We start from the raw sequence: 70,254 nt of genomic DNA on the forward strand, positions 1-70,254 counted from the left end.
TCTGGTGATAAAGAGGCTGCCGCTCCCGCTGCCGCAGCAGCTCCACCAGCTCAACAGCAATACTACGGCAATGCAGCTCAGCCCAACGAGCCACAAGGTGCTTGTGCTTGGGAGATTAAACAGTTCCTGCAATGCGCTCAAGGCCAATCTGACTTGACACTCTGCGAAGGCTTCAATGAAGCGCTACGTCAATGCAAGGTTCAACATCATTTGCAATAAATTGTTGGTTGACACACAGCAAACTCAATTACTTACATAAATATTCAAACCGTTATATGATATAATACAATATTAATCAATGAAATAATTGTGAACAAAAACAAAACAACAAAAACAAATTTATAATTTAGATGTTTCAAAGTTCAATGATTGAGTGATTTTTTGTGTTAAAGTATGAAGAGTTTGTTGAATGCTGCAGATAATAGGCAAAAGTGTCAATAGATTGAATGGCAACAACAACAAAAGAACTTTGGTGAATATTTCTAGAAAATTCTACGCAGAAAATATGTGCAAACAGATAACGTGGAAGCGTTAATTGGCAAACAACCAAAAAACAACAACGGATCATACCACTAATACAACAATAACAATACAGCAACTCACGTGCTGCATACACACGCTGAGTAAGCAAAACAAAATAACAATTGCAGTTGTTGTTGTTCGCTATTGACACTGCAATATAGTGCAGGGAAAAACAAGTACTAAAATAATTTCCACATAATTGTGCATACTAGTTTTATTTTTAAATACTAAGCTTATTTCGTGTAATTATGAAATTGTTGAAGGCTCATGCTAGCAAAATGGACCATTTAGAGTAGTATTGTAGACAAATTTGTGCCAAATATTAAGCGCTACAAATCGGGTATTAAATTATCTTCCGAATGCGCTAAATAAAATAAAAACAACAACCTTCGGCACCATTAAAAATGCATTTTTTTTATTTTCGTAATGAATTGTTATTGTCATGAAAACATGTTTGTTTTTCTTCTACTCGCTCATTTAAAATAGATTCATTCACTGGGTTGTTAGTAAACATTTCACCTATTTTTTCAAGAATTGCAGCAACATTTTCGGCAATAACATATTTATTAGTTTCTTTGATGATTCACGTTTGTTTATATTTCGGGTACTTAGGATTATTTTGATAATATTTTTAGTGACTGACTTTGTTTTTTGGGGTGTTGTGAAATATCGGCTGCGTGTATTTCCTATAAATAACTGTAGTAAAAGAGATTTATGAAATTGATGAATTTGCATTTATTGTGGTTTGCTAATTGATTGAACTACACACCTACATGCATATTTTTAGACTCGTCTGATGAATAAGTTCCGACTTAGACACATACATACACACATCTGTAATCAATTGTGTTTGATAAAGTTTTGAAAAGTAACAGCTCTCTCTTAGATGGAGTTCTCTGACTCAAGCCGGCCTGAAACCTCCCCTGTCAGTCCTACCCTGGATAAATACATATGTATGTACATACAGTTGAACTTCCCTAGCTCGAATCACCATAATCCAAAAAAACAATTCGAATTAGAGAGATTTCGAGTTATGGAAGGAAATTTGTATGAAATTTTACTTCTTTTGCCAATTCAAGAGTTCGAGTTATGGAGAACTTCGAGTTAGAGAAGTTAGAACGATTTTGCGGATCGCGAATATCTGAACCACGGTGGATTTTCCAGGTAAAAAGCCACACTGCTAAGGTCCAATCAGTTCGTTTAAGGTGGGATTTAGTCTTTCCCACAGTGCGTTCGATGGAACCTTGTACGCAATATTTAGGGGGCTTATCCCACAATAATTGGCACAGATTGTGGGGTCTCCCTTTCTGTGGATTGGACAGATTACATTTAGATTCCAATCATCAGGCATGCTTTCTTCCGACCATATTCTGCAAAGAAGCTGATGCATGCACATTATCAGTTCTTCGTAACCGTATTTGAATAGCTTGACCGGCCATCCATCAGCCCCCTCCGCTTTGTTGTTCTTCAAGCGAGTAATTTGTATTCGAATTTCTTCAAGGTCGGTGTTCCTTCGTTATCGATTGGGGAATTGGGTTCGCATCTCTTCACTTTCACTGCCATTCAGCAGGTGTGAAACGTGTTCCCTCCATAAACGCAGTATTCTCTGCACATCAGTTACCTGATTACCTCCGTGGTCCCTACATGATAATGCTTCGGTCTTGAAACATTCTGTAAATTGCCTCATCTTTTTATAAAATTTTAGATGATTACCAAGTAAGTAAGTTCGATTTATGGAAGTTCAACTATACATAGAAAATAAAATTACATTTTATGTAAAATTGTACAATCTCAATTTATTGCTTTGCCTATTTTTTGTATCAGCAAATATGTATAAATTTAACCAAATGGGCTTTTATTAAATTCGCGTAAGAATACTGTCCAAACTAACTGCAAATAAAATGCGCTAGACATATTATGATTTCACTACAAATCCAGGAGAGCCAATTTGTGAAAACGGTCGGCGCGGTCCTGCTTCGCCTCGACTTTTTCGATAACATTGAAAGCGCGTGCCATAACGGCTTCAATATCATTGGCATCGCCTTCGGCAACCGACGTATGTTTGCGTTTACGACTTGATGCATTTCCACTCAAGCGCGCACTATTTACGGCATCGCCAGCACCATTGCAGCGTCTGTCGACCGTCTCAATGGCACCGCCCACCGCGCCCTCTAAATCATCATCGATTTCATCTAGTTTTGCTATAAAAGTGGCATCATACGAGCCAATTTGTTTTGCCACTTCGAACTGATAAATGCTTGCATCCAAATCGCGTGTTAACTCCGTTGTATCAGCGTTGGGCGTTTGTTTTTTCAACGCGTAAAAGTTTTGCTCCGCCTTACGTGAAACCGCTTCGGCTTGCTTTATAATTTCGTCCAACATTTCGCTGTTCATCGCACACGGTTCGTCGACTGAGTCCCTATCTTGTGAGCTGGTGTCTTCTGCCTCAACTATTGTGTAATCCACTTTGACGGCTTCGACAGCTTCGTTATTCAACCACCATGGTATGAGTTGATAATCTTCCAGCGCCTGCTGCTGATAAATAATCTCGTTGGGCAACTTGTAACCGTCCGCATCGGATTTCGCAATGTAATCTTTAAGCACAGCGTTGATCACTGTGAAGGCAATTGCTTTTATAACCGGCAAATAGTTGATTAGCTGGAAGCGTATTGACACATCAATGTCCGCCAAGTCAACGCGATTGAGCTGTTCAATTAGCGCTTTGATGGACTGATAACTGGCCAATGTGGCAGCTTCTTCATCGTGCGGTATGCATGCACTCGCATAGTTCAACAGCCACAACTCCCAGTCTTCCACGTCTCTGAAGTTTGGCGCTTCGTGGACGGGCGCCAGCAGCAAACGTTGTAGAAACTGCGAAATCTGTTGTTGGCGCTGCGCTGACTTCCAGTCCCTGGGGAAATATTCTAAGCCCAGCGGTACATCCACATCCAACTTGGGTACAAATCTGCGCAACTCTTCGGGAAACTCTGGCGTTTCGCTAAAATCCACGGTGGTCATGTGTACCACACGTTGCACGGCCTCATTGTACAAATCCACCAAATATTGTGGCGTACTGCAGATTTTCGAGAAAGAGGGGTTTTGCTCGGAGGACAACTGCCAACGTTGCCACATCTCTTCGCCCAAGCATGTTTCCAGCCAACTCTGCAGCCTTTGCATCTGCAAGGCGTCGCCTTCTCTGTGTGATAGCCGATTTTCACGCGACACAAAACGCAGAGCGCGCCCCATATGATGTACGAAAGAGAATTCGTTTTTGGTCTGCAAGCAACCGAAGAATTTGTAGGCCGCCACTTGGCCGGCGCTCACTAAACTCTCCATTTGCAGCGTGTCACTGAGCTCCAACTCATCCGTGTACTGGCCATCGTAGACGACAAACGCCACTGGCACAGCCTTATGGAGACGGCTCAGTTTGAGCAGATGGTGTATGCGCTTCCGCGTGCTCTGTATGCTGTCACAGCCCATGAGGCAGACAATGGCATCCATATTGTCACATTCGTGACGCACAATTTTACCACACTCATTCAGTGGCGGTATGCCAGTCACTTTGCGCACACACAGCGCCACATCACGTTCGGCAGCGCAAATGTATGGACTCGTATGTTGTTCCTCTGTATCAACGACTTGCACCTCCTCATCCGTGTTGCGTCGCAAATGTTTCTGCAGCCATTTGTTGCACAAACTCTCGAAGCCCGGCAACTCGTCTCGGTCATTTGGCAGCGTTAGCAGCAGTTTGAAATACTTATTTTGCTGGAGAGGACCGCCTTTTATGGCCTGCTTGTGCGTCAAATGTGCGCGCACCACCTCGAATATGTCAATGGTGGCACAGGGGCGCGCCAAAGTGTCCGGATGTTGCCAGAGCAATAGCTCGAAATTGCATGGCTCACCGTGACGATAACGTTTGATCATCTGTAAATTCTCCGCCTCCTTGGGATGCATTAACTTGGCGGTTTGTTCGGCACGCGTGTCCATTGTTACCCAGAGCGGTGTGGACTCCATGAGCGCGCGCTGCTTTTGCTTCTTTCGTGTGTAGCGCAGCCAACGTTCGAAGTAACGGCTGAGCATGAATTGATCGTGACACATCGTGGCATACTCCTCGTTGGCCAACTCCTCCAGCTGCTGCACTATGCTTTGCTCCAGCAAAGCGTCAGCAATATGCTTGCAATCGCATGCGAACTTTTGATATTTCATTAATTCGGTCTGTGCGATATTTTCCACTTCGGCTACGATGACAATCTCCAGTTCTGCGGCACAAACACTTTGGGCACGTTGTTCTAAATCTTTTAGACACGTTAAACGCTTCTGCTCCAATTCTGCGCGTTCACGCTTCGCCGCCTCTTCGGCCTTTTCCGCTTTGAGCCGCAGCTCCAACTCTGCTTTAGCCTTATCAGCTGCCGCTTTAGCTTCGGCCAACCGCTTGGCGTCGCGTTCATCTGTCTGTGGTGCTATTGGAGAAGGTTTCGGCTGCGTGTCGCGGAAAGCCGACGGTTGCTGCGCATGCACAAAACCTGGCAAAACGGGCTTCGAGTTGAAATGCTGGAAAATGCTGTCATTTTGCATGGGTTCTGGCTTTGGAGGTGGTGGTTGTTGAGCTTGTTGGAAAATGCTTGTTGTCGCTTTTGCGGCGCTGCTAAAGATGTTATCGGCATTTGCAGTCTTCTTAACAGTATCGAATATGAAACCGCCAGTCGATGACGGCGCTGCCGTAGCAGTTGTTGCGTTACCACCAAATATAGAATTACCAATGCCAACGGCTGGTTTAACAGTAGCAGCAGGCATTTTGAAAAGAGAGCTGCTAACATCACTTGCGGGCGCGCCGAATATGCTGCCACTAGCCCTACCGTTACTTCCGCTTGCACTTTGTGGCGCTTCAAATTTGAAATTTGTCAATGATGTTGACTGCGCTTTGGGCTTAGATTCTGCAAACTGATTACCGCCAAAAATAGAGGGTTCGGCTGGTTTTTGCGGCAGCGCTGGAGTTTTAAATTTCGGCTGCTGTTTGGGTGAATGAGAAGACGAGAGTTGTGGCACTTTAAATACACTAGTTTCAGTAGACACTGTGAGCGCAGGCGAGTCTGAACGTTTCTGTATTTTTAAGGCTTCCTGCTGCTGCTGCATTTCCAATTCACGTTCCTTTTTACGCGCTTCTGCCGCCTCGCCGCGCAGTTGATCTTCCGCAGTCCAAGCAAATGATTTGAGTATACCATGCTCATCGAAGCTGTTGTGTGGCGTGTGACTCTCGAATTTATGCGCCGACTCTAGCGTATGTCCACAAACGCATTCACCAACGCTAACCGTACGCTTCGACTCGACCAGCTGGGGAGATAAAATATTTTATGATTTTATAACAACTCAAACATAACCTAAACTCACATTCAATGCACGTTCCATGGAGTACTCAGCATCGGGACGCTTTAGGCGATCCAACACTACACGTTGACCATCGCATTTCAAACCGTGATAGGTGTAATATTGTGCCGCGGATTCCTCATCCTCAAACCCAAGTATGCGCGTTAGATATGCCAGCGGTAGCAGAATAGCATTCTTACGCCAATTGTGTGATTTATTAATGGCCTCCATGGCACGCCAACGCAATTTATTAAAGTAGCCAAGCAGTATACATGCGCTCAAGTACGACGTCTCCACTTCGCGTATCATGCTGAAGAAGCGCACATAGTTGTTGTTTTGTAGCGCATTATAGAAAGCAATTGCACGCTTAATTTCATTTGAGTGTTGTATATGTGTTGGTAGTTGCTTCAACTCCCACAAGAAATTGGAGTCTCCCAAATTCAGTAAAACTATGTAACTACGAAACTCTGCCTCACATGGACAATGCACACCCTTGATACGCAAGTCGTGATACATATATTTAAGCGATTGCAAGCACTTTGTCAAATTTTCAGCATTGATTTTTTTATCAAACACAGATGGTTCTTCGGCCACTAGACGCGCGGCGCAGTGTATGTGAAAGCGCGCACACTGTTCCACCAATTCTACGGTGCCTAATGAGCAGAGTTCCTGCTGCGTGATATCTTTGCGTATGGAACGTGTGCGATCCCATACAAAGTGAAACCAGTCGGCGATTGAGGTTTGCGGATCCTCGCAGAGGTCCAAAATGCGGTGCATCAGGTACAGCATTGCCATTTGTAGCACGCTTTCAGGTCGCAATTCGTGCGCGAGTGGCACTTCTTGATCAGCGCTACTGCGCGAATACTCTTTGATGGCACGTCGATGTGATATGGAGGATGTGCTCTCCTCATCCTCCGTGCACATTTCAAATGTGGACACTTGTCGTTGGAATTCGCGCATTAAACGCTCTTTCTCGGGACACATATCGGGACAAATGCCTAAACCAAATTATTAATAAAATATGAATACAAATACAAACAGTTTCTATAAAGACATTGTATTTACCTTGAGTCCGTTCAACTTTCTTAATATCTGTTTGTCGTGGTCTTATTAAGCGCATCAATTTGTCGCGCGCATCCAAAACGCGATATTTTTCCTCGTCGGTGTAAGCAGGCCTACGTAGAATGGTCTCATATTCATGTCGCAAAGCTGTGTCAATTTTTGGCACCTCCGGTAGCGGAGCTGACTTTGTGGCTTTCGCAGCTGTACTTGCAAATTGCGCTGGTGGTTTCTGTGTGCGTAGTTGCATTGACTTCACGGGCGGTAACATTGCCGCAGCTGGCGGTTTATATGTTGGTACATTTTGGCGCAAACCCATTGCATCCAACTCGGCTTGCACTTCAGGATTAACCCATTCTTCTGTGTTTTGTACGTGTGCCACCTCACGCGTGGCAAATTCTATTTGAAATTCTTGTCCATTGAAATCACCGGCTTGATCCAATGCGCGCTCGGCTTGCGCTTCCGTCTCATATTCCACCGTACAACTTTGCCGGCTTGGACGTAATATAAAACGTGTGATTTTGCCAAACTTACTAAAGTGATTCTTGGCAACCAATTTGTCCAAGAATAGATCGGGTATTTTTTCACAACTGTTGATAAATAAGTTTGATGAGTTTTTACTATTACCGGTTTTCGAGTGTACTTACGAAATGGCTTTGTAATTGATGCCGTCATCCCAACCAGTTTCCTCGTCACCCAGCATGACGTCACGTAAATTTATGTTTTAAACGATACTAAAAACTTCACACAAACAATAATTTTAATATAATAAGTCGCGAAATTTAAAAAAATATAAAAATTTCTAATATTGTGGGAAAATATAGAAGCCGCGATCGCGCAAAATTGGTATGTCAATGACAGCTGTTTGAATATCACAGAGTTTTGTGGCAACATAATGGCGGCATACACTATCCAATTTGCATCTTACAGCATTCACAGTGGACTCATACTGATTGGTAAACTCATTTATATAATAATTAAACACGAGATAAAACACACTAAAAAGGCTACCTAAAATTGTTAAATAATATATCTTATTTATTGTTAAAAGAAAAGACCGCAGATTATTTTTAAACAGTTTTTTTTATGTTCAGCGTTAATAATTATTTGAAATTTAAGAAAGTTGGCAACTTTGTGTTAACTCAAAAAACAAATGAAATCGTTTGCTGGTCGTACATTTTCATTGGATTAAATAGAATTGTGTTATTTGCAACATTTTTAAAGTAAAATATTTATTTATTAAATGAATAATGATGGAAATTGTTGCTGCCGACAAACAACATGAGTTGGATAGACATAAAACTAAGAAAAAATCGCAGAAAAAACATGCAAAACCGCCGGCTGCCGAAGCTGCAGGTGACCATGCCGGTGCACAAAAGAACCACAGGAAGCGTAAGAGACATCATTTCAATGGAATACGTGCACAAATGGAGTTTTATTTCGGCGATGCAAATCTTTCGAAGGATCGCTTTCTTAAGCAACTAATCGACAAAGATCCATGTGAGTATATCATAATATATAAACACTATTATGGTTACTGTAGATTTCTTATTCCTTGGCTTCAGATGTACCATTGGATATTTTTCTAAATTTTAATAAGATGAAGGCTCTCACATCTTCGGTAGAGGAAATCAAAAAGTCCTTAACAAACTCCGAACTACTCGAGTTGGATGAAACAAATTTGAAAGTTAGACGCAAGACAGCGTTGCCGGCAGAACGTAATGTCGACGACAAGACACTTTATGTCGAAGCTTTACCAGCTGCTGCTGATCACGATTGGGTGCGTCAGGCATTTGAAAGATTTGGGCCAGTAGTTTACGTTTCTTTACCGAAATATGCGAAATCACGCAAAATCAAGGAGTTTGGTTTCGTCGAGTTCGAGCAGGCGAGTAGCGTGGATAAAGCGATTAAGGCTTTCAGCGAATTCAACGGTGTGCTAAGAATGCAAGAAACCGATCCTGCCGAATTGCAAAGTGTCAAATCTTTTATAAAAGAGCAAAATGAGGAAGATGTAGAAACGAATAATGTATCTGATACCGAGCATAAAAAGGATAAGAAATTGAAAAGAGCCGTCGGTGAGGCGTCGGAAGAAGAAGGGCCTGAAATTAAGAAAATAAAAACAGAAAGCGACGAAAATTCCACAGCAAACGAAACTGGTGATACTTCAAATGATGACACCGAAGATCAAGTCGATGACGATGGAGATGGAAAGAAAAAGAAACGCCGCAAAAAGAAGAAAAAGGCGAAAACTTTGGAGAAACGTAGAAAGGATACAGATTTGAATACAGATGCATCCTTCTATGAGCTAAAGGTGCTGCCGAAATGTGATTGGAAACGGCTACGTAACAAATATCTAAACTTGCAGCGCGAAAAAGTAGCCGAGTTGAAACGCAAAGCATGGAAGGAAAGGCAGCAACAACGTGCTGGTGATGGTGTTTCTACCGAAGCAACGGATGCCTCAGCACCCGCGCCCGCTAAGAAACCAAAGCCCAACGAACGAAAATTGCGCAAAATGAATATGAATTTTTATGGTGCCGGTGAGGAGGAGGCCAAACCAGCACCAAAGGAGCTGAAGCACAATCCAGCTTTAGAACGTGCGCCGTTGTTTAGTTACTCAGAAGGGCTGATCGTGGAAGTAGGTTTCTTAACTCCTTGTGTTAACATAAAGGAATTCAAGGCTGACATGCGTCAATACGAGACTGTAAAGTACGTTGACGTTAAGGAGGGCGCCATGCATGCACAACTACGTTTGGACACTGCCGTTGCGGCAACTGACTTTGTGCGCCAGCTGAGTTCGGCGGATTACAAGTGTAAAGTACTCAGCGGCGAAGCTGAGTTGGAATATTGGAAAAAAATTGAGGCAGATCGAGAAATGAAACTGAATAAACAAGTAAAGATACCACAGAAGAGAGGTAGAGAGAAAGTTAAGAAATTAATTACAAAGCATATCCGTTTTGGTGAAGAAGACGAATAATTAACACAGTGTGTTTTTGTATAAAAAGAAATTTATTTGAATAAATATCTTAGTAAATAAACATATCTTACATTACTACATTTTACAGTCCATTTTATTTCATTTTTTTTTTTTTAATTACAAAGTATTTTTTAATTTATAATCTTTACTATATATATAACGAACCATCTGCCGGTCCTAAATAATGTAACGATATGAGCAGTACGTCTATAATAGTCCACACACCTAGTCCACCGAAACTAAACAATTTTCCAATGCCTTCTTGCCAGTGACCGAGATAAAAACGATCCGCACCAAAGCCACCTAACGTAATACTAATTATAAGTGCGGTGCTCCAACGATACCCTTGCGTCCAGTTACATTTCAAGTTACGCGTAAATGAACGATTGCCAAGACAAAACACATCCGAATGTACGGTGCAATTTGTGCGATAGAAGTTACCATTCACTGAATTACAATTGCCACGGAGAGCACACGACTGTTGCCACAACTCTGTTTGGTAGCAATAACGGCAGTTCATTTGTTGTACGAATGTGCGATTACCCTGGCATTGCACATGATCCAATGCGGTACAGGTGACGTTAATATCTCGCCCATAATGGCACGAGTAATTATAATTACAGCGTATGCAAGGAAAAGGTAGCGCTGAACACTCACTCTCTGGTCCGCCCGGACAGGATACGTTAGTGTCATTGATGCTTTTGATGGTGAGCGGTATGGCGTCATTGTTGTTGGTAACATTTTTTGATTGACCTTCCAGCTTGGTTTCAGTTTCCATAAGATTGCCACCAGCAGTTTGACTCTGACGTATGCCACTAAATATAAAGATCATAATCAGCGCCAAGGCGGAGCGCATATTTATAACAATACAACGTCTGTGTAGCATTTATTTGCAATAGAACAATAAATTATTTAAATTAAATTCTTGAAGCACTTGTATGAATAAACAAACGAAAAACAGCTGATAAACTAAGGACAGAGAGCTGTCATTTGGCTGCAATTTGAATACAGGGGCTTTCGTGAATATTAAATGTAAAACTAATTATTAACTAATACTTTTGGAAAAATAATAATAGTAAATATTAAAGTATTAAAATGTGTGCCGAATTAAAAATTTAATTTACATAAAAATAAGAAACAAAAATTATTATTTTTTAGAAGTATAACTTTTTGTTTCAATTTAATATTTATTAAATATTACATAATTTTCTACAACATTAATTGCAGTTTTCAACACCGAACAATTTAGCGCTAATAACAGCTGAAATTTTGTTTTATGTAAACAACGGATAACTGAAAGATCGTATTTCCTTCTTTTATTTTTTAAAATAATTGCATAGAGATATTACTCACTAGAATGGTTAAAGTGGATGTCGAGTACTGGTAAATAGAAAAATATTATTAAAATTCTGAGTTATACAATTATATCGCACGCAGTCCAAAATGCAATTTCGAATGGCAATGCAAAATGCTACAAAACTTTCTACACCAACAACAACCAGATGCGGAAGTAGTATGTTCTAAAGGACGTCAAGGATCATTTGAAGTCAAAATAGATGATACTTTGGTGCATTCAAAATTGCAATCGTTTGCCTTTCCTGATCACGACAGCGTTTTGGAAAATGTGCGACGCGCAGATAAGGGTCAACCGGTTGAAAAGGTTAAAGAGCAACCAATTGACAATTGTGCATTGATGTGATATCCAAACTGCAAAGGACACAGCGACTTGAAAACTCTTGAGTACGCTGTAATATTTCAATATCATACGTTTAAAATTACTATAAATGAGTATAGCTAGCATACTTTGGCAAATGAAACCTAGTTAAAAGGTATGAAATACAAAAATTGTTTAAATTTTTTTAAATGCCATACAACACATAAAAATTGATTTTATTTTATAAATAAATCAATTGTATTGAACATTTTAACCAAATTAGCAGTGCAATGGGCAAAACGATATTTGTTGATGTGGAACATTGGTGAGCGTACCAATTTAAATAATTTAAAATATGATGTTGATCAGACTATTTGCGTTTAGTGGCTTATGTGCAGCACATGCGCGTCAGTGCAGATCGCTACAGAAATACATAATGAATGAACAGCCCGATACGGATTTAGTATGCCGCACAGGTCGGCGTGGTTCTTTTGAAGTGGTCATAAACGGCATGTTAGTTCACTCGAAATTGCAGACACAAGCCTTCCCATCACAGGATGATATATTGAAGAGAGTAAAAAATGTGCATGCAGGTTTGCCCCCCAATTATGTGAGACCAGAAACCACCTGCACGTTAATGTAAAAACGCTTCCGTATGTACAGACAATACTTTTCGTATAATTCAGTAGACAAATGTATTTTAGTAAATGCTTTATTTTTACAATTTTTGTGATGCACATTTTGTAAATATCTCAATTAAAGGATAATACTTCTTCCTAATTTGCGTATTTACATATAAATATTAATATTATTTAAGGCAAAATATACTGGCAAACTTCTGTATTTATGGTACTGACATTTTTATGTACATTTGTGCACGTCAAAAATTTTTAAATTTTTAGAAGGCATTAAAATGCATTTAATTATACATATTTTAGCTCAATATGTAGTTAAAATTAAGTTGTGATGTTTGTTATATACTGTCATGTTCTACTATTCATTGTTCCGCTTCATGCTCCTCCTGCTTTTTAATTCGCACCTCTTCACTGCATGAAACAAGTGCATTTTCCGTTTGCGGTGTCTTAAGCGATAAATAAATGCCAAAACGTATTTTACCACCAAATTCACGCGCAATTGTGCGTAGCGGCTCGTTAGTCTTTTGACCACTATGCTGATCAATACAAATCATTTGACAACGCGTACAAAAACCGTCGACCTTGAAATCAACACCGCCAATGCTGATTTCCTCAAATGAATTTTCCTCGAACGGGCTTGCAGTTTCCAATATTAAATTCCCGCGAAAACGATCTACCGTATAATCCAGTGGTTCTTTCTCCGTTTCCACCTTATTCGCTAACCAACGCACTGAGGCGCGATTTACGAGTAAAAATTGCGCTTGATTTGCGAGGCTGATATCTTTCGACACACCATCCTGCGTACGACGTTCGGCATTTTGACGCACTAAACGCAAACCAGTGGTTTCCAAGCAATCCGAGAGCCAGTTACCCACTTCCTCGCCGCAATCCAGCCCTTCCACCAAATCATTGCAGACTTTACTTTGACAGAACGAAGACTCGATGCGGTTTGCTGCACTCACAGCGTCCATTTGCAACGGCACCTGTACAGCTGACATGCCGGGAAAACGTAACTCCAAAATATCCTCCTTCAACTTCACGATCGGTCTTATTAAACACAATCGCGTAAAGTGCTTCTGCGTAATGGCCATACCATTGACATCGACAATCATCCAGCTGCGATCGTATTTAAAGCCACTATTCGTAAGCGGCCAAGCGGTTGTTATATCAAAAGCGCCACACGATTTAATTGGATAGATGCAAATGCGTTTCAACTGCGGCCGTAAGCGTTGTGGCACATGACGCAGCGCGTCCGGCAGTTTTGCGCTTTCCATGATGCGTAAACGTGCTGCTGCTGTTGTTAGATAGCAATCGCGTATCATCGCCACCGCCTTGTCCACGTCGGTAACGCGTGTCATATAGCCGAAAGACATGCGCACTGCGCCGGTTGGCATGCCATCAACAAGATCGGTAAAATCACTGCAAACATGACCCGCCTCGTATTGTTTGCGTATATCGGCGTTTGACAGGCGCAAAAACCATTGACAAGCGCCCGGATTACAGAAACAACCCGTGCGTATCAGTATATTATGCACTGCAGCAATGCAGCTGACTTCGGCGAAACCCACATATGTGCCATCATCGTGTAACACATTGAACGTGACGACGCCACCTTGCAGCGCTATGTCATTATAACCGTTATGATTGTAGAATTCAATTAGTGGCGCACCGTTTGTGTGTTTTAATGCGGCGAGTGCGTCATGAGCGTATTTGGCCAGTCCATACACGTGTGCACTAATACGTTGCGCAGACCTTTGTTTCACGGTTGCAGGCACTAGACGCTCCAGTGTACGAAAACCTTCAAGTAACGAAGTGATGCTAAGGAAAGGTACCGTACCATCTTCGAAGCGTGTTGTAAAGTTTGCGCGTTTTTCGTGGAAATTTTGACGCGTCATTGCTATGTTAACAGTACCGCCGCCGTAGTAACTTTTGTGCAGCACAGATTGACCGCGTTTACTCACCAATAAAGCACCGACACCCGTAGGAAAACTGTTTGGATTTAAAATAAGCATTATATATTTATTGCATAATATTATCAACAACATTTAGCTTACCCAAACATTTTATAAAATGAAATGCAACAAAAATCTGGCTTATACTTTCGCAGATCCAGAAAATTAGTCGCTACGTAGGAGGCAGTGTCCAGGCAAATATAATAATTACTGTCTGCTGCTGCTACTTTGGCTTTATCGCTAATTTGTGTGCCATGCTCCACCAAACCATACTTTTGTATTGCTTCGATGGTGTCCAGTGGCATTTTATAGCCACTAAAGTTACATTGCGCCGAGTAAGCAACCAGCGAGTTACACTTCAACTCGTTTTTGGCATTTGCGCTTATTTCTTGAACAGCACCATTTTTACTAAAACCGTTAGTATTATTTAGATTTTTCAAAATTTCATCTTTCGTTAAAACATATAGGCGATTGGTGCGCACCACTTCGCGCATACCCAAAATGGAGGTGTGATTCTCCTGGCAGTAGTAAAAGGCACCCGTGCTATTTGCATCTTCACCGAAATTAAAGCATTCACCGACCAGCTTCAAGGCCGCAGTGGCATTAGCGGTGAATATCAGCGCATATTCAGTGGCGTCTGTATTGAAGTGCTGTAGGATACTGAAAGAAAACTCTTATTAAAGCAATTGGTTGGAAGCGCGTGTAATGATTTTACTCACCGGTAGCGTGCCTGGTCTATGAGATCTCCGGTCACCTTGCAAGTATGTGGATTGCAAAATAGATTTTCCTTAAGCACCTTACCCGATGCATCAATTAAGCTTTCGGGATAAAGTGTGGTACCGGCATGATCTAGATATACGTTATCTGTAAGAAATGTGAGTTATTAGTATTGGAGGTCATAATTATAAAATATTGTTCGATTCGGACTTGAAAGTATACAATAATAACTGATGATATCAAGCAAAATAATGAAAATAACTACGCCATAGAAAATACGCGAACGTGATTACATGTTTATTTAAATAAATACGTGATTTTCCAACAAATTTACAAGCAAGAAATTGTTTCAAAACAATAAATGCAATGAATGAGTACAAAGTGGTATTATTATTAATAATCTATATGACTCTATTCATTATTATTATTATTTTTTTTTTCATAAAGTATTTACAAGTGTAATGCATTGTGATTTTTAAAAAAGAATTAATTCATTCCGAAAGATAAGATGCTTTGAAAATGTACATACATATCTACATATATGTAGGTACCTATGTATAAGTACCTGTGCAAATTACGCGTAAATTCTTATCAATTGCCACTTGGTGGTTAATGATAGGTAATAGATAAGCTATTTCACAACAACAAATCTATTGACTTTTACAAATAAATAATTGAAGTTAGTTTTTAAAGTTAGACGTTATATAAATTACAAAAAAAAAATTTATAATACAATGAACAACCGAAAAATGAATAAACAATGTTTTTTCTTTAATTAAATGTGTACATACTTACATACATACATATCTAAGTAGATTTTATATATGTAGCTACTTGCCTTTTATACGCTGAAATTCACTTTCGATTGCGTCTGCCTCAGCGCGTGTAAACTCATCCTGAAACGCGAGCATTATACAAAAGCAAATACTGACCACTTTTTATTAATAATTATTACTTCAAAGCGATTACTTTTTTATTTATATTTATTTTTTATTTTTTTGAATGACACGCTATCTATTGACAATTAAGTAGCAGATGTTGTCACTCTATTAATGGTTCATTCGCAGCGCATAGCTCGCCATTTAAACCAAATCAACCGGATTCAACAAATTTTAAAACATAACTAAACCAAATTATATACCAATCATGTCGAGCGAGTGCCTCGTTCTTGGGCGCAATTGATTCATAATAGCTCAATGTGAATACATGTGTGTTGGTATTGTGATAAACAATAACAGATTGTGCTGAGAGAGTATGGCATTTCATTAGACGCTTTGAAATACTGACGTGTTAATTTCTCACCGGCTTATTTTCATTTACATATGTGTGTGTGTTATTTATCAATTATAAAAAATTGTCTATTTGTAGTTTATTAGCAGAGAGCTGTCGAAGAAAATAAAACTACATAAGTTCCATAAAGATATATTAATATAAATGCGTGACTTGGAATTTCCTATTAAGACCGCATACAAAATACGGCTCCTTTTACCACTGTGTCCTTTACGTTTACATTTATGTGGACCACGGTTATGGCTATGGTCAGAGATAAAGTTATGGTTATGGAATTTTTTCTAATTGTCTTAATCGTAATTATTAACTTTGATCAAATCTAATTGCTTAACTAGAGTTTAACAAAGAAACTCAATATCACGACAATTTTATTAAACAGTGCAAATTCTTCGATGTATTAAAACAGATGTTGTCATCAGCTGTTGTGACTAGCTGCACCATAAGAGATAATTAAATTGTAGAAGTATCGATTAACACAATATACAATCGGAAGCAGTTATCAACAGCCTTTAATTTATCAAACCTTCACTGGTTATCTGCTCTACGTATTCAATATTGTGAAATTTATAAAAATTTAAAAAGTTTAAACAAAAGTGAAATAATTAATCAAATAAACATGGATAAGTGGATACGTGAACGTTTGAAAAACTGTCTGGACTTCGAGGTGCCTGATGATATGATCAAGTAAACACAATTTAACTGAATTCACTACACCCATATTTGTTAACAATTTCCTGCAACCTTCATTAGGTACATTTTGTCTATGAAATCCTCAACGGAGTTTGATGAGTACTTTGAAACTCTGCTTAATGCAGAATGTGAAGATCACCGTTTATTTATGACCGATTGTAAGCAAAGACTTTTCAGCAAACCACTGCAGAATAAGCGTTCACCACCAACAAATAACCAACAACAAAAGCAAGCAAAATCTGGCCAAAACACTGCACAAAATAAACAGAATCAAAACACTTTAGCATTGGACGGAAAATTTGGTAAGCAACCACAGCAGCAACCCCAACAACCGCAGCAATCACAAGGTGCTAAGAAGAAATCCAAATATGTCAACTTATACAGCAGCGATGGTAGTGTTAGTGGCGAAGTGATAATGTTAAAAGGTCGCCGACTCTGCGATTGTCAAGCCTCTCAGCACAAATTAATCAATAACTGTTTGGGATGTGGTCGCATAGTTTGTGAGCAAGAAGGCAGTGGACCATGTCTATTTTGTGGTGATATTGTTTGTACCAACGAAGAAATGCAGCTAATGAAAAGCGATAGCAAGAAGGGGCAGAATTTATTGAAATCATTGAAAGAGAAAGGCGGTGGAGAATCATTGAAAAAGGCTTTGGAACAACGCGATCGTTTGCTCGAGTATGATCGAAATAGTGAGAAACGTACGACAGTTATTGATGATGAGTTGGACTATTTTGAGGTAGGTTTTTGCGGCTTTAATGCGAACCATACATAACGTAGGATTATTCATATTGCAGGAAAATTCAGTTTGGCTATCCGACGCCGAGCGTGCCAAATTCGAGCAGTTGAAGCAGGAAATGCATGACAAGAAGCATGAGAGTCGCGCTAAACGCAAAATCAAGATTGACTTTGCTGGACGAGAAGTGGAAGATGACCCACCTATTACAGCTGATTTTGAAAACCGTGTGCTGAAGGAAATTGCGCAAGCAAAAGCTGCTGCGGGCGACAAAAATAATTGGTCCAACAAAAAGAACACACAAAAAATTACACCCGACACATGTGGCACAGATCCAAATATGGATGATGAGCATCGTCCCGTTTATAAGCTTACCGCCGAAGGGAAGGCATTAGCTGCTGATGGAAATAGTAAAGGTTTAGCAGAATGTTCCTATAATCGTGTGCAAGATAAGGAGTTGTTGGAAATGCAAGATATGCGTCATTGTCTTTCAATGCATCAACCATGGGCATCGCTGCTTGTGGCAGGCATAAAGAAGTATGAAAATGGCTTGTTATAAAGGCATTTTTAATAATTATTGTATACATTGATATAGGCATGAAGGGCGCGTTTGGTATAGTGAGCATCGTGGACGCTTATGGATAGCATCAACCGTTAAAGATCCACATCCAGAAGAAATTGATGAGTTGAAAAACTTTTACAAGACTTATTACAATGATGCTGACATTAAATTTCCGGAGCACTATCCAACCGGTTGTTTGTTGGGCTGTGTACGTGTGGATGAATGCCTGGCACAAGAGGAGTACCGTGAAATATATCCAAATGGAGAGTCCGAAAGCCCATATGTTTTTGTTTGCTCCAATCCACAACCGCTGCCAGTGGTATTCCCCGTCAAGGGGCAGCATAAAATCTGTACGTTTTGCTTCATTTACCCTTTTTATTATTTTTATTTATAAAATACTCATTTCAGACCAAATTGATCCCAAAATCCATAACGCTGCGTGTAAAACATTGCTTCGTTTGAAAAATGCAAAGAATTAAGGTGATTGTCTCAAACACTTTCTAAAAGACGCTGATTTTTGTATGTTTTAAAATGAAGAAAACAATTCTATAAAATAGAATTAAAAAGCAGATCTTTTCATACATACATATTTGTATTAAAAATGAAATTTTACCTGATTCAAAATATAAAATTGCTTCAGGCAAGAAATCCGTTTTGTGATATGGATAAATCTTAACTTTTTATTTATAGTATACAAATATTCCACTTTTTCAAAAGAAATTAGCTCAAATCAAATTAGGAGAAATTGATTTTTGCTAACAAAAATTAAAATTAATACAATTGTTAAAAATTATCTTATCTAATATCATAGTTTTTCAAGACACTCAGGAATTCCCTCATATCAAGTTTTGTCAGTTTCTTCAATTCCTCAGCTGCATCATCGCTCACCAAATTGGTGTCCGGCATATCTAAATTGCCCACACACAAACCCAACAAGTCATCCCAGTAGAAATATGTCCCGCAAACGACTAATTGAGTGTTACGCACTACAATTTTCAAAGATTCATTTCGCCGCAACATCTCGCGTCGCAAGACCAATAGTTTTTCCTTACGTTTCAGCGATATTTGTGACATCTGCGAGTCAATGTATATGCCAGTATTTTTTAAACAAGCACTTTTTCTAAATATTGCATTCACATCACACTCTCGCACCACCTCCACGAGAAGCGTCTGTCTGTCGTTGTGTGTTCTATTTCTATTTCCAATAACAGTAACGCTCTCCAACTGTACATTCGGCATGTCAAAACGTTCCTTAAGCAATTGCTCTACAGCAGTTTGAGGCTGTTGATCTTGTTGTATTGGTATATTATTTATAATGAGCTTACGTTTTCGTACTATTTTCTCTAGCGTATGCAGTTCGCGCTGTAGAATACGTTTACTATGTTCGGAATGTGACAAACGTCGACGCATTACGTCGAGCTCTTTCTCTATGGTTTTATAATTATCTTGTTTTTTATCTGCTACTTCTTCATCATCATCGTTATCAACATCCTGAACGTTGGCCGAACATGGTGTACTTTGCCGCGAACGTACCTGGTTAATAATATTTTTAGTCACATCACTCAGTTCTGCCTTTGTTACGAATGACTTCAGCTTCTCATCAAATATTGTGCTTATTGCTTGTAGGGTTTTGCTTGACAAATTAACTTCAGAAATAGAAATATCGTTTTTATGAGGCTGAGATTCAACTGAATTTTCGTTGGTATCGTTCAAATCTGCATTGGAGTTTGGTTGCGAATTTTCGGTGGTTTCGGAATTTTGTTCATTTTCGACGGTATCGTTTGCTGTTTGTGCAGTGCTTGATTGTATATTATCTAGCAATGTACTAGCATCCAAAAAGCTTAGTTCACTTGACGCCGCGGACGACTTATTTGCCAGTAGATTCATATTCCTACTATGTTGTTTCAACAGTTTGTAGTTTTCATACATTTTGTGTACTTCAGGATGTGAGCGTTTCATGTGTTTAATAAAGTTGGACGAAACATTTTTGTGACCACGTAATATAACTTGACAAGAGACGCATCTTGCTGTAAATGTATCACTTTGTGCGTTTATACCATCTGGCTGTAAATATAAATGTACAACTGTAGAGTATTACAACAATAAAATAAGGTGAAATGTTTACCACTTCAAAGAAGGGTGGCGAAAATAATACCGCGCTTTCTCCGCGCCGATAACGTTTAGCCGGTTTTGACTCTTGTTGACCAATGGCTGTGTTTTGAAATTGTGAATACAAAGCCTGATTCGTTGGTGCTATAAATCCAGAATAACTGCCAGCTCCGTGCTCATATTCATTTCCTTCGGTGATATTATCAAAATGTCGCTTTTGTCCAGTGCATGGGGAAATAACGCCTGCCGGTCCTATGAATATGTCCTCACAGTTTTCATATTTAATAGTGGGCTCCATAACAGAAATCGGGTTTAACGCATTTGTGCACAAATATTAAAAGCGTATACTTTATCGATTTTAGAAAATATTAAACTACAATTATTTTGATTATCAGTAATGGCGTGAAATGTTGCCAGAGTTATATTTTTACCAACTGTTTTATTCTAAGTAGTTGCCGTAGTTTAATTGTGTTTTGTATATAAAAATTTCATTTAATTGGCGATTATTAACGAATTGTTGTAAAATGTGCATTAGAAAAATTATAAAATTTTTATGAATTAAATTAAATTTATTTAAAAAAAAAATTTAAAAACTTTGTAAATGTCCCTTTCGCAAAAGCAACGCTGTATGTTAAAAACAAAAACGAAATTTGATACCAAAAAGTGGACAATAATAAACAATACACAAAGGTGAATTGATAAACTAATGCAAACAGAAAACAAATCATGTGAAATAAGGGAATCACTTGTATATTCGCAGCATCTTCACTCTGATTGGAAAATTATAAATTTCATTTATTCTTCGAGAATTTACTGAGAAAGAAATGTTTTTGTTGTGAATATAAATATATTAACTTATAACATAAAATTGTGATTTTATAGACAATTTAGCCAACAAGCCAAAAAGACACAAGTATTCGTAGCTCGAACTTGAATGGATTAAAGAAAAAATTGTCTAATAAGAATTTGAATATTTCGGAGATTTTTGTTTTGGATCACACGCAGTGAAAGTGCTCCAATTTACTAACAGTGTTAAATTGTGTTTTATTATAAATACTATTCCCTGTAAAAAACTGCTTAAATAAACATATTTCACTTATAGTGAATAAGTAAACAAAAACTAAATCGCTTATAAGAGGAAAATTCTCCAATGGGAGCCACAAACAATAATTAATAAAAAAGAAAATATTACCATTAATTCGCCGATTTTGTGTTACTCAAATTAGCTCTCTACGAATTTAACGCTCTCTCTCTCTCTCTTATATACTATATACAGCCCCCTTTGCGCCAAAAAGTGGTGTTTTGCGTTCTCTGACATTTGGAGCTGTCATATTGACAGTCGTGTACGGTAGGTGATTGCTTGTGCATTTGGAATACGCTGAAATACGCTTGTTGCCATAATTTTCAAGTTATTTTGTGCTAACTAACTATTGTGTGTTTAGGCTTAAAAATGTTGCTGCTATAAAATAATATAAATTATTTAAACACAGTTGCGTTATTTATGCTATTCTAAAGCCAAAAAGTACATCAAGTTGCTATTTAATACGCGCTACACTCTCGCTTGAAGCGCAGTAAAATTAGAAGAAAAAAGTGATGATTTAGTGGGAGGTAACTTGAACATTTGACAAAGAATACATAAGTAGCTACAAAGTGAAAGTGTTTATTTTTGCGTGTACAAAAAATTTGTGAATTATAAAAAAAAAAAGAATTGGAACTGATGTGTAACTAAAAGCGCAGCGTTCATTATTGTGCAAAACCACCGTCCAATTAATATTTCGTCTTCCTGCCATTTTATTTTGTGGATAAACTGCTGTGAATTGTGAAAAAAAAAATTGCAGTTACCTCTGACCCCCTCCCTTTAACGGTACTTAATTTTTCGACAATTCACCCCAAATAGTGTTGTTTTCTTTCGAAGAAGTGTAATAAAATAAAACTTTGTGCGAAAATTATAGAAAATAAATTCACAACTTTTCGAAGTTTGAAAAAAAAACAACTGAATCAAAATGTATCGCATTGGTCCGATTGGTCGTAAATCGAATTTTCATTTGCGTGAAAAATTCCTTATTGGTTTGGTGTTAGGTACGCTATGCCTACTCTGTTTCGGTGGTATATTCCTCATACCCGATAATTTTGGCGGTGAACGCGTTCTCCGTGTTTATAAGCAATTCCAAAAAGCCGGCCCTGAAATGTTCATACCGGCACCACCGCTCGCCGCCCACGCCCCAAAAGACGCAGATCCACATTTTATTGGCGACCGTCAGAAGCTACAAGCCAAAATAAAGGAGGAATTAGGTGAAATATTAGATAAGCCAGAACTGCAGCAGCAGCAGCAACAACGCCAACAAGATGCTGGCTATGATGGTGAGGAAATGGGCGTAGGCGATGATGGACAACAGCAACAACAAGGCGCTGCACCACCTTTAAATGGTGAAGGACCACCGGAAAGTGTAGCTACGGCCGGAAAAGGACAGCATATCAACAATGATGATGCGGCAGCACGCCTGGATAACAATAACTTACCTGTGGGAAAAATAGCAAGTTTAATAATAGTGCCCAGCGCAAATGCTGATCCGGATCCAAAAGTGGAAGAGAAGCGACAGAAAGTTAAAGAGGTAGGTAAATATGTGTAGATATTAGCAATAAGTAGTGTTTAAAAAATAATTCGTTAAATCTTTTAAACATATCTAATACACATACGTGCTTTATTTATCTTTTTAATAATTGTTTAGGGTTTGCCTCTAAAAATATTTATTTGTATTTGTTATCAGCTATTGGCGTACTTAAATACTTTGAATTACTTCCATTGGTTATGCTTAATGCCATTGTACCGATAAGAACCGACTTTGTTGTGGAGTAATTTACACGTTTGTGTGATTATAACACACTCGAATATAAATTTTCAAGTGCACTATATGTATTTGTATTAGTGCACAATCACTCGTAATTGTGATAAATAATTGTTATGTTTTTTTATATTTCTAGATAAAAGCAATACATTTGTTTGCACACACGCCACCTTAATTAATTACACGGACTATTAAGATTAAATTGATTGTTCGAGTAATAGAAATGTACATATTTAAGATAAAAGTTTTGAAGAGCTCTCGTTTCTAACTAGAATTTTCATTATCATTATCAAGATATTGTTCCCACAATTTTTTTATACATTTTTTCGAGAGATTAAATATCCAAAAATTGTGTACATTTAACATTAAAATTTCTAAGCTTGTCAGCTGTAATTTAGACTCACTTGCCATCGCTTTCAGATTTGTCTATATAAACTGTGATTTACATATTAATCTACTGCAGTGGTGCCGCTCGCTTTGTTGCCAAGTGATCATTCTCCCATTCACCGTCTTATTTACACACTACTGACCCACTTGATGTGCTGTGTCAGCAAAAAGGCAAACTCATTTTTTTCAACATTGTGGTTTTCGAGTTCTACTTTCGTATACTAATCGTTTTGTTGTTGGTGCCTGGTTTTTTGTTTTTTTTTTTTGGCTAGCTTTTATTCTCCTCAGCATTAATTATGGAAATGTATAGCGCATACACGTATGCGTTAAATTTAATGATGCACACATTAAAATTTTCTTTCTTTTCATAGTACGTAGTGAGAGTGGCAAAGGAAGAATGTGTTTTGCGGAATCTTCCGCAGCGCATGGCGATATGAAATTTATTTATTGTGTCTCACGTTCACGTCGTTGAACCTGAAATGTACCACATCTGATTAGCGTTAGTAATTAATTTTTGTTTCTTTCTTTTGCTTGGCATTAGTGATTTTTAAAACGTGTGGAGGAAGTATTCTCTCAAGCGTTCAAACAACTTTTTTGAGTGGCGATTTTTTTTTTGCGTAGACAGCCATAATATATTACTTTGACGTGTGCTTCTCTCATTGGTTCGCTTACTTCATTGGTTTGTTTATTATTTTGGCAGGTTCGTAACAATAACAAAAAGTAGTAAATTGACCTAAAGTTGATTTGCCTCTTATTACGTCCGCTATTATTGTTACTTTTTATTTCATTATAATATATACAAATACATTATATAAAAAATGGGTTTGTATTTATTTGCACTTCTCTTTTTTTCTGTGCTTTCACAAACATTTTTTATATTTCTTTTTTTATATTTTTTATTTATTTATTTTTTTTTAGTTTTGTTTTTGTCGGCAAATGTTTCCGTTCGATCTCTCGTTTACGCTGTTTCTTTAAAGCTATTTCAAACGAAATCAAGCTAAATGAAATAAAAATAAAGTCAAGCCAAATAAAATAAAAACATAAGTTAAAGCTAAAGAAAAAGATTTCGCTAAAGTTTCGAAATATTATCTTGACATTAGTTCGACTCTCGCTGAACAACGCGCGTATAATATTTTCAAAGCGAAATCACTTCCACTTTTTTTCTTATTTTTCGTTGCTGTTTTCTTTTTTATTAATGCATACACTATGTATGTATGTATAAATTTCTTTCTTTTTCATTTTATTTTGTGAGCAAATTCGTATTTTATTTCACAACATTGTTATAGAAAACGAATAAAAGTCAACTAAAATGTATGGAATTTTACGCTGACTAGAATAAGATTTAAGTTTAGTTAAGATTATTGCAAAAAGGGATTGAACCTTCAAAGCATCGAATTTATAAATTTTTTATATACAAAATTTGAGTTGTCTTCATTTAACCATGCCTTTTTTGTAAAAAGCAATTTAGTTATTGCTGGATTTATCGGTAAAGCCTGACAGACTTGATAAGTAGCAGAAAAATAATAAAAAAAAGTCTAAAAATCCGATCGAATTCAACACGGGATGGTTTTTTCCAATTTTACCATATTTTAACCCATTATTGCCTTCGTAATGTATCGAAACTTTTTAGAAATAATAGAAATGCAGTTTATTGATCATTTGCTTGCTATTTAAGTGTCTTTACATGATAGACTTGGTGCTTTCTCGTTAAATTGTTTCTTTTAGTTTTGTTGTTACTTTTACTTCGTGCGCAGAAATATGATTTTATTTACATATTTGCATATTTCTATACTTTCACACACATTTTGCGTTTGATACTCTTCTACATAAACATAAAGGGTGTACTTTTAGGGATTTAAAAATTTAATTTGAAACAAATTAAAAAAAAATGAATGAAGTTGCCTTCTTTAGCTCGAAAATTGTATTAAATTTATTCAAATCCTGTAAAAACACTTCAGCATTGTTCACACAATGCTAATTTCGCAAACATACTTGAACACTTTACGTCAAAAAGATTGGAAAAATTTCCATGATTAAAAATAATGTAAGTAATTTCATGGCAATTTGCCCAAGTGTTTTGAAAACAAATGTTGAAACACGTGCGTTTACTTTGGCAGCGATCTCGCTAGGAAATTCTATACTTGGAAAAACACCCTGTATATGCATTTTTATGGCATACAATCATATCATGAAGCGTGTAATTTCATTCTCATAAATAGTATTTTATACAGGTACATATGTATGTGTGTCTAATGAAAGTTGATATTCATATGTGCATACATACATTCAATGGAGAAAACTGGTCTTGCTATAGTCGTATAGTGTAATAACACCGCTTGTATTATGCATTTTTTACGACATCACAATTATGACATCAAGTATATGAATAGCGTCTGAGTATACACGTGTTGACATTACAAATATTTTGCCTTGTTGACGCGAAATGACTTATATTTGTAATATAATGTAATATATTGTAATATATGTATGACTCTTATTCATGCCATAACTGCAATGACCGATAGATAAGGAGTTTGAAATACTCAAGAAGAAGAGCTCTTTAAATTTCTTAGCTAGTACTTTTATATATCTTTTAGAATCAAAATTTCGATATTTCACATTTTTTTGAAAATTTAAATTTTCTTTTTTGAAAAATTTAAAATTTTTTTAGAAAAATTAAAATTTTTTTTTGAAAAATAAAATTTTTTTTTGAAAAATTCCTAAATTTTCTAAATGTTTTTGAAAGTTTTCGAAATTTTTTGAAAATTTTTTTTGAAAATTTTCGATATATTTTTAAAAATTTCTAATTTTTTTTGAAAATTTCCAAAACTCTTTTCTAATTTTGTTTTTTTTTTAATTTTCCAAAATTATGAAATTTTTTTCATTCTCAGCTGCTCACTTCAGTATCGTTAAAATATCCCATAAAAGTGATGAAATTTTGTGATTTCCAGCTCAAAACCAGTGAAACTACTCACTTATTTGCATTGAGTCTATTTTGTTGCTTGTTTGTGCACAGATTTGTAAATATTTATCTATTCGCCGTTGATTGTTGATTTTCTGCGATAATTTTTGCTTGAGTTGCATTAATTGTTTCCTCTGCCTGTGTGGTGTTGTTGTTTGGTGCAATGAACTTGCATAAGTAATAAAGTTGTGCGGCATCTATTTTCATATTTATATATACATACATATACTTAAATACATATACATTAGCATACATATGTAAATATATTTATGGAATAACATGTGTTTTTGATACTTAAATCGATTTTCATGTAAAGGAAATAAATTAAATTTTCACTGGAAGCAAATGCAAACCCGTTGGGTAATTATTGATAATTGCAATATTTCCATCTGATATTCGTGTTGAATATTTTTTTATACAATATTACATGCAATTTCTCATTAATAATAATTTTTAGTAAGCATTTGTATTTAGCCGCAAAATCAAAAAAAAAAAAAAAAATAGTGTGTAATGAAACTCATCAGCTGCATGATTCACCTGATTTTTTGTACTTAAGAATTAAAAAATAAGAATTAAAAATATTAAATTACGATTAGAGAGTTTGAGTATACTAGTGGAGCCTAGTGTAGAATATTCGCGATTAATGTATATACATATATTTTTTTGCATACTTCAAAGCTTCAAAGAAAGTTATTCTTTCGTTAAACACGGTGAAATAAGTGAAAGGTCTGTCAAGTAAATTTCCCGCATTGAAATTTTTTTACATCAGAAATTGTAAATAAGCTAGTTAAACGTTAAGCTTAAGTTTAGTCCGTCAATAAGCAACAGAATTTGAGAGCAGACAGGTCCCTAAAATTCTTACACTTTCGTCGAAATGTTGGAAAAATTTGAAAAATAATTTGAAGTTTAAGAGTTTAGTGATTTTTAGTACTTAATTATTATCTAATATCCCACAGGCCATCTTTCAACAGCGATGAAAGCTCCCTATAATAGAAAGCTTGCATACGACAAAAATTACTTTCATCAATAAAAGCTCTATTTTTGTTTTAATTATTTTTTTGTTTATTGGTTTCAACAGCGTTGAGTTTCATTTATCAATGAAAGCTCCCTATAATAGAAAGCTTTCACATGACAAAAGTTACTTTCATCAATGAAAGCTCTATTTTTGTTTTAATTTTGTTTGCTTATTGGTACTTGCTCCTTCATCGAGCTAGTTAGAATTCAAATCCAACTTTCACTAGAGTGTCTTTTTTTATATGTTCTCACAAATGTTTAATATTTCAACGGTGTCAAATTTTCATCTCAAGAAAAACATAAGTGTCTAAGAGAAAATCTAATCATCAGCTATTGTCTGAACTATTAAATATCGATTATTTTCTATTGGGGCTCCAAAAGCACTGCATTAAGAACCACAGACGTAGAGACTGCGACAGCTTCGTTTTGACTTTTTCATAAAATCCATTAATTTGTATCTATAATAAAAATTTAAGTTTCTAAACAAAATTGCAAACAAAATCCGAAAATATATGTATATTTGCATATTTGTGTACGAAACACCATAACAACCACTCATCTCATCTATCGCCTCCGCCCCACATATTATGCATTCGTGTGTGTCAAACCCACATTTAGTCACTGAACAAAGCAGCGCACAAATTGATTTCCATTCTGAGAAGCCATGTTGCTACTCAATTTGCTTATTGACTTCTAATTCAAACACACACAATAGCTGGCACCCTAACTTGTTCTATAAACATCACTGTGCTGCTGAGCTTCGTCAAATCAAAGCTCCTCTTTCTCTGTGTTTACTAGTAAGCAATCGTTGCAATAAATATTCATATTGCTCCATAGCGCCATTTTGTCATCAAACGGGTGGCGTCACTGTGCTTGTCAATTCAATAATTCTACATAACCACACTTATCAAGGAGTTAGTACATTCTTATCTCATTCGAATTTGATGTCGTCTCAAGCTTGATTTTCTTTTTTTTTTTCAATTATATTTTTGTTTGAACGTTTTTGTATTTATTTTTATTTAGAATTAGACTGCGAAAAAGCTTCAGCTTTAATTTTAGCACTATTATTATTTTTTAATATTTTTTAAAATGTTTTTTTTTTTTTTTTTTTTTTAATTTCTGCACGTATGTTCCGTATTCCATTTCATATATTTTAATAACTAATAATAGGTGCTCGTGGCCCCTAATCATTAATCGTATAAAATATTGCATGTTACGCACAATTATAAGTTGATCCAGATAAAATTAATTGGCTTTTTCCCGTTTGCATATCGGGGTGCATCGTTTCCCATTGAACGTAACCACTGAAGTATTCTAATTACTTCAATTAATTACTATCACAATATCAGGAGAAACATAGTTAGGCTTTTAAAATGTGTTACAAGAATGCGTATTTTACGAGGGTCTTTTTATTAGATAATCTTCTTTCTTCGATATTACAATAAAAAAACTTTATCCAGATACACTTAAATTATATAATATGTAATATGTCTATTTTAATCAGTTGGAAAGAAATAATCAGTTTGCACATCTCTCAACTTTCAGGCTAACATTATTTTAAGCCTCTTCTAATTAAGCTTCACCTCAAGTTTCTCGGTGTGCACGTCATTTTTTTCTGTTTTATTGCATATTTACGCTGAGAAGTTGAGTAAAGTACTCACTATTTACTATTATATACTATTTTCTGTACCTAATGCCATACCTTAAAAAATGTCTAAATCAAATCTATACGAGGTGTGTTCAAAAAATAAATGTAATTTTCGTTTTTTGAAAAAAAAAGAAAAAATATTCATTCGTCTACATTAACGCTGTAATCTTTGATATAGTCCCCATTCGATCTTATGTACATATACCAGCGCTTCCCCCAATCGTCGAAACACTTCTCAAACTCGATTTTAGGGATAGCCTTTGGCTCTATCAGCGTTTTCTTGTAAGCTTGCCTTGCTTATGCTTTTCAATGTTGTCAATTGGACTCTTCAAACCCGTGATATTTTAAGTTTTACAATTCCCGTTATTTTTTGAACACACCACGTATATCGCTAAATGTTATTAATATGCTCAAGAGCAAACAAATTATGGGTAAAATGTAAATCAATAATTGAAATATCTCTAATTATTATACCAGTCTGTTATATTTATACCAGTTTTTTGTTCGATTCGTCACTTTACTTTATTTGTAGGCATCTGAAAAAATTGGCATTTTACCATACTCTCGATTCCAACAAAAATTTATTATTAATCTAGAATTATGTCGCTATTGTTGAAACAAAGGAAAACTAAAACAGGAATTTCACAAAATGGCGACTGCCTGAAAAAAAAAAAATTTGCACCACTCTTTTGAGTTTCGAATATTTTAAATAGTAAAAATTACAATTTGGGGATAAGACTAATTCCAGCGATGGATACGTGTGTAAAGAAAACTTTACAAAACAAGTAAGGAAGGCTAAGTTCGGGTGCAACCGAACATTTTATACTCTCGCAATTTATTTATTTAACTTTATTAATATTATATAATACACAATTTGACACACATATTCGTCATAAATGTTGTATAAAGTCCATTGAAAGTTGGAAACCCTAATATTAGGTTAGAAGCACCGAGGTCCTCGTGTTCGATATATGGGGCCTTGACAACCTATGGTCCGATTTCGGTGATTTTTAGAATGGGGCTGCCACACTATTCACATAGTATTTTTGCAAAGTTCTGCTCCGATATCTTCACTAGGACTTACTTTATATATTGTATAGTAAACGATTCAGATTGTCTTCAAAGTTGTGGTATATAGGAAGTAGACGTGGTTGTGAAGCGATTTGGCCTATTTTCACAACATATCATTGGGATGTAAGGAAACTATTACAAACCAAGTTTCATTGAAATCGGAAGGTAGTTCCTGAGATATGGTTTTTGACCCATAAGTGGGCGACGCCACGCCCATTTTCCATTTTGTAAAAAAATCTTAGTGCAGCTTCCATCTGCCATTTCTTATGTGAAATTTAGTGTTTCTGACGTTTTTCGTTAGTGAGTTAACGCACTTTTAGTAATTTTCAACCTAACTTTTGTATGGGAGGTGGGCGTGGTTATTATCCGATTTCTGTCATTTTTGGACTGTATAAGGAAATGGCTAAAAAAACGACTGCAGAAAGTTTGGTTTCTATAGCTCTATTGGTTTGCGAGATATGTACAAAAAACTGAGTAGAGTACATCCAAATATGCCCCTTCATAGTACGATCCTTCATACCAAATTTTATTTCCATAGCTTAATTATGCTTTATTAGGCTTAGTTATGGCACTTTATGTGTTTTCGGTTTTCGCCATTTTGTGGACGTGGCAGTGGTCCGATTTTGCTCATTTTCGAAAGCAACCTTCGTATTTATTGCCAAGAAATAAGTGTGCCAAGTTTCATCAAGATATCTTAATTTTTACTCAAGTTACAGCTTGCACAGACGGACGGACGGAGGGACAGACAGACATTCGGATTTGAACTCCACTCCTCACCCTGATCACTTTGGTATATATAACCATATATCTAACTCGTTTAGTTTTGGGTGTTACAAACAACCGTTATGTGAACAAAACTATAATACTCTCTTTAGCAACATTTGTTGCGAGAGTATAAAAAAACTCAGATAAATCGCTTCAGTATAACTTGAAAAATCGTGATTGTCGTTTTGAAAAAGGCTGTTTTGAGAAAAACGCCAAAAAGGAAAGTTTCGCGCAAGCCCAGCCAGTTTGGATGCCGCGCGAGGAAAATACCTTCCAACATAAATCTTAGGATTACTCAATAGGTGACGTTAAGTTCAAAATTAATTTTTTATATTTTTTACGTTATTATCTGAGTAATATTCTAAGAGATAAATTATTGGGATATTACGCCTTATCAGGCCACGTCAATTTCAATGTAAAACTTTAGACGCATTTATCTCAAAACTTTGAAATAACATTGTCTAGTTAATGAACGAATTATTGTTTTATTATTTTTATTAAAACTAATTTTTTCGAAGAAAATTGAACAAAAAAATAGTTATTTTGAAACGTCAGGGAAGATGAGGATATGTACATAGCTTTGATATGCTAAATTGTTTAAATGAAATATATGATTTTATATATTAATAAAAAGAATTGTAGGAAATACCATATCGTTCAACCTCTGAAACCCACCTAATGCCTTAAAAAAGATAAAAGGGCCCAGAAGATAGCCCGAGGCAACCACCGTAAACATAAATTGTGTATGTATATCCATTATTAATTATTAGTTTTTTTTGTCACCTTTCCATCTCAATATTCTTTATATTTCTTATGTTGGCTAAATGCTGGGAACTCATCGACTGAACTGTGTCCACTATTGACAATTCTGCAAAATATACAGGCACTTTGACAACCATGTCAATAAATAATAGAACGAAACACTGGGCGCTAACAATTATATTAATCAACGATCTAATCTATTAATTGATAGTCTCCCTGAAATATCAATTAAAATTCAATAAATACTCAAAATGGCAAATGCCTTCCACCAGCCAATTCATCATTTAGTAAATGCTTCTGTTCATACATATATATAAATGTACAACATTATTGCAACAAATTTGCCACCACAGTGTGCTCGGCCACCAAAGGTCACCGCAAGCGCCGTTAAGCTCTCCCCCGGGGGGTCAAGCTTTGCTGGTGCGACACATTGAACTGCAATTGAATTAATCGGATGATGTTAGTGCCAATTGCGATAAGCAGCTGTTAGCAACCTGTTGCGCTGCGACACCACTTGGCACAATATGTACTATGTGGCAAAACATGCCACCGAACTTGCACTTTCCAAAACGACGACGAGTCGCCTAGCTGCCTGGCCCGGCTGTAAACCAATATGCGGACCCCTCGCGCGGATATTCAATGCTTTAGGAGTCAAGTGTGGTGTGTGCCTAATGAGGGTAGGAGGAGTGAAAATGTTTGGCAACAAAAAAAAACGGTGGTGCTTGGCACTATAACGGTACCTACTCGTGTGTGAGGGGTTTGCCGGCCACTATAGCGTCCAACTGCCGGCAAATGGTCGCCAGTTTATTTTTTCTGTTTTTCGTTTTTTATTATTTAGACACTGTTAATGAAATTTCCGACCGACCAACGACAAAGGAATGCGCATAAAAAGTGGCTAAAATTGTATGGCGCGTAATTGCGGCTGTTTTCGTTGCCACTTTTTTGTGCTGCCAAAAAACCAATGTGCACTTAGTACTATTTATATGTATTTATATTATATATACATACATAGGTATGAAACACTGTTATGTATATTCCTGCGTGGGCGACAACAATCAAAAAATGCTATGAAGCGTGTCAATGGCCATTGGCCCCGTTAGCTTTTGGTTCCACTCTGCCCAACGAGTCGTAAATATAAATAATTGCGATTGTTGTTGACATTTTTGTTTTCAGCATTTATAATTTTAGTGCCGGCTACCGGTTGACCATTTATAATTTTGTGTATATGTACATATATATATAGAGTATACACATATATATAGATATATATAAATATGTAGTAATCTGCTTGCCTTATTATCATCCAATTTGAGTGCCGTGAGCGTGTCGATTTAGCCGGTTTAGTTTTTGAGCTGCGCACGGAAATGCTTAGCATAACAAAGTAGCTAAGTAAATGGCCACTCCACTAGTGTAGGGTGGGTTGGTGTGTTGTAATTGTTCTTTTTGGAGTTTGCGAGAGAAAGTTTAGCTTAAATAATTTGAATATACGTACATGCTTTAGAAGCGAAGAACTTTGCTATTTTCGCTTGTCTCTCATCTACATAAAATTTTAAATTATTCATCATATTTTTTTTGCTAAGCTGTTTTTTTTGTATTTTGTAATATCGGTTCATAGTACGAAATGCTAAATTACAAAAAAATCACTTCATTTTATTCATGTTTAAAATTAATAGCAACTGGTCTTGTCTTCTTTTTCCTGTGTTTGCGAGTCATGGCACATTTTCATCGACTTTTCGTTCAAGAATTAATTTAATACACGAGTCGAATGAGAGTCCCAATTCGCATGGCTAATAATATTCGCAGGATATTCCGTTTACGTCAAAAAAATCAGCAGAAGTAGCTATGAGGCAGTTTTCTGAAGAATACGAGGTGCGTTCAAAAAATAACGGGAATTTTCGAGTTTTGTAAAATTCATTCGTATACATTAATGTTATCGCCTTCAAAATATTCCCCTTTCGATTTTATGAATTTATGCCAGGGCTTCTTGGCAACGTCGAAACATTTCTCAAACTCGAGTTTTGGGATAGCCTTTGGCTTTTTCAGCGATTTCTCGTTTGATTGTAAAGCAAAGGTTAAAGAGCCTTCATTTTATTTTTTAAAAAGTCACACGGAGTAATATTTCTGGCGATTATGGAGGCTAGGGCATCATTACAATGTTGTTTTTGAAGAAAAATTCACGAAAAAGTTCTCTAAAACCGTGCAATTTTAAATTTAACGATTCTCGATATTTTTTTTAACACACCACGTATGTGGCCTAATTTTAAATGTACTGCTATGGTCTCAAAGATAGATTATCGTAGAGTATCCTGTTTTAAGACTACAGAACATTTCCGTAGAACCAGGAATATATTGTCATTAGGGGCCCACTTCGAATGTAATTTTTTGAAATTATTTTTGTTTTTGGTAAGTATTTTCTGAAGAATTTCCAACAGAATTAACCTTTTTGCTCAGTTAACGCTTCTCTTACTAAAAAAGCTAATAACCCAATCATGGGAGTGACATTTGACAGATCACGTGGGATTTCAGACATGGTGTCAAAGAGAAAGATGCTCAGTATGCTTTGACATTTCATCATGAATAGACTTACTAACGAGCAACGCTTGCAAATCATTGAATTTTATTACCAAAATCAGTGTTCGGTTCGAAATGTGTTTCGCGCTTTACGTCCGATTTATGGTCTACATAATCGACCAAGTGAGCAAACAATTAATGCGATTGTGACCAAGTTTCGCACTCAGTTTACTTTATTGGACATTAAACCAACCACACGAATGCGTACAGTGCGTACAGAAGAGAATATTGCGTCTGTTTCTGAGAGTGTGGCTGAAGACCGTGAAATGTCGATTCGTCGCCGTTCGCAGCAATTGGGTTTGTGTTATTCGACCACATGGAAGATTTTACGCAAAGATCTTGGTGTAAAACCGTATAAAATACAGCTCGTGCAAGAACTGAAGCCGAACGATCTGCCACAACGTCGAATTTTCAGTGAATGGGCCCTAGAAAAGTTGGCAGAAAATCCGCTTTTTTATCGACAAATTTTGTTCAGCGATGAGGCTCATTTCTGGTTGAATGGCTACGTAAATAAGCAAAATTGCCGCATTTGGGGTGAAGAGCAACCAGAAGCCGTTCAAGAACTGCCCATGCATCCCGAAAAATGCACTGTTTGGTGTGGTTTGTACGCTGGTGGAATCATTGGACCGTATTTTTTCAAAGATGCTGTTGGACGCAACGTTACGGTGAATGGCGATCGCTATCGTTCGATGCTAACAAACTTTTTGTTGCCAAAAATGGAAGAACTGAACTTGGTTGACATGTGGTTTCAACAAGATGGCGCTACATGCCACACAGCTCGCGATTCTATGGCCATTTTGAGGGAAAACTTCGGAGAACAATTCATCTCAAGAAATAGACCCGTAAGTTGGCCACCAAGATCATGCGATTTAACGCCTTTAGACTATTTTTTGTGGGGCTACGTCAAGTCTAAAGTCTACAGAAATAAGCCAGCAACTATTCCAGCTTTGGAAGACAACATTTCCGAAGAAATTCGGGCTATTCCGGCCGAAATGCTCGAAAAAGTTGCCCAAAATTGGACTTTCCGAATGGACCACCTAAGACGCAGCCGCGGTCAACATTTAAATGAAATTATCTTCAAAAAGTAAATGTCATGAACCAATCTAACGTTTCAAATAAAGAACCGATGAGATTTTGCAAATTTTATGCGTCCGAGGCAAAACATGTCATGGTTCTTCCAACTCTCTGAATTTTAGTAGTTTACCGTTTATTTTATTAATGAAATTCCCAAATTTTGACATTGATTACTCTTCATCAAATTTCTATTTACACATGCACACACACATACATCTACATTCTATCCAACTCTAAGAATCCATCCCAAATTTTACGAAAATCACTTAGACATGCGATGGTGCGTGTCAAAAATTTTTGATGGCGCTAGTCAGTTTGTGTTGCGCGTTGCTGGCAATGACTTGCCTACTTATCGTGCCATTTCACAGGCATTTTGCGAATTTCGCGCTAATACAAAATGCTTAACTTTCATTTAATTTCATGCACGCCGCCACAATGCTGTTTATTACACATACACACCCATTGAATAGCTTTTTGTTAATATATTGACATTTCTGGACCCTTTGCAGTTGTGTCAATATTAATCAGACCATATTTCCATCCAATATATTCCAGTATTTTCCACAACACAGAACACAACCAAACCTCGCTTAAAACCATACAAGGTCACTGTCTGCGATTGTTTGCTTTTTTTAACTGACGGTGGAGCCAACGTTAACGTCTATTGATCTATTGAGATTGTATAGTGTCTATAGAGACAACTGGTGCGCGACTGCTTTGTTCCATCAAGTGGTTGATCGAAACCTTCAACTTATTAGTATAAACTTTTGGTTACCATTTCATATCAAGAGATTAACCTAGGTCATTTGACTAGACTCCGTTAGGTATACAATTCTGGAGTATGTTAAATGAATGACCTATTCTAATAAATAAGTGTCGAGAACGAACAGTTAGAAACCAATAATCAACGAGTTATTGGCTAGAAAATGTCGGTTATGTTAGACAAAATGGTGTGAACTTTCAATAATGGGTACTTTTGAATTTTTCTGTAATTTATTTGAATTGGAAGTTCTATGAGGTGTGTTCAAAAAATAACGGGAATTTAAATTTTCAATTTTTTAAGGTTAATATTACATATGTGTTTTTATGGACTTGGCCGTTTTCAATAAAACTGTAAAGTTGACTTTTCTATTTCCAAAAATAGAGAGAACCTTAAAGGTTCGTCGTTTTGCAAGCATACGAGAAAACGCTGAAAGAGCCAAAGGCTATCCTAAAAATCGAGTTTGAGAGTTCGTTGTTTCGACGGTTAGAAGAAGCGCTAGCATAAATGCATGATTCGAATGGGGACTATTTTGAAGGCGACCAAATTAACGTTCCAAATTCCCGTTATTTTTTGCACATCTCGTATACCACCAAATAGAGCATCCTTTATAATGAAACTCAAGAAAATTCATATCGTACAAAATATTAGTGTCCAAAATATGCATTCATTTTTCCGGCTGCCGCCACAGTACTTGAAGTCGAACATTACGAATTGTTGCAGAATCTCGTAGCTGTGATAAAAATAAATAATTTCCATGAAAAACAAAAGAGTATAGTAAGTACTGAGAAATGTATAATTATGAATAAACTTATGCCGTCCGCATGCCATTTAACGCTACAATTTCCCAACAGCCGCAATGCGAAAATTCCGCAGAGCTTTCGCAATTCACAGCTCTCAGGTCTCGTCGAAACTATGGATGCTGTTGCTGCAGCGTTGCATTGCCACCGACTGCTTTAATGAGTTATACAAACTAATTCGCATTGTTGCATTCATAAATTACGCTTATCAGCCAATTGTTGTTGTTGGCATCTTTTGTTTTTGTTTGATTTACTTTGTTTTCTTTTACAATTAATATTTTTTTTTGTATTTTTCTCTTATTCTTTTTTGTATTTTTTTCTTATTTTTTTTGTATTCTTTTTAAATTTTTTTTTGTTTTACATTTTTTCAACATGTAATTGCCACAAACCCATACATACATACAACAGTAATTGTAGTACAGTGCAATTAAAACAACTGTTTGAGCGGCGAAGTGAAAATGCAATTTAACTTTTGTCGCAATCATAGAGCCCATACATTAAATACATACATACATACATAGTACGTACCTCAGCGGCCTGCAAGTCGTTTCAAAATACTTTGCTCTCTAAATTATTACTTTGCCTTTGTTGTCGTATTCACACGCTTTTACTGCGTTTTCACGTGGCGTTTTCTGTATTTTTTGTTATTTTTATTGTTTTTGCTTTCAGTTCGAACGCAAACCAAATGGAAATTGGGGCAACTAAATAGAGACACCAGCGCAGTTGTATGCATATTTATGTATTCATTTATGTCTTTCTTCTCATGCGAATTGTGGTAAAACACAAACAAAAAAAGTGAAAATAAAACTCAATTTAACAAAATGAAATGTAATTAAAATCTTTGGTCTCTCAACTGCAGTGGATTTTTGCTAATTTTATTGTCGCATAATGTGTGAACCGGTTGCCACCCAGCGTAGCTACTACTACTATACATACTTATTATATATCAAATGTATATTTTCTTTTGTTTTTGTTGTTGTCATTACATTGATTGTCATGTTTTGTAGCGACAACTGTTGCTTTTGCAGCAAATCTGCATCGCATTGAGTGAGTGCTTGCCTGTCACGCATTAGACTGTCACGAATGCACCGCTGACTAGTGAGATAAGTCGCGCTGACTCAGACTGATTTAGTTTGCATTGTAATATGAGAGCGAAATTTGCAATTATTCACATTTTTTAATTAATTAAAATTATATATTTTTAGACCATACGGTATTAAAGTGACCAAGTTATAGTATGCTCACGAAAGCATAACCACTTCCTTCAATTAAGACACCTCTCATGATTCATATATTAGTTATAAAGTAATTTGAAATACATGATTTCGGATATTGATGCTGTTAGGAAGCCTTAAACTAATTTCAACTATTTTTACTACTTGGTCATATGTTGACAACCATAAAGACAACCAAAGACGGTGAAATATTTTCATTAAGACTCTCTCAAATTGTCCATTATTTCCAATATAAAACAACCGTAGACCCAGAGATGTTTGTGTATATAGACAAGTACCTGATTTCAGAAATTTTAGCAGAGATTTGCTGATTTGACGTGTTCTATTAGTGATGGATCAAATCTGAAATACTGCACCGCTGAACCGGTTGTCTTGGCAATTGACCTCTTTTATGATATCTAAAAATGCTTGATAGTGGGGCGATTTTATGCATATACATATGTACCTATGACAAGGAGATTCACTTTAAATTTTATAAATTAACGCTGATTGAACAGTTAATTTTCGTGGACAACAAACAAAGTGATCAATCAGAGACTTTATATAACGAAAAAATTTGGAAGATCCTATTACTAGGTTTACCCTTTTCCCCCCGAGTGAAATTTAAATTCCCAGGAATAGCTTTTTAAACGACATTTTACTCTTAGCTATATAAATAATTACAGTTGAACTTTCAGAACTCGAACTTCTATAACTCTCACTTCTCCATAACTCGAACTCTTGAATTGGCAATAGAAGTCAAATTTCATACAAATTACTTTCCATAACTCGAAATCTCTCTAATTCGAAGTTTTTTTTATGGATTATGGTGATTCGAGTTAGGGAAATTCAAATGTATTTCAAAGTCAGTAGTCTGCTTTAGAAGCCAAAAAAAGCGTTTTTTTAGCAATTTTTTTTGAAAGGGAAGGAAATGATTGCGGTAAACGGAATTTTAAGACGATAGTGTCTATATTTAAGACTTAAAAAACAATATTTATTATTAAAAAATATTGAAATTTTTCTAAAGTTGTAAATATTTTTCTGTGGCGCCTGGAGTCTGCACTTGTAAATCGGTGCCGGTGATGGAGGTCGTGCGATGCATCTGAAACAGTCGAACTAATTTTTTTTTTTAATTTTTATAAGTTTATTTTCTTTATGAACTAAAAAAATACCGAAGAATTTATAAAATTCCAAATTTTTTCGAAGTTTGAAAAAAAAATCACTTTTTTAAAGAAAAAAAAACTTTTTTAGTTCAAATAGAAGATAATTTAATACTGAAGCTAGATCACTTTGGTTTTTTTCGATCGGACATATATTCTTTTTGCTATCGCCGGCACCGTTTTCTAACACTTGTGAAAATGAAAACTCGAGAAAACGGGCTTTAAAGTCTGCCTGAGCATTCGCACCTGCTCGACGCTCGGCCACTAAAACTGCTCTAGCTTAGAAAATATCTCGAATTGGCCTCTGGAATTTTAACGGCATATTCTTGGATAGTTTTGGAAGTAATTTAAAACAAAAACAAAAATTGATTTTTTGAAGCCTGTAAAGCAGACTACTGCTTAAAAGAAGGGATTGTTGATGAGATCTACATCGCTATTGCGAGCGTCGACTGGTAGTAGATAATCGACTACGGCGCTATTGTCGAATATAGGTGCTATTGTGAGTGTCGATCAGTCGCTCAAACATCGACTGAGAATGCTTTTCAATCGTTAATTTGTCGACAAAATTGTTTAATAGTTTGACATTTTTGAATTTTGTCGATCAAGTATATTCTCCTGCCAGTCGACACTCGCAATAGGGGTGACACTAAATGTTGATGACACTAAATATTCCTTATATGTATTTCTTGCTGTGAACCTCACGCCTTTATCCTCCTTAGTTTAATTGTTTTCGGGGATTAAAGTTTGTCAAATTCTTTTATTTCAAATAAAAAGCTATTAAAGTAAGACTCAACGAATGAGAGAAACACAATTTAAATAAAATACTTAGTAAATCCCTACACATTTTTCATCATTTTCATCAAGCTAAAGCACTATGCTCTCAACGAAACTACAACTACTGTGATACCTTCAATTATTTAGCTACCGAATTTTTATGAATCTGCCGACACTTGTAATTTGTAATAATTGCTTTTGATTTATATACTCCCCATATTATATTAAGGTTATCACAACAACAGTGCCAGTACAAAAATGTGACATTACGCTTTTATAGCGGTAAATTGTTGTCATAATTCATTTGACAGCAAACAATAATTATAACACATTGCTTGGCTACTTGTCGGTTTATGGCACTACTACTCATATGAGGTATGGTTTATAGGCTGCTATTGTTATTGTAAAAACTGGAAGTATCATCTGACACCTATGTATATTTGCTTGCAACTTTATTTCAAGTGTAGTTATCGGTCGAAATTAAAATAAATATACTTAGCAAATACTACTTGAACCCGTTTAAAGTAATTAAATTTGTTTTAAATGCTATTTAATGTGCAAATAAATACATAGCATTATGCTTAAATGTATAAAATACAAAAAATATTTTATTTTTTTTTCGCCGTTTTAAATATTTAATAATTTTGAGTGATTTCTATATATTTTGTGATGACAAATTCTAAAATTTTTTTATATTTTCTTATCTTTTCAGGTGAGTCTTCACATACAGAATAAAGTGCTCTTATCTTTCAAGTAACTATTACATTATTATATATCATAAATTATATTAATAAGATATGGTAAATATTACATTTTTTATTTTAATATGCGATATAATTTATAGCCGCTGTTTCACTTTTTTATTATCATATGTGTTTTTTATGAATCATTTCTATTTACTGTAAATTTTTATGTACCTTTTTTAAGCCCTTTCGATTGAAGTGATACACTTCAAGTATCAGCGGTGCATTTAATGCACAAACCTTTTGTGGTTTCCCTGTGTTCTGTTAGCTAATGATACCGTTATGAATGTTTTATGCATTATTTCTATACCCTTAATACGGGAAGTCATTAAAGCTATTTGTTTATCGTAAAAAAATTAGTTTATATTAGGTCTACAACTTTGCTCCCGCCGTTTTCCAATAGATGTCTCTAGGGTCAATCACTGGTCGATTAAATCGATTTTTTTATATCGATCTTGGACATTTGTGTCAACATTAATTCAACAAAATATTTGTAGAGATCTGTTTGCATCCCAAACTTATTCTGAACTGAAAATGTCACTTTTTGAGCCGAATTCTCGACAATTGCGGGAATGTCTCTAGGGGTAAGCACTGGTCTATTAAATCGATTAAATCGTTTTATATCGATATTGGACATTTATGTCAACATTAACTCAACAAAATATTTGTAGAGATCTGTTTGCATCCCAAACTTATGCTGAACTGAAAATGTCACTTTTTGAGCCGAATTCTCGACAATTGCGGGTATGTCTCTAGGGTCAAGCACAGGTCGATTAAATCGTTTTATATCGATCTTGGACATTTATGTCAACATTAACTCAACAAAATATTTGTAGAGATCTGTTTGCATCCCAAACTTATTCTCAACTGAAAATGTCACTTTTTGAGCCGAATTCTCGACATTTGCGGGAAATTTTGCTTTTCTTTTTTTAATTCAAAGAAAAGTACGGTTGAGGCTCATCGACATTTGTAACCGTTTTTATACAAAAAAAAACTTAATTAAAAAAAAAAACGGCGGAAGCAAAGTTGTAGACCTAATAGATTCTGAGCTTTCTTATTTTTTCTCAGTAGAATAGCCTCCTGTCGATTGATTCCTTTGGTATTGCGTAACTTGAACGACAAAATTCAAAAATTTCTAACGATTGAAACATTTTTGTCAACAAATGAGCGATTGAAAAGCATTCATAGTGGATGGTTGAGCGGCTGATCGACACTTACAATAGCACCTATAGTCGATAATCGCTAAGGAGTCGATTATCTACTGTCAGTCGACACTTGCAATAGGTGTGATAGGCAAAACCACACGAAACCAACCAACAAAAAGTCGAAACGAGACATGAAACATTCGACCTCAGAGATCTAAGATCTAATCTAGTTTAATAGGATGTAAGGTATTTAAAATCTTCCTCGTCGGATTCACCAAAGTAACGACTCAGGTTTTGAAGTTAAAAAAGATTAACAAATACTAAATATTCACAAATAAATGAGTTGCTATATGAGGTCTGAGAGACCGAGAGCACAAGATTGACTTTTACGATAAAAGTGACCTACTCAATGGCTTTAAAACTAATTGTGGATTAAAAAATTTAACTTTAATTTTAAATATTTATATAATTATAATTTAAATATTTATATAATTACTGAAATATGTTTCATCGTTAGAACTTCAAAATCAATGAACCTTTCTAATAAGTCTTAGTAAAATTGCCACAAAAATTATTATTCCACATTTGCTCGCATTAAATAAATACTTGCCTCTTTACAATAATCTGCTAAATTCCAAAAACATACGTTCCTGAAGAAATCAAAAACAGCTATTGATAAGCAGTACAACCTCTTCCCCAGCAAAGTTTCATTATTACCTCTTAGATTGCCAATATCTTTATTACCAATAATATGCACTATACCTTATAGGCAATTGCTGAACACACACATAAACACGTGTGTTTTTTAAGTTATTTATAACATAGGCAACTAATTACAACTAATTGTTTCTGCACGCCGCAGCCGATTTTCAAAGAGCGAAAAAAACAAGAAATAAAAGCCACCAACAAACAATATTACTGATAAACAGAGTATTGTATGAACTGCTTTATCGACATTCTGTGTTAATATGTACTTCTTAAAGAGAACTAGAGAGATCAGTTGAGTAAAGCTAATACCTTGTTATTCTTCTAAGCTTTAGTTACTTAATATTATTTGCCACTTATTTACTGTATAAAAAGTTAAATATATGTCAATTTGTGCTCTTATTTACCACACAGAAATTGAAAATAGGGAGAAAATAATTTCAAGCTGGTGTTAAGAAATCGCTTGAGCTATGCTAATAACTTGAGTAAATATTCATTACAAACTGCGCTATTTAACGGGTTTATTGACATATTTGAGTTAGAAATATCATAAATGATTTCTTTCATTCTGGTTTGGAAAAAAATAAAAAATAATAAAAGAGGTCGAAATTCCTACCATACAAAAATTTATAGATTGTTTTCTAGATTTCATATTATTCATTGTCAGTGGTTACTTCTGTTCCATTCTTTAGTTCGAAGTGTAAACTGCGTTAAACTAGATATTAACTTCCGTGAAAATGGTATCTCCCATTTAGAAAAAACTCTTAGTAAAGACATTCCGAACTAGAAGGCTTGAATTCCCAGTGGGATTTATGGGTCTTATTTTTTATAAAATAATATAAAAAATTTCAAATATAATCTAAAACCTTTTACCTGTCTGATTATGTGTAGAGGAAATTCGTTTCTGTCGGAAATTTAGACCTTCAACGAATCGAGGAGATGACAGTCGAACGTATTTATTTTTCATATTTGTTGTAGTGGAGATTCTAGGTTTCTAGACAATCAGAGACAATATCAGTGTACTCTTCATAACTATTGTTATGAACAGCCGTACGAACTGGAGTTCCTGCAGATTCAAACTCATTCTAAGGATGCTTTGGCAATCCTCGGTTCTGACCTACAAACAATAATGGAAACACTGTGTTGCGTCTCAAGTTATTTTGGTATCGAATCAAAATAGGCCGTAGATAAATTTGCAAGGTAGAGCACACACAAGTTTTTGAAAGACAGAATTCTTGCTCTTGCATCATTTTGTTTTTTTCTGCGACAATCGATAGACTAATGACTAGTTGTAGTGAACAGTTTATGGTTTAAATCGGTCAAATGTTTCGGCTATGCATAGACTGAAAATTTCAAATGTTAAAATAAAAATGCTTCAAGGAATTAACATATTGACTTTATACAGATTTTATGATGCTATTAGGAAATAATTTTTAAGAAATCGAAGATCTTTAATCCCTTAAGGGGTTAAATGGGTTTCAGAGGATGAAGGCAAGGGTATTTTTATTATTATTTAATTTAACTCATTCAGCATATCTAAGATACATATTTAAAGAATATTTTTTTTATTTAAAAATTGCAAAAATTCACTCGTTGGTACCTCATCTCCCATGATGATGAAAACAGCTCTTGCCGTGTACAGTATAACTCATTATTGGGTAATCTAAAATCAATTAAGCAAAAATATTTCGATAGTATATGGATAAATCTAGTTAGAAAACGACGGAAAAAATTAAATTTTGATTTTTTGACAGAATTTTCACGAAAAAATTAACTTTTTTGATAAAGTTTTCGCCAAATATTGGCTCGAAAAAATTAGTTGTAATAAGAAAAATAAAATTCTTCGTTCAATATCTATATAATGTTATTTCAAAAAAGTGTAAAAATTTTCATAATTTTTCGCTTCATAATTTTTCGAAAAATCGTGTCCACCGACTTGAAAAAATTCAATATAAAAGAGTGTAAAGTTTCAAATTGAAACTGACGTGGCCATCTTCTTAGATTCGATCGGATTTAATATTTTTGGATAATGTTTTAAACATAATGTGCTATTAAATAAGCAAACAATTTTTTTCCAAATTTGGAAAATTGTGAAAACAACCTAGCCCTAGCCCCCTAACTTACTTTATTAAATTTTCATTTTTCTAATTTATTGCTTCAAAATAATATTCTTAACAATTTTCTTTCTTCTTGATCAGCCCTCTCTCCGGTCGGTAATGCGGTGCTAGTAAATAAGTATGTTTGTAGCAACACCACAGCATTTGCGAAAAAGCTCCACCTCATTTCGAATGTGTACCATTTAAATGTGAGCTTTTTCGAACTTAGCTTTTGGCGGCAAAATTACCAAAAGCTTTCAGTTGTCGAACAGTATTGCCTACGCAAGAGCTTACAATTAAAAAGGGCGAAAAGTTTCCCAACAGTTACTACAGTGTTGTGCTGTTACTAACGGGATTTTGCATTAACTTGGTCTAGCGTTATATGATAGTGCTGCCTGTTGTTATTGTTGCTGTTGATGGTACTGCTGGTAATCAACTATGTATGCTCTCAGAGCAGCACTACATACACTGTCGGCACTTCGTAACTGCTGCCGCTGCTGCCTCTTCTTTGCTTACACTGCTACCATCAGCTATTTTTGCCTAGCCAACTGCCGTTTGTTGTTGTATTGGCTTACACTTAACTTCGGCATATCCTTCGCGTGTGCCGACGACGCGCTGATATGCCTGTGTTGCAAGAACTCGTTGGCTTGTATATGAGTGTGTGTGTGTGCGTGTGTCTATGATTCGCTTTGGTATTTTGTATATTTTCCTTATGTTTGTTGTTGTTGCGGTGCTCGCTTCGCTTCGTCGTTGTATCGTATTTTTGGCTTCGACGCGCTACTTGATGGTCGATGCTTTCAGTTGTTTACCGTTAGTTGTTGTCTACAGTGCGAAAAAGCGGCCGTCACGCGTTCGTGCAATTGCTGAAGCAGCGTGCAACAGCAGCAGCACTAAAATACCACTAATACCATCAAAACAAATTGATACCACGGTCCACACACTCGAAGCAGTGCAATTCCTTTCTTTTTTTCTAACACTCATACGCACCGTAGCACATTTTGGGGGAACGCGCGCGTTCGCGTGTGTTGGTGTTGTGTGTGTGGCAACTTCATTTGCTTGCAGCCAAAGTGAAGTGTTTGCTGCAACTCCTAGCAGCTCCCATTGCAATGTGATTGTCGAGAAGTGAAAAATTCTAATAAGAAAATAAGAATCAAAGCAGAAAGGCATAAAGTGTCACGAAAATGTGTGTTAATATTTTGAAAAGAATTCTGTGCAAAGAGAAAAATCCCGCAACGATAATGTGACACGCTTACGTTTGTGTTATTTGTTTGTTGTTGCTGTACGCCTTAAGTGACAGTGGCAGTGGCAGTTTACGCAACACGCTGCTGCTTCAAAGTCGTAAATTTCTGATATTTCTTTTCACTTTATTTTCCACTTTCACTCGCTATATATTGTTGTTATTGCTGTGCCTACGCCTATATATAGTGTGCTCCTCCAGTCTGCTCCGACGCTGGGGACATCTGAAACGCGCGCGCAAGTCTTCTTATTATTCCCTTAATACTTAACGATAACTTTGTGTCGCTTTGTTCTTGCTATTCAAAGTACATACCTACACATGTGTGTGTATAACGGTGTTGTGTAAGTGTTTATGTGTATTGTGTGTCTAAATAAATTTACTAACTTCATTTTGGCAACGTGCGCTATAGAGTATCTCTGTGGCAATTGAAGATGCTGTGTATCACGTATCATAATATATATTTACATAAAAGACTAAAGAAGCGCTTTGAAATATTCTCCATTGTATTGTAATGAAACTGCGTTATTTATTGTTGATAAGTTGTAGAAGTATCACGTGTATGCTGTTGTTGCTGGTAAAGAGGTTGTATTTTGTATTTTGTGGCTTTTAGTTGCCGCAAAAGAAGTTAAATTTGAGAAGAGAAATTTATTTTTTAACATTTGATCCAGAGTTGTTTCAACCAAAAAAAATTTACGTTACTTATCAAATTTAATTATTTATTCATATATTAGATAGAGTCTGAATCAACACTTTATGAGATTGCTAAAATTCAGGCAACCATAAATATTAAGAAACATTCAGTCGGAAAAATACAAAAAATATATTTTGTGAAGCATTTGTATTAACCCTTGCACTCCTGTTAGGCTTTTTGAGATCCTTAAAAAAACGTTTTTTTTTTCATTAATCAAATTATAACGCGTTTATACTAGTAAGAGTGGGCACAGAATATTCTTTTCGATCGAAAAATTATATGTAGATATAAATCTTTGGTTTTTAATACGAAAAAAAACAAGAAAAAAGTTAACTTCGGCTGTACCGAAGCTAATATACCCTTCACAGGTGCATTTCTTTTACTAACTATGTGTTTAAGCAAATCTAAATACGTAAGAAAAAGTAAGTAAAAAAAAGAAAACATTTTACTAATTCTTTTTAGCAGGGTTGTTTGCTAGAAACATTAAGGTTATATAGTTAACCGACCTGAACAATTTCTTCGGAGATTATATTATTACCTTAAGCACTAACCCATGTCAAATTTCGTGAAGATACCACGTCAAATGCGAAAATTTTCCATAGAAGCTATTGATTCTGATCGTTCAGTTGGTATAGCAGCTATATGATTTAGTGGTCCGATATCGGCAGTTCCGACAAATGAGCAGTTTCTTGAAGAGAAAATAACATCTGCAAAATTTCAAAACGATATCTTAAAAACTGAAGGACTAGTTCGTATATATACAGACAGACGGAGGGACGGACAGACAAACGAACATGGCTAAATCGACTCAGTTCAACATACTGATCATTTATATATATACTTTATAGGGCCTCCGAAGCTTCCTTCTGGGTGTTACAAACTTCGTGACAAACTTCTGTTCAGGGTATAAAAATAATTTTGTCATCAAACAGGTCTCTGCGGCAAAATAACTGAAATACCGAATTATATCATTGCTGTAGAGGAATGTAAAATAATTTCTTACACCTAGATGTATTAAGTAAAACTAACTGTACTATAACTCTCTGTAAGCTGAATGACCTGTTATTTTGAAGGAACAAGACACTTTTTTTAAATTTAACTATATTTTTTGTTGTTTTTTTTTAATAATTTTTTTACGTAATTTTTCGCGTTTCTTAGAGTTTATTGTAATTTTCTTTCTAGTTTTTATTTTTACTTGTATCCAAAAATTTGGAGTATATTGACTTGTCAGCTTTAATAAACATCAATCAAGCCGGAATTTTTCTCTAGCTGTGGCTAAATTTTATCCATAAAATTTTCATGAATTTTTTAATAAGCTCAATTGTACATTATGGGCTAAAACAACGCAATGCCTTTCTCCTGAAATGATACGGGTTACATTGAATCTTAGAGGAAGCCGTCTCGAGATTAAAAATATTGCGGGAATAGATTAGGTTAGGTTAGTCTGGTGGGCCAGAAGGTCACGCATAGACCAGTTATGGTCCTTAGCGATACCAGATGAAATGCCGTCACATATTGCCTGAGTAGTTATCGTTTAGAATGCCAGCGCTTGACGCGACTTTTAAGAGATTATGATGCCTCACTAACGATATGTGCTCCAACGTATCGCCTTGTAGCGCTCCTAGATTCGTGAAGCATTGTCTTGATAACGCAGGACATACGCACATGAGATGCTCCACTGTTTTCTTGCCCTGCTCTTGACACTTCCTGCATTCCTTCCGATCTGACAGCCCCACCTTACAGGGGTGCGCCGCTACTAGGCTGTGAACAACAAGTATGCCGATCATGGTCCTACAGCTCTTTCTATCGAGTTCTAGTCGGGAACTTGTATATTTCTGATCTACCGCTTCGCACATGACCTTTGCGGTTTTACAACCCGGTAGATTCTTCCAACGCGCCTTGATGTTCCTTGTCATGCACCTCTTTATGTCGTCGTACAGACATTGCATGGGTTTACCAATGTCGATCAGGTTTTCGGGTGACAGCTGTACACCAATCTTGCCAAATCCCGTCTATGATTTCGTTGCCATCGATGCCTTTATGGCCTGGCACCCAGTAGAAGTGTAGCTGCATATTCCTGGCTACAAAGGTTTCTTTCCCTTTCAAGCCTTTGCCTTTGTTTCTGCCTTTCAGAACACTTTTGGCCGATATTCGAAACGAGATCTTGATTGCTGCTTGGATGTATACGTAGACGCTAACTTTAGAGCATCGAGCTGGTGCGATGGAGACTAGCTTCAACTTCATTTTAGACCCAAAATCTCAAAGGGTTTCTCATTATAGTAGGACTATCTATCTAATGTCATTTGCTACTTTTGTTTAATATATATTCTTTACGAAACCTCACTATTCTGTCTGGTTCCCCATAGACACTAAAAGTGTTTGAAAATTACTCTTCACTCTACCGTAAAAATCGTCTACCGCCCTTCGCTGCAATTATGCCATAAACACATACTACACAACTAATGTCCATTCACTACTGTCAACTGTGAAAGTTAACTCGCTCACTCTCGCACTGGACATTTTCAAAGCAATCAATTTGTATTTTTCTGCAAACTAAACTTAAATAAATATAAGTTTGAGTAGCAAACAATAAAAAAAAATAAAATTATAAAAGTACTTGACTAGTGCAAGTGCACACGCCATTTGACAGTGGCTGTCTGCTTAAAACTTGCAATTTATTAAGTTACAACTTTGCTCCCTTAAAGGCCAATAACTTTGCTTTGCAATAAAATTCGCATTTTCGGAACTTCGACTTTACGCTTGCTGTCGACTTGGTTTGCGTTTAACTGTTGTTTATTGTGTTTTTGGCTTGAAGAAGATGTGTGCGTGTGTGTTTTTCTGTTTAAGGACTCTGATTTATTTTTAGTAGTCGTCCTGTGGCGAAATTAGACACATTGACATTTTTGGGTTTTATAAATGGTGCAAGTGTTGATAGCTCGTCGCTTGTTAAAATTTTAATTACTTTTCGGAGTAATCCCTTTTATATGAAATTGTTATTTATAGCAGACAACATATTATTTTTTATGTGAGGAAAATAGATTTTCAGAGAAATCTGCCCCTTGAAGTTTTAAAATAAAATTTTAGTTAGGAATTATTTGAGATAATAAATGCAATGCGAGTGAATTTCTGTAATTTGTGGAATGACTTTTGCCGATTTCGATGAATGCCGATTTACCTAAATAATTGGATCGGAATTTTCATCCACGTAGGAGGATATCTTTATTTCGTTTTAATTGAAAAAAAAAACAAGCATAATAAAAACCACCTATCGTTTTTTATCGAAACCGTGTTGCCCAATTTTATAACTCCGTGAAAATGTTAACAAAATTTTCCAAAAGAAATCCATCGCAACATCATCTACAATGACTCTATAAAGTCTAATCACATTCATATATACAAATTATATCGATATGTATGAAAATGAATCCTATTTGATCGGAAAATACATATTTTTTAATATTTTGACGACAGCGCCACCTAGTGAGATATTTAGTTGTTTGGTCAATCGAGAACTACGAGAGTTCTTCACTCAAATTTTGACTTTCGATATGGTTCAACTCATAATTGAGTTCAAAAGCTCATCAACTGCTTGGAGAGGGTCTCGAAATTTGATTTAGATTGTTATATTCAAATTAAATTCTTGATAAGAATATATTCATGATTTTGTGGAGAGATTTGTTGTACGTTGTAAGCTTACGAAGAGTTGCTGGATTCATGGTTCCATGTGAACTATCTGTCTTAAATTAAAACAGCATGTATATAATTGATGTTACAGGCCCTTATAATATCCTTGGAAGTATCATAAGAATCAAAATTAATCGATAACCAGAAATCCCAGCCCTCGAAGTATTAATATTTTGGAGCACTACTGAATTAAGAAAACCTTAATAAGTTTTGATGTTATTTTAAAAGTAGGTACAAACCATTCACAATTATAAAAATAAACAAGTAAGGAAGGGCTAAGTTCGGGTGTAACCGAACATTTTTTACTTTCGCAATTTATTTATTTAACTTTATTAATATTAATAATACACAATTTGACCCACATATTCGTCATATATATGTATAAAGTCTATCGAAAGTTGGAAACCATAATATTAGGTTAGAAGTACTGAGGTCATCATGTTCGATATATGGGGCCTTGAAAATCTATGGGCCGATTTCGGCGATTTTTAGAATGGGGCTGCCACACTATAAACGTAGTATTTGTGCAAAGTTCTGCACCGATTTCTTAACTAGTGCTTACTTTATATATTGTAAAGTAAACGATTCATTGGGATGTAAGGAAACTATTACAAACCAAGTTTCATTGAAATCGGTCGAGTAGTTCCTGAGATATGGTTTTTGACCCATAAGTGGGCGACGCCACGCCCATTTTGAAAAAAATCCGCCGCCGAGTGCCGCTTTCACCTGCCATTTCTTATGTGAAATTTAGTGTTTCCGACGTTTTTCGTTAGTGATTTAACCCACTTTTAGTCATTTTCAACCTAACTTTTGTATGGGAAGTGGGCGTGGTTATGATCCGATTTCTTTCATTTTTGGACTGTATTAGGAAGTGGCTAGAAGAAACGACTGCAGAAAGTTTGGTTTATATAGCTCTATTGGTTTGCGAGATATGTACAAAAAACTTAGTAGGGGGCGGGGTCACGCCCACTTCCGCAAAATAATTACATCCAAATATGCCCCTTCATAGTGCGATCCTTCATAGCAAATTTTATTTCCATAGCTTTATTTATGGCTTAGTTATGGCACTTTATATGTTTTCGGTTTTCGCCATTTTGTGGGCGTGGCAGTGGTCCGATTTTGCTCATTTTCGAAAGCAACCTTCCTATGGATGCCAAGTTTCATTAAGATATCTTAATTTTTACTCAAGTTACAGCATGCACAGACGGACGGACGGACGCACAGACAGACATACATCCGGATTTGAACTTTACTCGTCACCCTGATCACTTTGATATATATAACCCTATCTAACTCGTTTAGTTTTGGGTGTTACAAACAACCGTTATGTGAACAAAACTATAATACTCTCTAGCAATTTTGTTGCGAGAGTATAAAAATACAGGGTCGCCATCATTTAATAATTAAAAATGCGATACAAAATATTTTCTATGTTATTTTTAAAGGCTTGAAGGCCACTATAAAGGTAAACAAATAAATAATAACCCTATATTCTCCTTTCACCTTTCTAAAAGAACTAAAGTCTGAAAACTTTCTTTTTTTTTTATTATTTTTCTTTGACGAAGATTTGTCTAATATTTTTAAACCATTCAATTTTTTTGGTACTCTTTACATATTTTCTTCCTCTGATTTCCATTAGCATGACTTCGAAACCTTTATTAATTTTTATTTGGCAACCCTAGAATTTTTTTTTTTGGCTTTCATGGAACTGTTTCAAATAAGTGGAAATGAAAAACTCCGACTAAATGTAAACATTAATTTTTTTTTCGAAAAATTTGCTGTCTTTTGTATAGTTTAATTGAAAAAATTACTTGGATCGTTTATCAGCACCCTAGAGGGTCTACAAACAACAACGCTAGAACGCTTCCTTGCCATTCTCACTTAATACGCTAAGCAATTTATTTGCTTGTTTATGCGCTGGCAGTTAGCTAGTCTATATAAGGCACTGCAACAACAACAACAACAAATTAAATAAATCGAAACAAAATTTTAAGAAACTCTACGAGATGCTGGCTGTAAATTGTAATAGAAGCCCGCCAGTCAACTCCGGCAGCTTCACAGTTTGGATAGTGACGGCAGGAACTTGCCAAAAGCAGAGAAGCAGTTAAAAGTAGGCAACAAGCAGAGTTGTGCGGAACGCAATGAAAATGCGTTGAAATTTCAATAGAAATTCTAAACTTGCGAAATTTCATGTTTATGTACACAGGCTGTGTAAAAGTAGGGTGTGGAGAGTAATAGTAAAAGAAAGGGGTGCGCCTTGGTATGCGCTAGAAGGCCGTTAGAGTTTTCTACCGTATTTTCTAAGTAAAGTAACTCGAGTCGAGCAAATATTTTCTCACTTTAACTCGCAGGCGAAATATGCCAACCTGCCAGTGTATAGAAAACGTTGGTCAAGTGTGTGTGGCAGCAGCACGTGCCTGCACTCTTATTTATATTTTTTGCTATATTTCAGCATTATAAATAACAACAACAACAACCACACAGCAGTCAGCCAACAACTCGAGGCGGTTTTATAGTGACACTCACTGGCTGCTGATATGCAAACACAAGCCGTTCGCTTGGTTTTTGCACGAAGTCAACGTCTATATGAGTGTGTATGTGTTTGTTGGCGTTAGCGTTGCCGTTACATAGCACCTGATCGCTTAGCTACTACATTACACATGCATACACATTATTATCCTTTGGCCAATGTTATCCTTTAACACTTTAAGCCAGCTTAAGTGCAGCTCGTTGCACTGCAGGTCGTCAAGGCGGGCATATATACATATTATAAATGTATTTGTGTGTTGGCTTTGCTCGGTAAGTATGTGCTTACACACGTCGCTCAGCTTGACACTAAATGTGTGCATACCAAATTTGTTGTTGTTGTTGTTGTACTATATGTGTGTGTACACAAACAAGCAGTGACTTAGCGTGTGCAATAGCCCTGGCTTCGGTGCAACGCTTCTTATACTCGCATACTATACAAATTCTAATATCGCTGTTGCATTTTTAAGCGTCGGCACGTTGTGACACAGAATTCTCTAAAATCTGTAGCATATCTCTGAAATCAGAATTTTGTTGCTTAGTGTGCCAGAAGTGTGCCAGAAGTAAACTTGATGTTTATCAATGGTTTCTGGTGATATTTATTTTGCTTTACTTCTCGATACGCTAAAATTGTGGCTCTCTTTTTGTATGAGACATATTTTTCTAGCTTTTTCATCTTCAGCGCCAAAAAGTTTCTTTCGGCTACTGATTAAACTTTAGTGACTATTAGAGGTCTGATAAGATATTTAGCGGTGTTGATGTCGAATTTAAAATAAACATTATCGATATTTCAATCAATTTCAGTATCCAATGCGTGATTATTATAATTTTTTTGGCAAAGTTTACCATTCCCTTGAAAAATACGAGGTGTGTTCATAAAATAATGGGAATTTTTATTTTTTGAAAAAATATTTATTATAATAATTTTGTCGATTTCAAAATAGTATCTATGCTAACACTTCTTCCAATCGTCGTAACATTTCACAAACGCGATTTTTGGGATAACTTTTACTTTTGGCAGCAATTTGTCGTATGCTTGTGAAAAGACGGTTCTTTAAAGTTTGCTTTATTTTTGGAAATAGGAAAAATAAATTGGATCCTTGGAACTCACGAATTTTTAAAATACCCGTTATTGTTTTAAGATACTTCAGAAAGTCTTCCAGCCATTTCTGTATCACTTGATGACTTCTTCACCCTTATTGACTTCTTGCATAAGCAGTTATACTGGCCACTTTTGTCGTCCAATTTAAAAAAATGTGGAATATATTAAGTTTCTACACGATTAAGTCGATAAAATTAAGTTCCCGAGAAAATTTAGATCATTCCTTGTTAGATTGGTCATACTCAATATTAAAACTAGTAACATGGAAAACTGCTCGTAAATGGTTAAATTTGAATATTATACTTCAGCTTTTATATTATAGGAAATGTAGAATTATATTATGTAGAATAAATAGTCCTCCTATAGATCTAATAAAAAACCCCTTCGATTGATTAATTTTTTCTTCCAAAAAGCCTCAAAAAAATTATGATTTATAAACCATTTTGTAACTGGGTTTTAAGAATATATTAAAAATCATAAATTTACCGAATTTTTACGTCCTTCTTCAACTTACCCAAAATTGGTGTTTTTGAAACTAGTCTGTAACTAGTTTATTATTTCAAATTTCATTAATTACTGACTTTTCAACTATGAATACATAATATCAGATATTTCACTCTAATCCTGGATTTCCAACTTACATCTGTACGTTTGCAAAACCAAAAACCAAAAAAAAATCGGTATTTAAATCCGCATATGTTTGCCTGGTTTATGCGCATAATGCGTTGCAGCCATATTTTGTTGCCGCCAGCTGCACTCAAATACATAAATTTAGATTATCAGTTGCTGGCGCATGAATGCACATATAATTTTCGAATATTTATTTTAGCGCCAAATATCCGCTCAGCACACACACACATGTATTTTGAAGCAGTTAACAGTTAGCAGCTTGTTATTTTCTATTTGGCAAAATATTTCATGCTAAACACTATAAATTGTTAAATTATAGATGCAAGTGGTATTATTTAGCAGCGAAAAGCGGATACGGATATCACGCTTGAATTGATTATGATAATAGTTGTTAATTTATGTTATTTATGCAATTAAATATTTGATGAAAAAATATATATGAATATAAAAGTAATATAAAATTTTACCAAAAAAAAAATGTAAAAAAAAATTATTTTAATTAAATGAATGTTTTAAAAATTAATTGGTATTGGAAAAAGTTAAAGTTTTTTAAGTATTTTTTTTAATGAAAATTTCATTAATTTATTTTTAAAATTCCACTTGGTTTGTCAATTTAACGACCATTTGTTTCAAATAGGCCATCAATTAATCGTTAAAACTTCAGTCTAACTATAAAAATTATATAAAAAAGTAATTTTGTGTGTCTCATTGCTCAAAATGCGGAAAACATAGTTCAACTGCCTACTTTTAGGCGCAATAACGTCACTTATAAATATTACAAACAAATGGAAAAGTCAGAGAATTTCGAATTTAAGTTCATATTTTTTGAGAATTTTGTATTTAACGACTTGTTTTTATAAAAAATTATTAATATTTGTTATAATATAAATTATATAATTCATAAATTTTTCGTAAATAAAAACGAAAATAAAATAAAATTTTTCTGAAACGTTAGTTGAAAAACTGAAAAATTAAACCGTTATTTTATTTAAATGAACGTTTTAAAAATTAATTTGTATCATAAAAATTCCATTTTTTTTTATTTTTTTTTAATGAAAATTTCATTAATTTATTTTTGAAATTCCACTTGGTTTTTCAATTTAACGACCATTTGTTTCAAATAGTTCAGTCAAACTGTAAAAATTATATGTTTATTTTGTGTGTCTCATTGCAGAAAATATGAAAAACATAGTTCAATTGCCTACTTTTAGGCGCAATAACGTCACTTGTAAATGTTACAACAAAGTTATAAAGTCAAAGTCGAAATTTCGATTTTCAACTAATTTTTTTTGAGAACTTTGAATTTAATTTAATTGTTTTTATATAATTTTTTTAATGCGATTTTATATATTTTTTTTAAATTGAAAATAAAACAAGTAAGGAAGGGCTAAGTTCGGGTGTAACCGAACATTTTATACTCTCGCAATTTATTGATGTAATTTTATAAAGACAACACAATTCGACCCATATATTCGGCATAAAGTTCAATAGAATAACGAAAACCATTATAAATAGTATATGGGGACTGAGGTAATTCCTAAACCGATTTCACTCGTTTTCACCACCAAGATACAATGTATCGAAGACTATACGATCACTTAATTTAATATTACTTATAATTAGGTATATAGGATCTGGGGGAAATTATGACCCGATTTTTACCATTTCAGGTACAGAGAGAAACTGTTATAAGAAAAAAATTCAGAGGGAATGAATTACATTAAAATATCTGAGGGATTTACCTATATTTTCGGTGAAAAATTAACCTTAGGCACTGAGTTCTTCATGCTTGATATCAGGGGCCTTGAAAAGTCATGGTCCGATTTTGACAATTTTTCCACAAGTGATGTCACAGCTCAAATACAGTATTTGTGTAAAGTTTTATTCCGCTAGCTTCATTGGTTCCTTATGAATACATTATAAAGTGAACGAATCAGATGGAATTCAAAATTGGGTTATATGGGAAGTAGACGTAGTTGTGAACCGATTTCGCCCATATTCCACCCGTGTCAAGAAAGTGTTATATACCGAATTTCATTGAAATCGGTCGAATAGTTCTTGAGATATGGTTTTTGACCCATAAGTGGGCGACGCCACGCCCATTTTCCATTTTGTAAAAAAATCTCAGTGCAGCTTTCTTCTGCCATTTCTTATGTAAAATTTGGTGTTTCTGACGTTTTTCGTTAGGGAGTTAACCCACTTTTAGTAATTTTCAACCTAACTTTTGTATGGTAGGTGGGCGTGGTTATTATCCGATTTCTTTCATTTTTGGACTGTATAAGGAAATGGCTAAAAAAAACGACTGCAGAAAGTTTGGCTTATATAGCTTTATTGGTTTGCGAGTTATATACAAAAAACTTATTTGAGGGCGGGGTCACGCCCACTTTTCCAAAAAAATTACATCCAAATGTGCCCCTCCCTAATGGGATCCTATGTTCCAAATTTCATTTTCATAACTTTATTTATGACTTAGTTATGACACTGTATAGGTTTTCGGTTTCCTCCATTTTGTGGGCGTGGCAGTGGACCGATTTTGCCCATTTTCGAAAGCAACCTCCTCAGGATGCCAAGGAACATGTGTTCCAACTTTCATTAAGATATCTTAATTTTTACTCAAGTTATCGCTTGCACGGACAGACGGACAGACGGACGGACAGACATCCGGATTTCAAATCTACTCGTCATCCTGATCATTTATGTATATATAACCCCATATCTAACTCTTATATTTCTTGGTGACACAAACAACCGTTATGTGAACAAAACTATGATACTCTGTGCAGCAGGTTGCGAGAGTATAAAAATACTCTATTTTTTTGTAATTCTGAGTCTTCTATTTAGCATTTCTATAGTTAATATTCCTCAAAATAAACTCATAAGTCACCCATCTTCATCTACTCCCAGACTGTCTGCGCTTCCATCAATTTTCAGCTGTGCGCCTAAAACTGTGCAACGCTTTAATATCCACTTAACACGCGATATTTTCTTAAATTTATGTCTACTCACTACTAATGAAATATTTAGCGATTTTTATTATTCCCCTCGATATCAAATAAAGGTTAATGAAAAAAAAAGAAAACATTTTACACTTAAGCTGCCAATAACCTTGTGATATGTATCTTAGCACAAATAAATTAGCACAATGCCACAGTGGACACAATGGCTGACAAGAGTACATGCATATATATATATATATATATATATACTCCTTATATTTGCAAATGTCTGGCATCGCCTGCTTTATATTCATTACTGTGTGCTTGGTGTGTGCTCCGTTGGGTGTTGCTGTTAAACAATAAACGTGCGCAGACCACAAGTATCGACTTTATAAATAATAATCACAAAACAAAATAGACGCAACAACAACAACAACAAATGTGAATGCCAAAAATTAACAAGCAACAGCATGTACCGTTATATTTCGGTATAAATATATACGAGTATATATAAATGGCAACAAATGTGAACAGTTATTTATGGCGCAAGCGAAAAAGTGTCTCAACACCTTATAGTAGAGATTCAAATGTATATATACATACATATATATGTATCAGCACTTCAAGAAGCTTGTATGCTGGCTTGGCTTGCTGACTTCTTGCCTTGCATGCTTTGGACTTGGCTCTTCGAAAGCATTGTTGTTTGTGGCTGCTTGCTATGTATGGGTATGTGTGAGTGTGTGGTTTCGTGCATAAGCATTGCGCTGAGAGTGCACTTAAAGCAGATAAGCTGCAAGTGGCTGTTTGCCTTGCAGTGTTTTGTCCTTATCTGCATCTTGTGCGACAACTAGCTATCGCTTGTAATACATACATCTATATGTAGTTGAAAGTTATATATGTGAATACGAATGCACGTGAAAGCAACTTCCTGCGTCTTTCCTTATGTCTGTCGCTTGAGTGTACATAAAGAACTTGCAAATGCAACACATCTTGTTAAATATAAAAATTCACTCACCGCAATGTGTGTCGCCTTTTATGCCGTTGGCTTTTCGACTACGCAATTTCTGTTATTTTTTCTTTTTTTTTTTGATTATTTTTTATTTTTTTATTATTTTTTCTTTTTTTATTATTTTCCTTATTTTTCATTATTTTTTTATTTTTTGTTATTTTCTTGTTTTTGTTATTGTTTTTTTTTCTGCGGTTGCACCACCTTGCATTTCGTCGTTTTCGCTATCTTCTTCCTTCTGCTGTCTCCTTTCTTTTGCCTCCCTTCTCCAGTTCCCCACTTCACCGGCACAAGCTTGTCTCTCGCTCTTGCTGCAATTTTCCTTCAATTTGTTTTTGTTTTTGCCTTCAATTTGTGTCTGTTTTTGTATTCGGCTGCTTTCTTTTTGTTTATATTATTTTTCGCTGCTGTTTCTTTTGTCTTATGCTTTTACCGTTATATAAATATTTCATTCTTGTCTGCTTTATCTGTTGACCTTTGCGTGCCATTAAAGTGTGACTCATGTGCCTCGTTTGTTAGCGTTGCAACGAAATTGGGCAGAAATCTGTAGTACAAATCTGTATATATGTACATATGTATAGTATATGCATTTATATATTTGTATGTAAGTGTCTTTTGTCGTTTCTTATATATGCTGAACTAGCGTATGAATTTGGTATAATGTTGTTGATTTTTTAAGTTATGGAATGCAACAAAGAAGATACATAAATACTGTATGATAATACTAAAAAGTCTTCCTAGAGTGAGAGCACCCAATGTGCTTTTATAAATTTCAGTATAAAAATTCACTTTTGAAATTTATGTATTTATTTGTACAATACATTAACAAAGGTTTATACCACTACTTTAACTTAAAATTGTGACAATTATTAAAGAAATCGTAAAATTTTCTATAGTAATTACATAAATATTTTTTAAGAGTCTAGATGCGACCAAGATAATTTTGAATTTTTATTTGCCGCCATTTCAATATACGAACTGTTGGTTGTCAACGCATTTAGTTATTATTAAATTTAGAAGCTGAATACGTTTGAAGTTCACATCTGATAGATGTCGCTGTTGTCAAAATATTAAAAAAGTCGTTCCAAAGACTTCTAAATTAAATCAAGTTTGTTAAATTCGGAAAATATGAATGACTGTACTTATTATTATTTATTACCAATAAAAATAATTGAATACAGTAGATACGCTTGACTTTATATAGAGATCTTTGCCACTAAAACCCAATCAAGCTTTTCATTACCATATCTCAGAAACGACTCGACCGATTTCAATGAAATTCGATACACATTATTTTCTTGACATCCTGATATTGTATGTATGTATGCCGGTTATAGCCGAATCGACGATAGTGCGCCACCTCTCTCTCTCCTTCGCAGTTCGGCGCCAGTTGGAGATCCCAAGTGTAACCAGGTCGCTCTCCACCTGGTCCCTCCAACGGAGTGGAGGCCTTCCCCTTCCACGGCTTCCTCCGGCGGGTACTGCATCGAACACTTTCAGGGCTGGAGTGTTTTCGTCCATTCGAACAACATGACCTAGCCAGCGTAGTCGCTGTTTTTGTATTCGCTGAACTATGTCAATGTCGTCGTATAACTCGTACAGCTCATCGTTCCATCGTCTGCGGTATTCGCCGTTGCCAATGTTCTGAGGACCATAAATCTTGCGCAAAATTTTCCTCTCTAAAACTCCTAGTGTCGTCTCATCTGATGTTGACATCGTCCAAGCATCTGCACCGTAAAGCAGGACGGGAATGATAAGCGACTTGTAGAGCTTGATTTTGGTTCGTCGAGAGAGGACTTTACTGTTCAATTGCCTACTCAGTCCAAAGTAGCACCTGTTGGCAAGAGTTATTCTGCGCTGGATTTCGATGCTCACATTGTTCGTGTTGTTGATGCTGGTTTCCAGGTATACGAAATTATCTACGACCTCAAAGTTATGACTGTCAACAGTGACGTGGGAGCCAAGACGCCAATGCGCCGGCTGTTTGCTTGATGACAGGAGATATTTCGTCTTGTCCTCATTCACCTTCAGACCCATTCGCTTCGCCTCCTTATCCATGCGGGAAAAAGCAGAACAAACGGCGCGGTTGTTGTTTCCGATGATATCAATATCATCGGCGTACGCCACGACCTGTAGGATGGGATCATGTGTAGAAGTTTACGCAAGTGAGGAAAGTTTTTGATTGTCATTCACTTGGTAGTGGCCAGAAACGATTCTTCTCCACATGGTTCAAGCAGCTCACGACTTCCGGTTTTAGACCAAGTATCCTCTGGGTAGCCAACAGACATCCGTTTGAAGGCGAGCTAAAGTGAGAAGGCGAAGCCCGCTTATGCGGTTGTGCGTAGGGTTTGGGACCCACCACATAAAAACGAAGTACCAATGAAAAATCGACGAAAGTGGTTCATAATCACGCCTACTACCCATATAATACACTTCCATCTGATTCGTTTATCTTATAATATATACATTATACAAATTATTAAAATCGGGTCATAACTTCCCCTTGCTCTCATATACCTAATTATAGGCTTTTCAAAAATACGATGGGCTTAATAGCTTATGAATCGGTTAATATGTGAAATACCTTTGCCAAATTAAGTGAACGTATAGTCTTGGATATAGTGTACCTTGCTGGTGAAAATGAGTGAAATCGTTTCCAAGAATTACCTCAGCCCTCATATACTATATATGATGATTTTTATTATTCTACTGATTTTTAATGCAAATTAAATACAGATTTTATAACAAAAGCTTCAATATAATGAGTGTAATTGATATCGAGTGCATCAAAACGATAATGAGTAGTTTAAATGGACTTCAAGTACTCTTAATTATAATTAAAATTCTTAAATTTCTGTTTTTTAACACCATGATTAATCAGACTAAATTTGACTCTCAGGACAAATTCAGATACACATGTATATAATAAAATTTAATTTATTTATAGCTTACGCGTGTAGTGGAAGCTGTACGGCTTGCATATTAACTATTAAATTTGTTTGCTCAACTAAATTCAATTTTCACAATCATAAATTTTCAGTTGGTCAACGCGGCACGTTTCTGTATATGTAAAGTGGTTATAGTTTCGCGTCACGCTTTTGCAAAAATAATTTAATAACAGCTCATTTGTGCGCTATATTTCTAGCTGTGTGTCAAATTTTTATGCTGAACTTTACAAATACATAAAGTTACGTTTTCAGAAGTGGCAGTATAAGGTCAATAGGACATTCATAAGCGCACACATTAGCCTTTGAGCAGCCATACATTACAACAAAAAAAAATTTATTTAGTTCACACATGTGCTCCTTTTCCCTACTTCTTTGAATTTCTCCTTGCTTTAGCTGCCTTTCCTACGTGTCTCACGCCATTTTTCATCAGCGACTTGCATTTTAAAGATGTCTTGCGCTGTTTAGTCAACTCACCTGAAGCCTTCTGCTTATTCATTCGAAACTCGACATTTGCTTATGCCATTTTGCAGTCATGCACACGCGCGCTTAACCCTTCTCCTTCAACTGCACGCATAAACAGACACACAGACATATGTAGTTTCTGCTATTCTATGCTGCACTGTTCACCACGCCCCCCGCTGTAGTGCCTTGTCAATGTAGTGTCCTGCAACATGTCGCTCTTTTCGCTGTGAATGTTGATGTGTCATGGCAGAACATTGCCACGCTATTAATAATTCATAACACGATGAGCACACATTTTCGCATCTCATATGCGCCTAAACATATGCAACGGCCAGCTGTTTAGCCGATTGCCTGCGAGCTTGCTTGCAAACTACCTGTGCCTGCCTCACATAAATTACATGTATGACATTATTCGAATGCCACACACACACTCTCACGTGAGTGCCAGTTGCCTCTATCTATTGCTTTCAAACTTCAGTCGAAAGTGTGGCAAAGTGTCTAACACGGCAAGTGGTAAAATGACGTGACGTGCACTGACTCTGCTGCTGTTCTTGGTCATGTGGTTGATTTGTTTCTATTGTTGTTGTTGCTGTTTGTTGTGCTACGCATACACTAACTATTTGGCTTTGCTGCTAGGCTGTCACTTCTCACTGCTGACTTTTGTTGTTTGTTTGTTTGTGCAATTTTTGTCGAGTTTATTTTGACATTTTATTGAAAACTTTTAAATCGAATTTGTTTTGTTTACCTTTCGTTGACAGTTAGATGTTGCTAAATATTTTTATAAATGAGCGATGATTTTTTGCTTTTTTGTTGTGAAAAATGGTCATTACTATTCTATCTATCGAAAAAAAGTATGTTTTACCATATCTCTCTCTTTTGTAACTATACGACCTCGGTCTGTCGTACGAACTATCGATAGAGTTATCCAACTTCGCTAGAAATTTCTTTGCTGCTAAGGCGTTGATTGTCACTTGGCTGGCAGAGCAAATTCAACCGGGTCAACCTCATCTTCATTGATTGACGTCGTGGAACAGATTATAGCTTTTTCGCACAGCCAAATTAATTTAATACATTATTCAATTCAATTCAATTTATTTCACTTCAACTTATAATATATATATTTACAGTGACTAATAATAATAAATGTGAAGAGTACAGGCGATATTACCTTTTCTGCTTAGAAAATAATTTACTTTAGGGATATGAATTTAATACATTCGCACATCCAGCTACTCGATTAACGATATAATTTTATACATTTTTGTTTTTACTATTCATAAGAAGTTGGTAAGTTTCATCAGCTGATAGCTATTTAATTAATAAACACAGCCAATTCTACAGCGTGGACAATAACTCCCAGAGCTGCACTCTAGTTTCAAATCGAATTTGTAATCGATTAAAAAATAATGTAGTACAATAAGAATTTTCTTTTGTGTGGTAAATCGTTCTAAATCAGCGCTTTAATCGAGCAAAATCCAGTTAATTGATCAATTAACTCCTGTGCGAAAGGCTATTACAGTGGCGAGTGGCTTAAGTATTATATTGCAGTAGATTCAACTACTGTAAACTCATATCTAACCTTTTTAATTAGTTTCGAATTTTTATTTAGAGAACCAACGTTCTACATTTGCTTACCACACCCATCCATTTTTGTTTTATATTACAAATTTTGGTTTTGATACTAAAAGTATGCTATAGAAATTTGATTATTGAATTAAGTGAATTTATTATTCAATTCAACTTCATTTCTTAGCAGATCACTCGGTGTTGTTCTCATGAAATTTGTATTTTTGCTTTAAATAATTTCATTGAATTAAAATTTTAAATTCGTCAAGTGTGAGTTTAGCTGTTGTGTGGTAATTGAATTGAAAATAATATGACAAATCTATGTTTTTAAACCACTCGACCTAAAATTACGCTAAGCTCGTTCCTCAAATGTGTCACTTGTTTTCCGAAAATCTAAAGAAGAGTCAGTTTCCTAAATGTCGATATATTTTGACTTCATTTCCTGCCTCCTAGATGTATGCTACGTTTTCTGCGATTAGTCATAGTATTTTCTGGCGGCAATTTAGGACAAAAATAAAATTGAAAGCACTTGGTAATAAGTTTGGCGATCTGAAGACCAAGATAAACGTGAAGACGTACTCTAGTCTGTGGATGAGTATTTTAAATTTAAAATTCCAATATTCAAATACTTTCAGTAATTAGGTCTGTACTGTCTTTTTTGGGGAGCCTCATAATGCTTGAATTTTCCTATTTATCACAACTATTTTTACTGTTTTAACAAACACATTAAATTATTTTCTGCTTCATTCAGATATTTTCTTTTTTTTGTTAAATTATAACACGCTGCCATGCCCACACGCACAAAACCTGCCAACGCCACCAACAAGAATGTGCGCTGTCACCCACTTAATATTTCATTGCTTGGACTCAATTCATTTTATTACTTGTTAATATGCTTATTTTTATATTTTTCATTTCTTATTTGTGTAATTAACAGTTTTTTTGTTAAAATAAATGCAATTCACGTACGAGCACATTGCTCTTCACAGTTATGTGCATTTGTATGTACTATTTCCCACTGTATTTCGTATTTATAGTATTTATGTACACATACACGAATTATATTTAAATATTTATGTGCGTGTGCTGTGCTGTGCCACTGCGACAAATGCTTTACAGTGCTTGGTAGATAAGCATATGCAGTTGCAATTGCATGCAAATATTGTTGGCACAGCTGCAAAGTGGAACAATTTTATAAAAACATGTAAAATAATAAAAAAAGAAATTAAATTGAAAGTTTTGTAGTAGAAAATATTAAAAAAAAAATTGGAATATATTTTTATATAAGAAAACACCAACAAACATTTTTTTTTAATAAATAAAATCTGAAATAGTAAAAAAAAAATCTGATATATTCAAAAAATTAAGGAAACATTTTTTTTCTATAAAAAAACAGCAACAAAATAATTTCAAAAAAATTAATAACATTTTTAAATAAAATTTATTTATTTAATAAAATAGAGGAAAATTATATATATTTTTTATAGAAAAATTCCAACTTATTATTACTTTGAAAAATTTTCGAAAAGTTGTATTTTTATTGGATATTTCATTAGTATTTCATAAAAAAATTAATTTGAGATCAGATTTTTTATTTTAAATATATTTTTCTATCAGAAATAATGCAATTAGGTTTTTGCTCCAGTTTTTAATCTTGTTTTTACTTCAGTGATATTTATTTATAATTTTTCATCACTATGCACCACTGTGCAGCTTCAGTTTTCAGTTTCGGTTTCCTTTCATGGCTTACCATCCGTGGGGAGTTATAATTTATTTACCAATTACATGAATATCTTTACATATTTGTATGTAATCCCCACAAAGACAGCATAATAAATCGGAAAATTTGCGCAATGTGTCATTAATTTGTATTTATTTTACGCCTGATTTTTTTAAATATTTTAATACTTATTTAAATATTTTTATTTTGTATCTGTCAAGCTGTTTCTTCTTCTTTGCTTTGTACATTGCTGATGCCCTTTGGCCAAGTCTTTTAGTTATAACAAATGAATGGCGTAGAAAGCGTTTCACTTGTTCATCTGTACGTCTGTACATGTTTGACTGACAGCTTGGGTGGCCCTCTGACGTAAGTGTTGATTTGAAAGCGGCTCTTTATGGTCTTCCAGTGAAGACTTCTTCTGCCTTTCTCTTACAACTCTTGCTGCTTGTAATTAACTGTTGGATTGAGTTGAAAACTATGACGTTTTTCTTACTTTCAGCGCAGTTGAGTGACAGCCTCTGCAGTCGCTTATGGCATATGTCCACTTTGTTGCTTGCTGACTTTGTATTTAGTTCTTCATATTTGAGTGAATAAAATGTTGTATGAAGTTTCTTTGACAAAAAAATTTATTTGTATAGGAATATTAGAATTATTTTTTTATAAAAATCGTCTTTAAATTGTTCTCAGCTTCATATACTATTTCCTGGTGGCGCTTTTACTATTCTTGAGTAATTTGAAGAGCGTAAAGTTATCTCAAAGCCGGTACTTCGTCCTTAATAGAGTCAATGTAATAAATTAATCGATGATTTATTGATTGGAGAGCTTAAGCTAAAGATACTGCTCTAAATCTTGATTTCAGTTCTATTTATTTTTAATGTTTGTAAACTCTGGCAGCCTTATTCATAAATATTTTTGAGAAAAAGTTTATCTGATTTCTTTCCAGACGACTTCTTAAGCTCGAAACGGATTTTATAATATTTTAATTACTTTAAATTTTTTTCGATAGGTGGCAACTCTATCCCAATATATTTTTCAATTAAATTCGAATTAAATCCCCGAACTAATTTTGATGCTTTTTTAATACTTACTGTTGTAGCATAACTTGTAATATTTTTCTCACTGCAACTTTTTTTTTTTAAATAGGTGGTAACTCTGTTCAAAAATATATTTTAATTGAATACTATCGAATATTTTCCTGGAGGAGTATCTTAAAATGTCACTTATTGGCACATTTTGTAGTGTTTTATTATTTTTTTTTTATTTTTCACGAAAGGTGGCAACTCTAGCATATTTTCGTTAATTGAATAATATATATATAATATATTTTCCGATTTTTTTTTAAATTTTTCTCTTTTTCTACATAAAATTTTTAAAGAGACTCTTAACTGTACCGCTCATTGCTTAGACTCTGTCACATAGGATCTACCATGTCATTTCCAAGTTCTATTTAACATTTGAAATGCTTCCGAACAAAATACTTTCATGCAAATTTTCTATGCTTTGTTTGCTCTTTCCATTACTCCATCCGCTACAACCACTCTCCTGCCAAGCAAGGAGACATGTCCACGTGACGTGTACAATGTCTGCTCAATCAACATCAGTCCGATTTCTAACTAAACATACATATATTTATATGTGTGTGCTATTACTATGGCAACATATTTTGTATGCTATTTACATATATAAATATGTAGATACATACTTCCACCACAATCATAGATTTTTCCATTTGTTTGCCATTGAATTTTCCTTTTTCTCTTATCCATTTTCAGCGTTAAAAGTTTCTTGTTTTTTATTACCATTTCAATTATGTTGTTGTCTTTGTTGTAACCACACACACACTCATACACACCCAGGAACGTGCATTTTGTTCACTTCTATTTTGCTGTTGGCTGCTGCTGATTGGCATTCTGCATGCGTAATTAGTTGATTTTCAATCGGCAAATTAGTTTCATTCTGCTTCGCCACTTGCATTTCACTTTGCGTTCGCTTTCATTGAATTTCAATAAGTACATAGATATTTCCTACTTAAATATGTATATTTCGCTGTTTGTTTGTTAGAAATGTCTTTATTTCTATTTTAATATTTATCAATTTGTTATGTCCTTGTTCATTTCTGTGACTTTCAAGGTCGTTGAAAAAGCAGCGGAAGAAGAAAATGTAGCAGATTCTAAGTTGCGAGAAAAATGCAAATTAATGTACTGATTCGGAGAAAAATCAGTACGAAGAGGAATTTGCTATAATTTAATAAAGGAAATAAGTGTACAAAACAGAGTGGATTAAAGTAGCTACTGCGAAGCAATTTAATATGATAGTATGAGAAGGTTTAATAATTTAATAATTATTCAAAATTTTCAATAATTTAGGGGTTGCCATTATTTTGAGCAAATACAATAAATACCTTTTCAGAAAAAAAAAATAATAAAAAAAGTTTAATGGAATTTCTTACAAAAATCACTGTTTCAGAATAAAAAAAATATAAAAAATTTTTTTTTTTTTTGTATTCATCGAGGTTAATAAAAAGAAACATCTTTAGTCAGTCTTCCACCTGAACCTTAGACCTCATTGGACATACTTATTACTTACCTTTCAGTATTTATAGTGTTATTCTTGACAGGATATAGTTCTTCTCTCTTATTAATTGAGAAAAAATTAACACATTTTGATCATATATATTTCATTTGAAATGTAGCTATCTTATGCTTATAAGTTTAAGCAAACACAAGAACAGCAATAGAAAATGTAATGAGTTAAAAACAAATTAGGTTGGCAAATATCTCCCTTCCGCTTTTTTGCTCTTTATTCAACGTTTTATAAAAAGTGTTACATTGATCGGATTTAGTTCAAATATGCACCATTTCGTTCGATAATCTGTTTCCATCGCTTCATAATATCCCCCTCGTAGAAGACCCACCTCCTTATTTGCGAAGAACTCGGACAGCTACTTTTCACAAGCCTCTTTTGAGTTCAACTTTACACCACCAAGGGCGTTCACCATGGACATGGTCTGGCGTTGTCTTGGTGGAACACTATACCCTTCCCGTTGGCCAATTCTGAACATTTCTGGTCCATCGTCTGCTTCAAGCGCTCCAATCCCGGCTTTGCATTGTTTGGGACGATTCACCGAGCTTCGACCACAACCGATTTCGCTTGATACTGTCGTATGTCATCCATTTTTTGTCGCCAGTCACCATCCTCTTCAAAAATGGGTCGAGTTCGTTCCGCTTCAGCAGCACATCGCAGGCGTTGACTCGGTCCGGAAGGTTTTTTTGCGCCAATCATGCGGCATCCAAACATCATGCTTTTTTGTGTGTCCAGCCTTCTGCAGATGGTTTAAAATGGTTTGATGATTAACTCCCATCTGCTGGGCGATGTCACGAGATGCCACATGCTGGTCTAACTTGATGTTTTCCATGATTTTATCGGTATTCGTTGTCACAGGTCTTCCGCCGGCTGGCTTATCCATGGTGTCGTTTTCACCCGCTCTGAATCGTCGAAACCATTCCTCCGCTGTTCGAAGTGATATAGTACCATCCCCCAAAAGACCATTAATCTCACGGAACGTTTCTCTAGCGGATTTGCCTTTAACGAAGGAAAACTTTAAAATAACGCGAATTTCATTGTTAGTGCACTCCATGTTTACACGTCTATAACTGTTGAACGCAATATATAAACTAATCATGCATAGCGTCGTTTTGTAGGTTATGTCAAGACCTTTCAAAGATGTATAGTACTGCCAGATGCGAGCTCTGTTGCGCTTTATACATAGCCGCGAAATTCAAAAGACAAACGGGCGGAAGCCAACCAATATTTCATGATAAACACTTCATGTTGAGCCCTAAACTTGAATTTAAATTTTTGTTTAGGAACAATTTTATCATATAGAGCTGTTCAAATAACTTTTAGCTGAATTGAACATTTATAAAATATTCGAAATAAAGTTGGCAAAAAACTGGGTTTCTATTGAATGAAAGCAATTTCCGTTTATGCTAAATTTTGAGTTTTTAAATAGTTTTTAATTCTTAACAATATGGAGTGAGTGTGAGTATACTATGAAACAGTTATTAAAATATATCAAATTCCATACGTATTTGAGAAACTTAGAATTTTTTCATTTATCAGAACTGTTCAAATCTCTTCAATAAAATTACTAATAAACTCGAGTTTATGGCACTGTTTGGTACCATAAAACATAATGAACATATGTTGGCTTTTGACTAGCCTTTTTTTTTGAGGTGGGTAACAAAGTCAAGGTGCCTGTCCAATTTTGTATTATATCGGAGAGGTAATAGGATACTCTTGTCCACTATATACCTTGTATATCCCTTTATCGCCCAACAGTGCCCTCTATTACCTTATTTATTTTTGCTATTTTAAAACGAACGGTTTAATTTTTGTCAGATACTGTACATGTTTGCCTTAGATGCTTATTGCTTTGAAGGCTTGGTCAACAAGGGGATAGTCAACGTGGATACACTAATTTGACCTAAATTAATATTTTCATATTGCATTCTAAGTAGTATAGTTGCTGTTCATATCCTGTGTAAGATAGCCAAAAGCAATTGTATTACGCAACATAATTCAGTACGTGTTAATTAATTAATGCCATTGTCACTTTGCTCATTGTAAGTCGATTGAATTGTGCCATTTTAGTAATTACTATGATATATGATACAGACATATGAATATGCGGATATGAGAATATGCGTCTTCTAATTAAATTGCATGTGTGCCCAAAAGTATACTTTCTTCACTTTGTTCTTCTCATATAATTTCTTAGATGATTAGCTGTCAAACTAGCCAATCATAATTGTTGAACTCAATTACCAGTTAGGAACGAAAATTCGCATGTTTTTGGATGATAAAAAATTGGTCCAAAATTAGTCAAATTATGCCAAAAAATTTGAAATTGGAATATTTCTCAAAAAAGCCGCTATAATTATTAAAGATAAAAAAATCCTTTAAGTATCCTGTTTACTCCTTAA

At 35.2% G+C, this 70,254-nt stretch overlaps 10 protein-coding genes across 12 annotated transcripts in view; 6 read left to right on the forward strand and 4 right to left on the reverse strand.

Annotated features, from left to right (window-relative positions):
• The window catches only part of LOC105208951 (coiled-coil-helix-coiled-coil-helix domain-containing protein 10, mitochondrial), a 1,367-nt gene extending 1,001 nt beyond the window's left edge, over window positions 1-366 (forward strand). Inside the window, exon 3 of the mRNA XM_011179059.3 lies at window positions 1-366. This exon is cut by the window's left edge and continues 42 nt beyond it. Within this exon, the coding sequence (XP_011177361.1) occupies window positions 1-219 (219 nt within the window). The 3' untranslated portion in view covers window positions 220-366.
• Window positions 367-2,294: 1,928 nt separating this feature from the next.
• On the reverse strand, window positions 2,295-7,827 carry LOC105208950 (protein xmas). Its single transcript, XM_011179058.3, has 4 exons — window positions 7,593-7,827; window positions 6,952-7,535; window positions 5,911-6,884; window positions 2,295-5,853 (listed from the first exon to the last, which is right to left on the reverse strand). Exons 1-4 carry the CDS (start codon window positions 7,646-7,648, stop codon window positions 2,449-2,451), a joined length of 5,019 nt encoding a protein of 1,672 aa, XP_011177360.2. The 5' UTR covers window positions 7,649-7,827; the 3' UTR covers window positions 2,295-2,448.
• A 241-nt stretch (window positions 7,828-8,068) lies between these two features.
• Window positions 8,069-9,999, forward strand: LOC105208948 (la-related protein 7). Its single transcript, XM_011179055.3, has 2 exons — window positions 8,069-8,445; window positions 8,511-9,999. Exons 1-2 carry the CDS (start codon window positions 8,196-8,198, stop codon window positions 9,917-9,919), a joined length of 1,659 nt encoding a protein of 552 aa, XP_011177357.2. The 5' UTR covers window positions 8,069-8,195; the 3' UTR covers window positions 9,920-9,999.
• LOC105208949 (TM2 domain-containing protein almondex) lies at window positions 9,970-10,903 on the reverse strand. The gene has a single exon (XM_011179056.3). It carries the CDS (start codon window positions 10,803-10,805, stop codon window positions 10,068-10,070), a length of 738 nt encoding a protein of 245 aa, XP_011177358.1. The 5' UTR covers window positions 10,806-10,903; the 3' UTR covers window positions 9,970-10,067.
• Window positions 10,904-11,141: 238 nt separating this feature from the next.
• LOC105208947 (migration and invasion enhancer 1) lies at window positions 11,142-11,641 on the forward strand. Its single transcript, XM_011179054.3, has 2 exons — window positions 11,142-11,302; window positions 11,357-11,641. Exons 1-2 carry the CDS (start codon window positions 11,277-11,279, stop codon window positions 11,616-11,618), a joined length of 288 nt encoding a protein of 95 aa, XP_011177356.1. The 5' UTR covers window positions 11,142-11,276; the 3' UTR covers window positions 11,619-11,641.
• Window positions 11,642-11,756: 115 nt separating this feature from the next.
• LOC105208944 (migration and invasion enhancer 1) lies at window positions 11,757-16,847 on the forward strand. Of its 3 annotated transcripts, XM_054230830.1 has the most exons (3): window positions 11,757-11,898; window positions 11,958-12,226; window positions 16,574-16,847. In XM_054230830.1, exons 1-2 carry the CDS (start codon window positions 11,864-11,866, stop codon window positions 12,214-12,216), a joined length of 294 nt encoding a protein of 97 aa, XP_054086805.1. In that variant the 5' UTR covers window positions 11,757-11,863; the 3' UTR covers window positions 12,217-12,226; window positions 16,574-16,847. The 3 variants fall into 3 exon arrangements, with proteins under 3 accessions (XP_054086805.1, XP_011177355.1, XP_028893967.1); XM_011179053.3 differs by lacking the exon at window positions 16,574-16,847 and having other exon boundaries at window positions 11,958-12,353; XM_029038134.2 differs by lacking the exon at window positions 16,574-16,847 and having other exon boundaries at window positions 11,972-12,353.
• LOC105208940 (molybdenum cofactor sulfurase 3) lies at window positions 12,270-15,999 on the reverse strand. Its single transcript, XM_011179047.3, has 4 exons — window positions 15,716-15,999; window positions 14,880-15,024; window positions 14,263-14,820; window positions 12,270-14,197 (listed from the first exon to the last, which is right to left on the reverse strand). The coding sequence occupies exons 1-4, from the start codon at window positions 15,786-15,788 to the stop codon at window positions 12,571-12,573; spliced, it is 2,403 nt and encodes an 800-aa protein (XP_011177349.2). The 5' UTR covers window positions 15,789-15,999; the 3' UTR covers window positions 12,270-12,570.
• Window positions 16,690-18,670, forward strand: LOC105208941 (activating signal cointegrator 1). The gene is made up of 5 exons (XM_011179048.3): window positions 16,690-16,851; window positions 16,918-17,596; window positions 17,655-18,130; window positions 18,189-18,505; window positions 18,564-18,670. Exons 1-5 carry the CDS (start codon window positions 16,784-16,786, stop codon window positions 18,632-18,634), a joined length of 1,611 nt encoding a protein of 536 aa, XP_011177350.1. The 5' UTR covers window positions 16,690-16,783; the 3' UTR covers window positions 18,635-18,670.
• A 128-nt stretch (window positions 18,671-18,798) lies between these two features.
• On the reverse strand, window positions 18,799-20,697 carry LOC105208942 (uncharacterized). The gene is made up of 2 exons (XM_011179049.3): window positions 20,281-20,697; window positions 18,799-20,219 (listed from the first exon to the last, which is right to left on the reverse strand). Exons 1-2 carry the CDS (start codon window positions 20,560-20,562, stop codon window positions 18,951-18,953), a joined length of 1,551 nt encoding a protein of 516 aa, XP_011177351.2. The 5' UTR covers window positions 20,563-20,697; the 3' UTR covers window positions 18,799-18,950.
• Window positions 20,698-21,002: 305 nt separating this feature from the next.
• LOC128922171 (mannosyl-oligosaccharide alpha-1,2-mannosidase IA-like) lies at window positions 21,003-42,326 on the forward strand. The gene is made up of 2 exons (XM_054231824.1): window positions 21,003-22,876; window positions 40,785-42,326. The coding sequence occupies exons 1-2, from the start codon at window positions 22,268-22,270 to the stop codon at window positions 40,827-40,829; spliced, it is 654 nt and encodes a 217-aa protein (XP_054087799.1). The 5' UTR covers window positions 21,003-22,267; the 3' UTR covers window positions 40,830-42,326.
• Window positions 42,327-70,254: the final 27,928 nt, after the last annotated feature.

Source organism: Zeugodacus cucurbitae, chromosome 5, assembly GCF_028554725.1.
Source record: "Zeugodacus cucurbitae isolate PBARC_wt_2022May chromosome 5, idZeuCucr1.2, whole genome shotgun sequence".
NCBI lineage: Eukaryota > Metazoa > Arthropoda > Insecta > Diptera > Tephritidae > Zeugodacus > Zeugodacus cucurbitae.

Excerpts from the sequence above, each read along its gene's own strand:
- LOC105208950 (XM_011179058.3), bottom strand. The coding sequence starts at position 7,648 with ATGCTGGGTGACGAGGAAACTGGTTGGGATGACGGCATCAATTACAAA. Across the intron at positions 7,536-7,592 it reads ATCAATTACAAAGCCATTTC|TTGTGAAAAAATACCCGATC; the intron begins GTAAGTACACTC and ends ATTTATCAACAG. Across the intron at positions 5,854-5,910 it reads CCATGGAACGTGCATTGAAT|CTGGTCGAGTCGAAGCGTAC; the intron begins GTGAGTTTAGGT and ends TTATCTCCCCAG.
- LOC105208948 (XM_011179055.3), top strand. The coding sequence starts at position 8,196 with ATGATGGAAATTGTTGCTGCCGACAAACAACATGAGTTGGATAGACAT. Across the intron at positions 8,446-8,510 it reads ACTAATCGACAAAGATCCAT|ATGTACCATTGGATATTTTT; the intron begins GTGAGTATATCA and ends CCTTGGCTTCAG.
- LOC105208949 (XM_011179056.3), bottom strand. The coding sequence starts at position 10,805 with ATGCTACACAGACGTTGTATTGTTATAAATATGCGCTCCGCCTTGGCG.
- LOC105208947 (XM_011179054.3), top strand. The coding sequence starts at position 11,277 with ATGGTTAAAGTGGATGTCGAGTACTG. Across the intron at positions 11,303-11,356 it reads AAAGTGGATGTCGAGTACTG|TCCAAAATGCAATTTCGAAT; the intron begins GTAAATAGAAAA and ends TATCGCACGCAG.
- LOC105208944 (XM_054230830.1), top strand. The coding sequence starts at position 11,864 with ATGGGCAAAACGATATTTGTTGATGTGGAACATTG. Across the intron at positions 11,899-11,957 it reads TTTGTTGATGTGGAACATTG|TGGCTTATGTGCAGCACATG; the intron begins GTGAGCGTACCA and ends ATTTGCGTTTAG.
- LOC105208940 (XM_011179047.3), bottom strand. The coding sequence starts at position 15,788 with ATGCTCGCGTTTCAGGATGAGTTTACACGCGCTGAGGCAGACGCAATC. Across the intron at positions 14,821-14,879 it reads ATAGACCAGGCACGCTACCG|TATCCTACAGCACTTCAATA; the intron begins GTGAGTAAAATC and ends GTTTTCTTTCAG. Across the intron at positions 14,198-14,262 it reads TCATTTTATAAAATGTTTGG|TTTTCCTACGGGTGTCGGTG; the intron begins GTAAGCTAAATG and ends AAATCCAAACAG.
- LOC105208941 (XM_011179048.3), top strand. The coding sequence starts at position 16,784 with ATGGATAAGTGGATACGTGAACGTTTGAAAAACTGTCTGGACTTCGAG. Across the intron at positions 16,852-16,917 it reads GTGCCTGATGATATGATCAA|GTACATTTTGTCTATGAAAT; the intron begins GTAAACACAATT and ends AACCTTCATTAG. Across the intron at positions 17,597-17,654 it reads ATGAGTTGGACTATTTTGAG|GAAAATTCAGTTTGGCTATC; the intron begins GTAGGTTTTTGC and ends TTCATATTGCAG.
- LOC105208942 (XM_011179049.3), bottom strand. The coding sequence starts at position 20,562 with ATGGAGCCCACTATTAAATATGAAAACTGTGAGGACATATTCATAGGA. Across the intron at positions 20,220-20,280 it reads CGCCACCCTTCTTTGAAGTG|CCAGATGGTATAAACGCACA; the intron begins GTAAACATTTCA and ends TTATATTTACAG.
- LOC128922171 (XM_054231824.1), top strand. The coding sequence starts at position 22,268 with ATGTATCGCATTGGTCCGATTGGTCGTAAATCGAATTTTCATTTGCGT. Across the intron at positions 22,877-40,784 it reads AGCGACAGAAAGTTAAAGAG|GTGAGTCTTCACATACAGAA; the intron begins GTAGGTAAATAT and ends TTATCTTTTCAG.